General features: G+C 36.0%; 2 protein-coding genes across 2 annotated transcripts; one reads left to right on the forward strand and one right to left on the reverse strand.

Moving 5' to 3' along the window:
• Nucleotides 1-8,052: 8,052 nt before the first annotated feature.
• LOC117330947 (ataxin-10-like) lies at nucleotides 8,053-28,565 on the reverse strand. Its single transcript, XM_033889524.1, has 9 exons — nucleotides 28,391-28,565; nucleotides 27,073-27,438; nucleotides 26,313-26,486; nucleotides 25,097-25,174; nucleotides 23,697-23,877; nucleotides 13,820-13,928; nucleotides 13,064-13,236; nucleotides 9,057-9,120; nucleotides 8,053-8,289 (listed from the first exon to the last, which is right to left on the reverse strand). Exons 1-9 carry the CDS (start codon nucleotides 28,522-28,524, stop codon nucleotides 8,096-8,098), a joined length of 1,473 nt encoding a protein of 490 aa, XP_033745415.1. The 5' UTR covers nucleotides 28,525-28,565; the 3' UTR covers nucleotides 8,053-8,095.
• A 44-nt stretch (nucleotides 28,566-28,609) lies between these two features.
• Nucleotides 28,610-35,194, forward strand: LOC117330948 (3-hydroxyacyl-CoA dehydrogenase type-2-like). Its single transcript, XM_033889525.1, has 5 exons — nucleotides 28,610-28,684; nucleotides 30,310-30,474; nucleotides 31,548-31,709; nucleotides 32,917-33,154; nucleotides 34,366-35,194. The coding sequence occupies exons 1-5, from the start codon at nucleotides 28,664-28,666 to the stop codon at nucleotides 34,554-34,556; spliced, it is 777 nt and encodes a 258-aa protein (XP_033745416.1). The 5' UTR covers nucleotides 28,610-28,663; the 3' UTR covers nucleotides 34,557-35,194.
• The last annotated feature ends 36,895 nt before the right edge of the window (nucleotides 35,195-72,089 follow it).

Here is a 72,089-nt window from a genome sequence, read left to right on the forward strand (position 1 = left end):
AACCTAAAGCTTTAATTTGACATCTAGTCTATTAAAACTCATTACCATAATCAAACAATTACTTTCATTTTATGACACAATATAACGTAGTAATGTAAGGTTTCGCTATCCATACGAACTTGACCTGAAATCCGCGCGACCATCAATCTAAAAGTCGTTTATATTAATGTGGCATGTTTTTTTCGGCTTTCTATCATCTTTCCGGAACTTCATCGTCAACAATCCATGTATAATCTTGTGCGGGAGAGAAGTGCCTTAGCATAACAAAGTCCCCGTCAATAGATTTGACATTTTTTTGACTTATTTTATTTTCCCTGCACGCCTCCTAGTTATCGACACTGCATGTCCTTAGAATCACTGACGGGTCCTAAAAGGACGAAGCAGCTCTATAGTGTCCCTACATGTAGCATCACTGACGAGTCCCGGAAGGACAAAACAGCTGTATGATGTCCCTAACATCACTGACGAGTCTTCGAAGGATAAAACAACTGTATGATGTCCCTAACATCACTGACGAGTCCTAGAAGGATAAAACTGTATGATGTCCCAAACATCACTGACGAGCCCTAGAAAGAAGAAACAGTTGCATGATGTCCCTAACATCACTGACGAGTCCTAGAAGGATAAAACAACTGTATGATGTCCCAAACATCAGTAACGAGTCCTAGAAGGAAGAAACAGTTGCATGATGTCCCTAGCATCACTGATGAGTCATAGGAGGACGAATCAGCTTGCATGATGTCCCTAGCATCACTGATGAGTCATAGGAGGACGAATCAGCTGTATAGTGTTCCTAGTATCACTAACGAGACCTAGAAGGAACGAAACAGTTGCATGATGTCCCTGACATCACAGAAGAGCCATACAAGGACGAAAAAGCTTTATAATGTCGTTTAATTGGGTATATTGTATCGAACTATCATTTTGTACTAAAAGACGCCAGTGGACTTCAGTCCCAAAGACATGTCATGGCTTGTATGTCACGTTTAAATTCAAACGCACGAATTGTATGTGTTTTTAGGTAAAATATTGAAAAATTCTTAAATATCTTGAATTGAAGGGTTATTGTACACAGTGAAAATGTGTGGAGGTAAATTTGACCTGAAAATTTTCACATGAAATTGACCTGAATTGCTTGTGTAGATTTTGATGTTTTTTATAACCGATTAAAGTTTCCTCAATCGCCCCTAATATAATAAAGATTTCTTCACAGGAATGCCCCACGTAGGTTTCGAACTCGCAGTCATCCACCTCTCGGTTACGAGTTCGAAACCTACGTGGGGCAGTTGCCAGGTACTGACCGTAGGGCGGTGGGTTTTTTTCGGGTACTTTCCTCCACCTCCAAAATTTGGCACGTCCTTCAATGACCGTGGCTGTTATTAGGACGTTAAAAAAAACAACAACAAAAAACCCCAAAAAAAACAAACATCACAGGAACGCTACAAAAATCATATGGAATTCATCGCAGCATGTCTATACATGTACTTATTTGTACATTCATAATTTTATACACTGTATGTCGAGGATATTCGACGATAATTTTACTGCTTGGATATGATACTTATGATGATGAAATGTAATTTAATTGTTGTGTAGATCGTCCAGAATTACTTTCCATCGTCATATAATCGTATCATTCGGAACTCCTCGTTTTTTGTGGGTTTTTTCTCTCCCAAATACACTCGTATCTTCCCCTGTACACGTTAAGCTACAGACTAACTACTCCTTTCATCATACACTCGTCCATTGTACCGCCCCCTGTACACGCTTGACTTCAGACTAATTGCTTCGTTAATCACGAAAAGATAATATATTCCACAACAATTTGTGTCATCCATCTATATTAATCAATCTGCCATAGAAATATGCAATCAGGATTTCTCTCCTGGCCTCGTTTATCTTCCCATTCCGTCTCAATGTAGTTACTCTGTGCTACCACAACATCGCAACTGTTAATTCAATACCATCGGGCGTTTGATCAATTTATGATATCATCGCAATTTCATTGGCAAAGAATGGGGAAAAAATGAAGAAAATATTGTATTCAAGAATATTACATAATGCATGGCGCTTATTCTGAAATTTCATTACCAGAGCAAACATTATAAATGAATGAAACAGGGTAATCCATATTTCTGTTCTCAGCGTAAACAAAAAGGCAACATCAAAATTTAATTTCCGGCCTACCGGTGTCTGTCGTGACTAAACACGTGATGTCTTATCCCCGGCCTATACCAATGTCTGACGTGACTAAACACGTGAAGTCTTATCCCCGGCCTATACCAGTGTCTGACGTGACTAAACACGTGATGTCTTATCCCCGGCCTATACCAGTGTCTGACTAAACACGTGCTGTTTTATCCCCGACCTATACCAGTGTCTAACGTGACTAAACACGTGCTGTCTTATCCCCGGCCTATACCAGTGTCTGACGTGACTAAACACGTGACGTCTTATCCCCGGCCTATACCAATGTCTGACGTGACTAAACACGTGATGTCTTATCCCCGGCCTATACCAGTGTCTGACGTGACTAAACACGTGCTGTCTTATACCCGACCTATACCACTGTCTGACGTGACTAAACACGTGATTTCTTATCCCCGGCCTATACCAGTGTCTGACGTGACTAAACACGTGCTGTCTTATCCCCGGCCTATACCAGTGTCTGACTAAACACGTGATGTCTTATCCCCGACTTATACCAGTGTCTGACGTGACTAAACACGTTCTGTCTTATCCCCGGCCTATACCAGTGTCTGACTAAACACGTGATGTCTTATCCCCGACCTATATTAGTGTCTGACTAAACACGTGATGTCTTATCCCCGGCCTATTCCAATGTCTGACGTCACTAAACACGTGCTGTCTTATCCCCGGCCTATACCAGTGTCTGACGTGACTAAACACGTGATGTCTTATCCCCGGCCTATACCAGTGTCTGACGTGACTAAACACGTGTTGTCTTATCCCCGACCTATACCACTGTCTGACGTGACTAAACACGTGCTGTCTTATCGCCGACCAATACCAGTGTCTGACGTGACTAAACACGTGATGTCTTATCCCCGACCTATACCAGTGTCTGACTAAACACGTGATGTCTTATCCCCGACCTATACCAATGTCTGACGTGACTAAACACGTGCTGTCTTATCCCCGGCCTATACCAGTGTCTGACGTGACTAAACACGTGCTGTCTTATCCCCGATGTATACCAGTATCTGACTAAACACGTGATGTCTTATCCCCGACCTATACCAGTGTCTGACGTGACTAAACACGTGATGTCTTATCCCCGACCTATACCAGTGTCTGACGTGACTAAACACGTGCTGTCTCATCCCCGGCCTATACCAGTGTCTGACTAAACACGTGCTGTCTTATCCCCGACCTATACCAGTGTCTGACGTGACTAAACACGTGCTGTCTTATCCCCGGCCTATACCAGTGTCTGACGTGACTAAACACGTTCTGTCTTATCCCCGGCCTATACCAGTGTCTGACGTGACTAAACACGTTCTGTCTTATCCCCGGCCTATACCACTGTCTGACGTGACAAAACACGTGCTGTCTTATCCCCGGCCTATACCAGTGTCTGACGTCACTAAACACGTGCTGTCTTATCCCCGGCCTATACCAGTGTCTGACGTCACTAAACACGTGCTGTCTTATCCCCGACCTATACCAGTGTCTGACGTCACTAAACACGTGCTGTCTTATCCCCGACCTATACCAGTGTCTGACGTCACTAAACACGTGCTGTCTCATCCCCGACCTATACCACTGTCTCACGTGACTAAACACGTGCTGTCTTATTTTGAATTTTGGTTCCGCCTTGCATGTTTGATTTTTTTAGCTCATTTATTTTCTGTTTTTTTCTCCGAAAATTGACTTGAAACAAAGGGAGTTCTGTGATAGGTTGATCGTTGGTTGATTTGTAAATTCCAAGTATCATGTCGAAGGAACATCATTTATATTTGTACATGCCTTAGATACCATTAAAATGCACATGGCGTGTAATTTGTATGAACATAAAATTGCTGCATCATTTTGAACTTTTATCGCATTTTCTAGAAAAAATATTGAATTAATCATCGTAATTTCCCGTAATTAAAAGCACAAAAGGATTGGTCAATTATGCAAAATTTACAAATAAAATTCCAATAATGTAAATTAATCACACGTTCGCCGCGGGGAGCATTCATTGTCTACGTTATTGCCCCGGGGAGCATTCATTGTCAAGCTGGGCTGGAGAAAGTTGGTCCTGGGATGGTTAGTAGCTATACATTTTATGATTGATCACGTAAACGAAATCGGAAATTCATTCTCATGTTTGATGAAACAATTTGGACCAAGTAACCCACAAAGAGATCATTTAAAATTGAAGTAACATCATGATTCAAATTCCACAGAATGTGGGTAGGCCTACATTAGGAAATTTTGTTAAGATATTTTGTTTGTTGGTTATTGAGTAATGCCATGATGAATGATAGATTTTTGTTTATTTATAGTTATGTGTAAACAAGTAAACAAGTCACCATTCATTCACTTTTAGAGCCACTGAAACAGTGCTCCAATAGGAGTTGTCCTACCCGGTCTGTTTGTCTGAGCAGAAATCGTCCGTCCGTCGTCCAGAGCAAGGTTATCGGAGCTACCATGCACGCGCGTTGCTGCCCCTCAGATCATCGTTGGTAGAAACAGACGCCATTGATATATATATATATATATATAAATACTATACATCCAATGTAAGCTTTGTTTTACAGATGTACAGTTGTGTATGTACATTATGCATCTGCCGAGGATTGTCGAAGTTTGTCGAGGATTGTCGAAGATTGCCGGGAATTGTCGAGAATCGCCGACTAGCAATTCGAACATTTCAGTCAAGCGCATTCAAAGCAGGACTCTATTTTCCTATTCGTTACCAGGGCGGTTAAACAAACGAGTTCTTGATAGTTTTGCATCAAAATATTGCACTTTACACGGTACATACAACAATACATGTATTTTATAAAAATGCATATTTATGGTTATATTTGTTAACGAAATATTAAAGCAACATTCACGTTTTCTCCGTACTCCGGCAAATTCTGTTCTTCGTTATTTATTCAGTCGGTCTTCTATATCCAATTTAGAGGAAAGGGGAGTTTTTCGTTTCTTCTTTCCCGAGGCAATGCAAAACGATAGTTGCAGGTAAAAATGTAGGTAAAATATCACGTGACCTGTCGTGATTCCCACCATACCAAAATAGATCGCCATGTTCCATGGTGCGCTGTGCGTTGTGAACGGAGTTGTCCGTATACGTATACAGTCAATCAATCTCGTATGAAATAAAGATAATTTAATTTTGCTTGTAACAAGCATTTTCATTGGCTCAAAAAATTATGTTATCATCTCATAACATAAAAAAATAAATAAAAGGAACTACTTTCAGTTATACCGGAGGTAGCGGAGTAATCGTTGTTCACGGGATTTTGTATTTATCGATGTGTTTTTAAATATCTGGAGCAAAAGTAAACATGTTAAACTTAATGAAAATGTTTCTTATCGTTGTTAATTAAATTATAAGGGTTAACTGTAATATTTTTTTATGTTATTGAGCAATAACACAAAAAACTGGGGTGTACTCTTTTCATAAACCGCTTCGCGGTTTATTCAGAGTACACCCCAGTTTTTTGTGTTATTGCTAAATAACGTAAAAAAATATTACAGTTAACCCTTAATAAAATTGACATAATAACTAGGAATTTTATACTTCCTATCCATGTCTATTATCGACGTTGTAGTTTGTTTACATTTTGTTTTAATACGGTTTATATCGTTTATTTTACTCTTTTTTTTATGTTAAAGGGGGATTCCTTCGTTTGAATAAGGTTAGGTCGTCAAAATTAAACTTATTGGAAAATATGTATTGTTTTGCGAGTAGTAAAAGTTATAACCTTTACATTAATACTGCAATTTTACTCTCAAGATAAACCAAAGTTCTTTGAGCATTAAGTCCTGAAAAATCTTAATTCGACCCGAAGTATCAATAATTACATCATAGACATACGGTTAATTACTATACACCTTTCCCTGTACATTTCGGAGTTACTTTCATTACTTGTAGGCACAACCACTCATAAAATCATCGTTCGGACATGGATTTCATCAACAAAAATTGTGCATATGTCTGATGTCCGAACGACGGAATGCCCCTTTAGTTAACAAGTGAAAATCTTTTATCTCAACATTTCTATCCTTATCCGTAACACTTTTTATATTAGATATACTTGTTGAACATATCTTTCAAATATAACAAAAAATGATATTAAGAAACATAATACACGCATTCTGTATACAAGACACCAGTGTAGTTCAATTACATACGATATGTTTGTGAATCTTGTAAATAATGCGGCATGTACTTGTACACAGGCAAAATGTCATCATGTCAATTCAGGAGAAATTCAGGTGAAAATCAGGTCAATATTCTTCAGGTCAAATTTACCTCCAGACGTTTTGCCTGTGTATTCCTTGTCTTTCAATGCTGTATAGAATGTCGTCTTCTTATAAATGAACGGGATGCTCGGATACAAAATCTTAACTCTTTAAATGATAAATTTAATTTAGAAACAATTTTGTTTGGAAACCCGCATCTTACCGTGGACATAAATTCAAATGTCTTGAGATTTGTGCAAAACTTTATTAAGTCCAGCAACATATTTTGGTAGAAAACGAAGTATTATTGTCGAAATAACCATCAATATAAAAAAGAAATAACCATCAATATGTAAATGTATCATAATTCCATGACAATCATTTCCCTCTCCAACACTATCCCTGTCCACCCCAATAATCCCTGCCCTCTCCAACACTATCTTTGCCCTCTCCAGAACCACCCCTGCCCTCTTCAACACCATCCCTGCTCTTCTAAACACTATCCATGATTATCAAACACTATCCCTGCCCTCCCTGACAGCCCCGCCCTCTTGAACACAACCCCTGCCCTTCCCAACACCATCCCTGCCCTCTTCAACAGTATCCCTGTCCTCTCCAACACTATCCATGTCCTTTCCAACTCTACTCCCGCCCTCTTCAACACTATCCCCACCATATCCAACACTATTCTCGCCCTCTCCAACACTATACCTGCCCTCTCAACAATATCTCTGCCCTCCCTAACACTATCCCCGTTCTCTCCAACACCATCCCTGCCCCCAAACACTATCCCCGCCCTCCCCAAACACTATCCCTGTCCTCCCCAAACACTATCCCTGTCCTCCCCAACACCACCCCTGTCCTCCCCAACACCACCCCTGTCCTCCCCAACACCATCCCTGTCCTCCCCAACACCATCCCTGTCCTCCCCAACACCACCCCTGTCCTCCCCAACACCACCCCTGTCCTCCCCAACACCATCCCTGTCCTCCCCAACACCACCCCTGTCCTCCCCAACACCATCCCTGTCCTCCCCAACACCATCCCTGTCCTCCCCAACACCACCCCTGTCCTCCCCAACACCATCCCTGTCCTCCCCAACACCACCCCTGTCCTCCCCAACACCATCCCTGTCCTCCCCAACACCATCCCTGTCCTCCCCAACACCACCCCTGTCCTCCCCAACACCATCCCTGTCCTCCCCAACACCATCCCTGTCCTCCCCAACACCATCCCTGTCCTCCCCAACACCATCCCTGTCCTCCCCAACACCATCCCTGTCCTCCCAAACACCACCCCTATCCTCCCAAACAATATCCCCGCCCTCCCCAACACCATCCCTGTCCTCCCCAACACCATCCCTGCCCCCCAAACACTATCCCCGCCCTCCCCAAACACTATCCCTGTCCTCCCCAACACCATCCCTGCCCCCCAAACACTATCCCTGCCCTCCCCAAACACTATCCCTGCCCTCCCCAAACACTATCCCTGCCCCCCAAACACTATCCCTGCCCCCCAAACACTATCCCTGCCCTCCCCAAACACTATCCCTGCCCTCCCCAAACACTATCCCCGCCCTCCCCAACACCATCCCTGTCCTCCCCAACACCATCCCTGCCCCCCAAACACTATCCCCGCCCTCCCCAAACACTATCCCTGCCCTCCCCAAACACTATCCCTGCCCTCCTTTACTTGGGGGTTTCACGTATATCTTGTTGTCCTTGATTTCTGCGTCCATGCCTAGTTCCCGGAGTACGGCAGAGTTGTCCGCCAATCCTTGCTTTTTCAATCCTGCGAGAACCGCTTTATTATCAGGACACTCCTCACAGAGGTTCCGCACAGCCAGAATTGCCCACTGCGTAATATCTTACGAGGTCAAGGTCATACATATAAACATAGGTGAAAAACAGGCCCTTATTCCATAAAAAAACGCCATAAGGCTATCTTATGAGGTGAAGGTCAAAGATATAAACAGAGATGAAAAACAGGCCCTTATTCCAAAAAAAAAAAAACACGTCATAAGACTGAGTCTTCCTACTGGTTTCTTTTACTTTCTTTCTTTCCTTCTTTCTTTATTCTCTCTCTCTCTCTCTCTCTTTTATTTTATTTTAATGGAAGTTTGATGAACCTCGATGTCTTTTCAGAAGAAAATGATTGTCATAGGTAACCCAATCTCCGAGTATAGAGTATATTGTAGTACATGTACAGTTAAATCAAACGACAGAACAAATCTCAAACATTTACACTTGTAACGCATACGAGAGCTCGCACCGCGAGGTAACGGGATTCCTACCTAGACTGTGTATAAAAGGCGAACAGGTGACGAATTTGTTTATCTACGCTATTCGAATCTAGTTCTTCTCGGTAATGTTCAATTACATAAAATGGCCTTCTTTGTATAACGAGCTAAAAAGATGAAAAGCAATAGACGACAAGCTCGGTGTCCATTAATATGACACCTATGTGCAAATTAAAGACCGGCCGAGGCGACAGCTCCAGACGAATTCAATTTACGGTCCAATATACCATTGGAACAATATCCTAAATTGTTCTGTTGGGGAAATTATTGCCACAACGAAACAAAGGTTTCGATTAAATCCTCCTTCGTGCAAACACTGAGAAAAAAAGGATACACGGATTTTTCTTGTCGATGTTGGTTTGGTCCATTATTAAAGGTAAGGCGTTGAGGTTAGCAGCCTGTGGTGAGAAAGAAGCTTTGTTAGCAGGTTTAAACAGAGTACATATTGAGGAAATATCGCAAACTCACACTACACACGGAGTAATTTATCTTGATAGACGAATCAAAAATCGCTAGTTTAAGATGAAAGAAAAAAAAGTGTCATTCTCAATTGACCAAATAAAAGAAGCCGGCGTTCACATGTTGGCACTTTTGGGCACTTTTGGGGACTTTGTCAGAATGTTTTGTTGGCATTACAAAAAATTATAGTTTACGAAAATAATAAACACAGTTATATTATATATTATCATCAAGTAAAAAAGAACTTTAATTTCAACGTATAAAACATTAAAACTTAAAAATAAGAAAAAAGGCAAAAAAACACTGTCGTCTAAGACCGTAGCAACCATTGACCCCTGCCAACTAACAGTAACAACCAGTGACCGTTGTCCACTAGCACCGTAACAATCATTGACCCCTGTCCACTAACACCGCAATAACCAGTGACCACTGTCCATAAACACCATAACAACCATTGACCATTGTCCAATAACAATGTATTAAGTGACTGATGTCCACTAACACCATAACGGCCAATGACCGCTCTCCATTTACATTATAACAACCAGTGGCCGCTGTCCACTAACACCGATACAACCATTGACCTCTGTCCACTAACACCGATACAACCATTGACCACTGTCTACTTACACAGATACAACCATTGACCACTGTCCACTTACACCGTAACAACCACTGACCGCTGTCCACTAACACCGATACAACCATTCAACCACTGTCCACTAACACCGATACAACCATTGACCACTGTCCACTAACACAGATACAACCATTGACCACTGTCTACTAACACCGTAACAACCACTGACCACTGTCTACTAACACTAACAACCATTGACCACTGTCCACTAACACCGTAACAACCACTGACCACTGTCTACTAACACCGATACAACCATTGGCCACTGTCAACTAACACCGGAACACCCAGTGACCGCTGTCCAGAAACACCGATACAACCAGTGACTGCTGTTCACTAACATCTCAATAACCAATGACCGCTGCCCATTTACACAGTAACAACGTTAACGAGTGACCATTGTCCACTAACACCCTAACAGCCTTTTAGAGCTGTCGACTAACCGTAACAACCATTGACCACTGTCCGCTAATACCTTATATAAAAATAACAACCAGGCCAGTCACCGCTGTCCACTAACACTGCAACAGCTATTGATCAAAGGGAGATAACTGTAGTATCTTCCCGTACTTCTCGCCGACAGCACGAGCACAAGTCTACCCAGCAGCATTACAGAATGAGAGAGAAAAAATATAGTTATACATTTTCTATGATCAGGGTACGCACAATGTTTTTCACTTACGCAATATTCCAGTTTACTATAAATGATTGCCAAAGAAATACACATGTAATTATACGATAACAGGGGTATATATGATCAACTTGTATTGTAAAAAGTCACAGCTGTGCCAGTGGGTATTTTACCCACTGGCACAGCTGTGACTTTTTACAATACAATTGAAGATCAAATGCTTAAAAGCAAAATAGTTCAACAGTTTATGAAGTTGTGGAATTTATGAATAGACTTTCGTTAAAATAACATATCGGAGTACTTGAATATGACATGGTTTAACAGACAGTTGTGTTAACCTACACACACCTCAAGTCACATTGTCCAATTATAGACCCGAAAACTTCAAAGCCATTGTGCACCGGGCTCAAGCTATATGTTACCGACCACCTAAGTTTGGCCCGACAACAGGCAATTATGTAATGTTCAACCCTATCGCTTCGTCACACGCCCGCCCTGATGCAGCCCTCCCTTTGATATTTCTATTTAGCTTTCAGTCAAGTTCTAGCCATATCAGTGATTTTATCATAATGTAATCACATTGTCTTTTAAAAGTACTTAGATGAAAGAGACAATAATGCGGAAGAAATGAGGTTTTCACGTTGGGGAGGCCCCGCCCTCTTTCGTCTATTTCCACGTTGGGGCCGCCCCGCCCTCTTTCGTCGATTTCCACGTTTGGACCGACCCGCCCTCTCTCATCTACGTTCACGATGAGACCCCCAGCTCTATACTATACCATTCAACAGGTTCGCCGGTGTCTTACGCTATAGTAAGACCGGCAACTGAGAGTGCTAGGTGATTAGGGACATATTATGAATATAAGGCGAAATATGAATGGGTAGATGAAATTGGGTACTGTTCGGGTAAAGAAGAAGTTTTTGCAACATCTTGGTCAGTTGGTTAAAATATAAGCAGTAATGAGCTAACCCAGTCACAGAAATTGATTGATATAATCTGTGATTAAGTGGGCATATCGTAAAGGTAGTTAAGAGCATGATGAGAGATTTTTGGGAGAAGAGTGGGCAGTTCGACGTGGTTCATCATATTAAGCGTAGTTGTAGGTAATTCAAGAAAAGACAAATGATGTGGTATTCAAATTGTACATGGCGAGGTTAATTTAAGAGTTGTGGGGTTGTTTGTTTTTTTAGGGGCTAAACGTCCTCGTAACAGCCAGGGGTTCGGTCATATGAGGACGGGTGTCTAGGAAGACACCAAGAGTAAAAATGCACAGCACAGAAATACAGAGCTGCGAGGAAAATAGAAAAAATCAAGATCCCAAGTGTTACGATGGGGGCAGAAGATCTATTTTGATCTTTTAATGTCCCCTTAAAGAAGACACGGAAAATAATCCACGATTCTTCAGGGGCCCACTTTTTAGTCGTCTTCTACGATTAATATGCAGCGGGATACAACATGCTTTACTATATGGCTCTCCAATGTCCCCTGGACAGAAGACAAGGGAGAAACTATCGCCGACCATGCAGGGGGTCCAACAATTAGTCGCCTCTCACAATATACAGTCAGATACAGCAGGCATATTCTTTCTCCGTTCCAACAAGTTTAGAGTTGTGTTTTGTTTTTTGTTGTTGTTGTTTTTGTTGGTTTTTTTGTTTGTTTTTTTGGGGGGGGTTTTTGCAGGTAAAAAGCTACATGCACGAATACGAAAAGTGCAAGTGAGCGAGACTAGCAATGGAATATATTGCTGGAAATATCATGTTAAATGAGCCTAATCCATTTACTTTCTGGAGGAGGAAAACCATAAACATTGATACCACATACGATTAATGATTGTAGGCGGGGATGCAATGTAATTCTTGGAAGAGTTCATGTCAAAGCGATATTCAACACAAGAACCATTGTACTGCTGTTCTGTACATCAATCTTTTTGAATAATCTAGTCAGAATGCAGGCTTAAATTGATGGGAAACACCTGCAAACGGACGTTCTAATTATGAAGAGTTTACAAAAGACACATTTGTGAAAAGAAGTTTGATTTTAGGTACACTGTAGCAATAAATCTATTCGGTCTTCTCTTAAGCATGTGCTTCTCGATCACCTGTTTTGTTTTTGCTTGTTTGTTTGTTTTGTTTTGTTTCTTTTTTATTTATTTCTTAGTTTTTATGTGTGTTTATATTTAGGTTCCAAATTCCCTTTTCCTCTGGCCCCTAACATCAATGACGGGTCCTAGAAGGGAAATACAGTCGTACGATACGATTAAGGTTCATTTATTGTTATATATTTGCCCCTATTACTAAATTAAGATTAAAAGGTGCCAACAATTTGTGTGTGTTTTGTATAATCATTGAGCTGATTGCCATATAAAACCTTCAGTAGGCTGAATAATCCAGGGTTTTTTCTTCCAAGTTTGGGATGGGACCTTCTTGCCTCATTTTGGGAAGAAAATTGGTGAATTTGGAAAGAATTTTTCAGGAGTAAACCGCTAATTTTGGGAATTTGGGCTAAATAGGAAATAATTTCAACTGGGAATTGGGCCAATTATCGGCCCTAAAAAGCCCTCATGAAAAGCCTTGTACTCTGTAAATAATAAACAGTAATAAAAAGGCATTTGTACCCGCTGCTGGTTCGGTCTGTGTCGGAAACATAAATTGCCAATTAGTCTGACCAGATCCTTCCTCAGGCCAAACACAGGGTGGTCAGTGTCCACGTCGTCCGAGGCCAGCTTCGCCACGCTGCTGAAATCATTGCTACTGTCCTTGCCTAACTTGTGGATAGCTTCAAGCAGATCTGTAAGTAACATAATAAAAAGTTTAGATTTAAGATACAAACATCATTCTGTTAGTGTTATATAATAGAATGTTGAAAAAAGGAAACATCGCCTCTTCACTTTCTGGTCAATGTCATCAACTCACGAAGATTGCTATCAGCAGACAGCACGTATCCTTTAATCTATTATCGTTAATGAAATGTCCAAAAGAATGAGCTGGAAAATGTCTGCAAGACAAAAATGCCCCTGTTGCCACTTGACACTCCTCGAAACCTCTGCAGTTCCTGAGATTAACTAGTTACATTGTATCGGGACGCGACGGGTTGGGTTTGTTTTTGTTTAACGTCCTATTAACAGCCAGGGTCATTTAAGGGACGTGCCAGGTTTGGATGTGGAGGAAAGCCGGATTACCCGGAGAAAAACCACCGACCTACGGTCAGTACCTGGCAACTGCCCCACGTAGGTTTCGAACTAGCAACCAAGAGGTGGAGGGCTAGTGTTAAAGTGTCGGGACACCTTAACTACTCGGCCACCGCGGCCCCTAGGACGCGACGGGACGGGACGGACATGGGTAACACTACATGTATATGAGGGGACACTTACACACTGCTGATGTGAGGAGATCGGCATCTTCTTGGAGAATACCATATATGGTATGGTTCGACGTTGCTTCACCTAGGGCCTCTATTTGCTTCACTATCACTTCCGGATGCTAACAATAAAACAATGATCCAAGTTAGTTTCGTATTAGATATTCACAACACACAGAAAGTAGTTAAATAGTTAAACAGTAACTGATGTAGCTCTTGGAGTTGATGTAGCTGTCCAATCCCTTATGATGTTGGTAAACCAGCAGCTGAAGCCACGTCCCGTTCATAGATAGCATTGTCATCAAGCAATTTGTAAGAACGACACAATTTGCAATAAAAAATAATTCTACCGGGTTTTGATTTAAACATATTTTATTGTATCTTATATACAAGGTAATTGGGCACAAGTTATCAAACTTATATTAAGCCCTTTCCCTATTCCCTTTTTCTACCGGGTAAGTCGTTCCTTTGAACATGTTTTAATCTAATGTCATTATATGTAATAAATATTTGTTTCTAATACAGTAAAGTTGAAACATGTATAAAGGAAAGACTATATTTCCATCTGGTGCTGATTTATCCTGTTAAAATGATAGATTTTGTCTATATGATAAATTGCGTTTTTACCACAAATTGCGTGGTGACATACAGCGTAGCATAATCGTTACAGCCTGACGATGAGCTGTATCGCTACTGAACTGCAAAAATGATTAGACATCCCTTCTAAGCTCTTTAGCCAACTTTATACCAAAACTTCTAGGATTCATTTTTGATATGGCGACCGATAATACTAATACTATTATTAACAACGTAGCGCTTAATTGATAATTTTGTAAAATTACGGACGTTTTTTGGTCTGTCGGGGTATAAGGTGACAACAACCAAAGCGTTATTGTGAAGATGACGACTGATCAGACACGGGGGATACATCAGTACGTAGAAGAGGTATACAGTACAAATTCGTTGTATATATACAAGTTCTAGTACTTCATAGAACGCCGATGTAGCGCAACGGTATAAGAAGCTGCGGGTATTTCTGGCTAGGCGATTGGGTGCCGTAGATCGTGAGTTCGAGGCCATGTCGGGGCACGAGTCATAAAGTTGTCTTCCTTCGTCAATTGTGTTACTATGGTATATAGTTAAAGTGTATTGAATGAAAATTATATAATAGACACAAGTCCTTACAAGTGTGCTGCCAAATACTGTTAAACACTCATATTTCGCGTAGAATTTATTTTCGCGTTAACACACGAGGAGAGTCTATCGCAAATTAAAATCCTTTCCTTTGTTTAAACTTCTTTGGATGGTAACAGGTTTGGGATCTTGCAGAAGAGCCAATGACTCTAACAGTTCATCATTCGTGAATTTAAAGTCATTTCTAGTTCAATGTTCGCGAAAACATACATTCGCGGATATGTCTGAAGAGGTAAGTTCGTAAAATAAAACATTCGCGAAATCTAAACGATTTACAGTATATCAAAGGGTCGATAGAATTAACGAACGTAGGGGAAAACTACACCGGCTAGTTCAGTAATATTCAGAATAAGTTGGTTCAGTAATAGTCAGAATTAGTTCTCCGCCATTTTGTATGCATGAATTGTAATATGATATATATGTATCTTGGAATCCTATATGCTATGTAGCAGTTGGAAATAAATTCAATTGAAAGTTATTAGGACGAGAAACAGGGAAATATGTATATATATGAGTCTTCAATTTGAAGAAGAAATACCATTAAACGGCATGTCAGTCAAATACTGGTGTAACGCTGTCTACCTTCTGGAGTCGACATTGACAAATATCGTGTGTATAATTAGGTACTTGCTCTGAATGTGTCTTAATTGAGCCATTTATGTTTACAACAACTCCACCCTAGTCGTGTAGGCTAATAACCGATCACCAAAATACCACACAACACTACCGATTACCACTGTATACAATATGTATATACCCACACCCTAATTAACAGGTGTTCATTCCTCATAGGAGATTTCAGGTTGATCTTTCACTTAACGGTAGAAATGATATTGCAATTATTATCACAAACATTTGTACAGCCTTCTGGTCTTGGCAACTTGTCCATGTCTATGCTTTGATTGCATATGTTTATTATGATCGATAAATGCATAATTCTATTCAATTTCAATACACACACGCCCATATCCGATTTGTTGTCGGTGTGATCGAACACAGAGCACAAAAACATGGAAACTTTAGAAGGTCAAATACTCGCCATTACTGGAAGCGAAACGGTAATTATATCAAGGTAAGCGAAGAGAAGGTCAACGTTTCAATAGAAGTAGCACGTCTATTTCAACATCTAATAGATAAAAATTATATTTCCCACCATCAGCTGTGTAATAGGTATATCGTAAATTATCTATTTTCCGATTCATTAATTACGTTCGACTTCATTACAGGAAATTGCAGAAGTGACGTCCACGTTTTAAGAATGAAGTGGACTAACGTTTTCGACATTGTCTCTTTTGTAACGACACCATCAGATCTAGATTTCACAATTTGATTGCATGCCAATAATATCATCCAGATTACACCTTATCAGAGTCAGCGAAATACACTAATAACAGTAAATTATCTAAAAATATAATTTCCTTTTATGTTTAAGCTTGTTTATGTCACATGTACTATTGCATACACACATCTCTATATGGTGTCTAATTTGTGTTGTAAATACTGGACACTCAATAAGCCTTATTTCTCTTCCTTTAAACGTCCGGCTGGATTGCAAGAAAGCTGAACAACCAAACACTTGAGAGAAAATGACACATGGACTTACGACTCACGAAAGTTGGATAACAAAAAAAGTGATGAATAAAGAGAGAAATGAAGTTAGTGGTGGTTGGATAGTAGGACAACCAGATTAGTGGTGACTTGATAGTAGGACAACCAGATTAGTGGTGGTTGGATAGTAGGACAACCAGATTAGTGGTGGTTGGATAGTAGGACAACCAGATTAGTGGTGGTTGGATAGTAGGACAACCAGATTAGTGGTGACTTGATAGTAGGACAACCAGATTAGTGGTGGTTGGATAGTAGGACAACCAGATTAGTGGTGGTTGGATAGTAGGACAACCAGATTAGTGGTGGTTGGATAGTAGGACAACCAGATTAGTGGTGGTTGGATAGTAGGACAACCAGATTAGTGGTGGTTGGATAGTAGGACAACCAGATTAGTGGTGGTTGGATAGTAGGACAACCAGATTAGTGGTGGTTGGATAGTAGGACAACCAGATTAGTGGTGGTTGGATAGTAGGACAACCAGATTAGTGGTGGTTGGATAGAAGGACAACCAGATTAGTGGTGGTTGGATAGTAGGACAACCAGATTAGTGCTAACAGGATAGTAGGACAACCAGATTAGTGCTAACAGGATAGCAAGATTAGTGGTGACTTGAGAGTGGGACAACCATATTAGTGGTGACTTGATAGTAGTACAAACAGATTAGTGGTGACTGGATAGTGGGACAACCAGATTAGTGGTGACTGGATAGTAGGACAACCAGATTAGTGGTAACTGGATAGTAGGACAACCAGATTAGTGGTAACAGGATAGCAAGATTAGTGGTGACTTGAGAGTGGGACAACCATATTAGTGGTGACTTGATAGTAGTACAAACAGATTAGTGGTGACTGGATAGTGGGACAACCAGATTAGTGGTGACTTGATAGTGGGACGACCAGATTAGTGGTAACTGGATAGCAAGATTAGTGGTGACTTGATAGTGGGACAAACATATTAGTGGTGACTGAATAGTAGGACAACCAGACTAGTGGTGACTTGATAGTGGGACAACGATATTAGTGGTGACTGGATACTAGGACAACCAGATTAGTTGTGACTTGAGAGTAGGACAACCCGATTAGTGGTGACTGGATAGAAGGTTAACCAGATTAGTGGTGACTGGATAGTGGGACAACCAGATTAGTGGTGACTGGATAGTGGGACAACCAGATTAGTGGTGGTTGGATATTCGGACAACCAGATTAGTGGTGACTTGATAGTGGGACAACCAGATTAGTGGTGACTGGATAGTGGGACAACCAGATTATTGGTGACTGGATAGCAAGATTAGTGGTGACTAGAGAGTGGGACAACCAGATTAGTGGTGACTGGATAGCAAGATTAGTGGTGACTAGAGAGTGGGACAACCAGGTTAGTGGTGACTGGATAGTAGGACAACCAGATTAGTGGTGACTGGATAGGGGGACAACCAGATTAGTGGTGACTGGATAGTGGTACAACCAGATTAGTGGTGACTGGATAGCAAGATTAGTGGTGACTAGAGAGTGGGACAACCAGATTAGTGGTGACTGGATAGCAAGATTAGTGGAGAATGGATAGCAGTAAAACTATATTAGTGCTGACTGCATAGTGGGACAACCAGATTAGTTGTGACTGGATAGTGGGACAAACAGATTAGTGGTGACTGAATAGTAGGACAACCAGATTAGTGGTGACTGGATAGTTTTACAACTAGATTAGTGGTGACTGGATACTGGGACAACCAGATTAGTGTTGACTGGATAGTAGGACAACCCGATTAGAGGTGACTGGATAGAAGGACAACCAGATTAGTGGTGACTGGATAAAGGGACAACCAGATTAGTGATGACTGGATACTGGGACACCCAGATTAGTGGTGACTAGAGAATAGGACAACCCGATTAGTGGTGGTTTGATAGTGGGGCAACCAGATAAGTGGTGACTGGATAGTGGGACAAACATATTAGTGGTGACTGAATAGTGGGACAACCAGATTAGTGGTGACTTGATAGTGGGACAACCATATTAGTGGTTACTTGATAGTGGGACAACCAGATTAGTGGTGATTGAATAGTAGGACAACCAGATTAGTGGTGATTGGATACTGGGACAACCAGATTAGTGGTGACTGGATACTAGGACAACCAGATTAGTAGTGACTTGAGAGTAGGACAACCCGATTAGTGGTGACTGGATAGAAGGACAACCAGATTAGTGGTGACTGGATAGTGGGACAACCAGATTAGTGGTGACTTCATAGTGGGACGACCAGATTAGTGGTAACTGGATAGCAAGATTAGTGGTGACTTGATAGTGGGACAACCAGATTAGTGGTGACTGGATAGTGGTACAACCAGATTAGTGGTGACTGGATAGCAAGATTAGTGGTGACTAGAGAGTGGGACAACCAGATTAGTGGTGACTGGATAGCAAGATTAGTGGAGAATGGATAGCAGTAAAACTATATTAGTGCTGACTGCATAGTGGGACAACCAGATTAGTTGTGACTGGATAGTGGGACAAACAGATTAGTGGTGACTGAATAGTAGGACAACCAGATTAGTGGTGACTGGATAGTTTTACAACTAGATTAGTGGTGACTGGATACTGGGACAACCAGATTAGTGTTGACTGGATAGTAGGACAACCCGATTAGAGGTGACTGGATAGAAGGACAACCAGATTAGTGGTGACTGGATAAAGGGACAACCAGATTAGTGGTGACTGCATACTGGGACAACCAGATTAGTGGTGACTAGAGAGTAGGACAACCCGATTAGTGGTGGTTTGATAGTGGGGCAACCAGATAAGTGGTGACTGGATAGTGGGACAAACATATTAGTGGTGACTGAATAGTGGGACAACCAGATTAGTGGTGACTTGATAGTGGGACAACCATATTAGTGGTGACTTGATAGTGGGACAACCAGATTAGTGGTGATTGAATAGTAGGACAACCAGATTAGTGGTGATTGGATACTGGGACAACCAGATTAGTGGTGACTGGATACTAGGACAACCAGATTAGTAGTGACTTGAGAGTAGGACAACCCGATTAGTGGTGACTGGATAGAAGGACAACCAGATTAGTGGTGACTGGATAGTGGGACAACCAGATTAGTGGTTACTGGACACTAGGACAACCAGATTAGTTGTGACTTGAGAGTAGGACAACCCGATTAGTGGTGATTGGATAGAAGGACAACCAGATTAGTGGTGACTGGATAGTGGGACAACCAGATTAGTGGTGACTTGATAGTGGGACGACCAGATTAGTGGTAACTGGATAGTGGGACAACCAGATTAGTGGTGACTTGATAGTGGGACGACCAGATTAGTGGTAACTGGATAGCAAGATTAGTGGTGACTAGAGAGTGGGACAACTAAATTAGTGGTGAATGGATAGTTGGACAACCAGATTAGTGGTGACTGGATAGAGGGACAACCAGATTAGTGGTGACTGTATAGTAGGATAACCAGATTAGTGGTGACTGTATAGTAGGATAACCAGATTAGTGGTGACTGAATAGTGGGACGACCAGATTAGTGGTGACTTGATAGTGAGACAACCAGATTAGTTGTGACTGGATAGCAAGATTAGTTGTGACTGGATAGTGGGACAACCAGATTAGTTGTGACTGGATAGTGGGACAAACAGATTAGTTGTGACTGGATAGTGGGATAAATAGATTAGTGGTGACTGTATAGTAGGATAACCCGATTAGTTGTGACTGGATAGTGGGACAAACAGATTAGTGGTGACTGGATACTGGGATAAATAGATTAGTGGTGACTGTATAGTAGGATAACCCGATTAGTTGTGACTGGATAGTGGGACAAACAGATTAGTGGTGACTGGATAGTGGGACAACAGGCGGTGAAACTTGAATTCCATTAATTATAGTGATTTTTTTTTTAATCACAAGTGGTAAATATAAGCATTGAACTGCGTTTCAGTTGGCAGTTATGGGCTGATAATGCAAAGTGGACAAAGGCAAATTTAATGAAATGTGCTGTTGCGCTTCATTATAATATATTTGCCTTTTTCCGGCCCAAAACTGCCAAATGAAAGTAAATTCATGCTTAAATATTGTATATTAACAATGTTCAGTAATCACAAATACACCTTACTTAGTGATTACTCATAGTACCATACACATAGGTAAAGTAAGAGATGATGTATTATCATTAAACTCGTAAATCAACATGAAAATATTCAGTCATGGGGATAAATCACCTACAAAAACATAATTTACATAATTATATAATAATATTACATTTCACAAGCGAAATATCAGATATTATCAATTTCATAACAAGTTTTATCGCCACTTGTTATATCGTAACCAGTGATGATCACCGAATAATTAGAGCCAATGGATTTATCATAATTTTTAGATCCGATATAATGTAGCGGGACTGGACTGGGTCGATCATCGGGGACCTGGTAGCTCAACTGGTACAGCAGCCGGCTAGTGTTCGGAGGTCCCGGGTTCGAACCCCGATCTGGCCGCTACATTTTCTCCTCTCCTGTTACAAAATTGGCGCCCAACTAAAATACCCACGGTGGTGGTATAAGGGTCGCTTGTGTCTTCGAGGGCGAAGACTTGGAAAAAAGGAGGGAGGGGTGTAGCGGGACTGGACTGGGTCGATCATCGGGGACCTGGTAGCTCAATTGGTACAGCAGCCGGCTAGTGTTCGGAGGTCCCGGGTTCGAACCCCGGTCTGGCCGTGCATTTTTCCACTCCTATTACAATAATTCGATTTGATTGGTGCTTAAAGGCCAATTGACAACTGGGGTGATATTCAACCGAGATAATTTGCAGCAGGTTGTAAAAAGAAATATTAAATAGTTGATAATTATATATAAAACATTTAAATAACAGGATAGTTCATTAGAATAAGAATATGTTCAAGTATTTCATCCAATAAAAACAAAAAACATAAAAGAAATGCATGGTTGATATTTTGTTAAAAGACCTCTCTAGCATCATTGAATCCCGTTCTGAGGAGGGAAAAAGGTATTTCAGATCTGTGCCCTGTAAATACTTACAATGAACATGTGAATGTTTCAGAAGCCAATTAAAACATGCTCAACTGTGAGAGGGAATCATCGCATGCAATTTGAGATCAGACTTGCTTCACTAGATAATGATTACAAATAGAGTTGGGAATGCTATCAATTTCATAATCGATCATCATCATTTCTTAAATGATTGATGATCGATTTTTGATCAATCATGAACAGACAGGGAAATACCTGTAAAAAAACATTAACCAAAATAGGAAACATTTTGTGGATGTGTTTTAGGCATCTAGCTATGTTTTTTAAATGTTGTTTCAATGCATTTCTATTTCAATTTATCAGCGATATTGTTATAATTTATCAATTGTTTTGAAGTCCGCTGCAAATCTTGAAAATTTCCATGTCATATAGTATAGCCCGAGTTTCCTCTGGCCCTGACAACATACACCAGACATGGTGTCAGGGCCAGAGGAAACTTGGGCTACATGTTATAGTGAAACCATTTATCGTTTATAGAAATCATGATCAATTAGTCATAGGTGGTTAATCGGAACAACACTAATTACAAAGTGTGTGACGGTACATTATCAACATATAGGTCGTCACCTCGTTTATTTCTAGGTCAGAGAAGGAATCATTTCATTTGATACTGATTATATACTTATAATACGTATACTACGTATATTATCTAGATACATGGAACATTAATTAGTCTTAAACATGTGACCAGCACTTCTTATCCATCTCTCATTAAACCTCAGTTTGTTAAAAATTAACAATATTTAAAATTTTAATTCGGAATTTAAAATATTGATTTTGGAAAGAAGCATTGGCAATCAAATTTGTCAACAACAAAAAAATTTTGATCAAACTACCAATTAACAAAATATTTTGTGGGGACCCTATATAAAGTTTATATAAATTTGACAGTTCAATCTAAAATACACAGGATAATACAAGATATTATTAAAAGCTAAAATATTAAATATATATTCGAACCAAAGAGATACCAAACCAAATGATAGGCAGTGCATACACAGACAGACGAAGAAAGATAACTCCAGCTAGTTACAACCAGGTATTTGGCATACAGAGGATAACATGTAAAATATGCCTGGAGACAACTTTAACATATGGTAAACCAAGATTAGAAATTCTTTATATTATTTTATGTTTAAGCAATGTTATCTAGATTAATCACAATGACATTAATATTTAGATTGCACAACTGTCAAATGGAGGAAAGCAAAGCTGGCTGACATCAAACATTCTATAAAATCAATCCAAAATATAACAAGATAAACGGTCTTCTGACAAACACTAATACAGGGGGGATACACATCCCAATCCAAAAGGCTCAAACCAGCATCATTACCATAAATTGTCTGTTCACAGCCAGTTATGTTTCAGATCAAATTTGGTTTTTATTAATTTTGACTTTAAGGAGGAGTAGCAACAGTTTTGGGGCCTCACCCCTTTGTCCCAAGGGGTTTGACCATCCTCATTTATATAAATTATGATTGCCCTTACCCCAATGATGTTTCACACCAAATTTGGTTGTAATCTACCAAAGGGATAAGGAGGAGTAGCATTTTGAAAGTAAAAGTTTAACGGCGGACGGCGCACAATGACAGACGGAGTACGACTCTATAGGTCAGATGACCTAAAAACCTCCACATGGGCCGACCTATACGTCAGAGAAGAAACTAAAGGAACCATTATCCAGTACATAGTTTTAAAATAAAATTGTATCATTATATTTTCCCACCTCTGAGTTCTGTTTAATTCTGCATTGAAATTATACAGATTAGTAAAATGTACAATATTGGCATTCTTTGCTTATGAATTTTGCTGAAAAAATTAAACATAGAAAAATACAAGTTTTTTTTTTCCCTTTAATTTTTGAGAAGTTTTGTTATGAAAATTAAATCTCCTTTCTGAATTAATGAACCCTTAAGTATAGATTCAGGCCTTAACACAACAAAACATATCAACCATCAAAAATATTTTACAGTGTTAGTAGCAGTGTGAAAGACTCTTCGATCACAAAAAATGAGATTTATGTCATGGTCAGACTTACTAGAGTATTGGTCATTTGAGTGTCCTGACTGGCCAAAATCAGGATGTTGTAAGCATTGCTGACCACCTGTTTACTGAGGTACTGGACATTCTCTACACACACCTCCAGGGCTCCATTCCTCGGCTCCTCCGATTCGGACATGCATCTGAGCTGGTTCAGCATCACTTCTAGGGCAAATATCCTACAACAGTATCAACACATAAGGATAGAGCAACTATTTATACTGCAAATCACTTATATTTCGCATGGTATTTATTTTTGCGTTAATAGGCCAGGAAAGTCTATAGCGAATTTAAATCCTTCACGATTATTTGTATGAAACTCTTTTTGATGGCAATCGGTTAGGGATCTTGCACAGCCCATGACTCTAATAGCTCATCAATTAGGAATTTAAAGTCATTTCTAGTTAAACATTAGCGAAATCATGTATTCGAGGATATGTCTCAAGAGTTAAATCTTAAAATCTTGAAATAAAATACAATATATTTGCAAAATCTAAGTGATTTACAGTAACGTGCACACATACAGTGTTTTTCCGTCTGTGTACTTTTGTTCATGTATTTGTGTCTGACTTTTTTTTTAATATGCTCCATTCCAAATTGTGTATATACTTATATTTACATTTGGTGTGGCAATGCCCTTATATATTACTAGTAAATCCCTACCAAAAGCAGCTTCATCTATGAGAGTATAACTGAAGTTGCCCTGTGCGCCGTTCTAGATATTCACCTGACCTGACGGTAGAAAGCGGGAAATTTGAATTTTGGAAGATTTTTTTCATATTTTTTTATTTTTGCGATTCATTAATAGAACGTAAATATAAGCGATAAACTGCCTAGATGCGGCAGACCTACTGGTATAACTGCCACATGTGTCACAGACAAACAATCATGGTGCGCTAGTGCGCACCATTCAGTTTGTCTGTGACACATGTGGCAGTTATACCAGTAGGTCTGCCGCATCTAGGCAGTTTATTGCTTAAAAGTATACTTTTTCTAATGAGGTTTGTCAAATAGAAGGTTCTCGATTCATGTTAGTACATTGTACATTAAATCCAGCAATCTATGTTCCTCAATTTCCTCATAATTTTTTTCACTTTTGCTAAGCTAAAAAGTTCACAAAGGCTAAAAATAGTAAGGAAAACAGCCTGAAACTGAAATGGTATAATTTCCACCACAGGGGGTAGGCGCGGACCTACGTCACAAAAAAATACCACCTGTGGTTTCACTCTTTCAAATACTGCCTGCCAATTTTCATGTTTACATGTACTTGTGCCTAAAGTATAGCCTGGAAAATGTGGAATATTGCTATATTTCAATAATCGATATTTTAATTGTAGCTAAATCTAATATTTAAAAAAAATTAATTTCATATCATATCATTTCATATCATTCACCCACTTTTCTTTTTCCGATTCCTGTTGATCAATAACTTCCAGAACACCCTTGATCGTCATGGCGTCCTCCAGTACGTACATCCTAAAGGGAAAAAAGTTTAGATACAGCACCATGCTACCATAGAATTCTTGTTGTTCTTGGCAGCATAAATCCAAAGAATTAATAAAACACATTGTTGAAATGACCACACTAACTGGATTTATTGATGCTACACAAGGCTTTTTCTCACTGCTTTGGTATGGGGCCTTTTAGCCTCCTTTTGGGAAGAAAATTGGTGAATTTGGAAAAAAAAATTCAGGAATAAATTGCAAATTTTGGAAATTTGGCTTGAATACAAAATCATTTTAATTGGAAATGGGGCCCATTATTGGCCCCAAAAGGCTCTCAAAAAGGGACCATATCTTGTCAGCTTTATTTGCTAACCAATTGTGTTTAATACCATTTTTTTCAAAGACAAAGGCACTGTGAGTAATGCAACAATTTGAAGCTATATATATAATATATCTTTTATACACATTATATTATTGTATATAAACCTGAAGAAGCCAAAGATGGCAAAAAGGCCTTGCATGAGAGCAATCTTGATTTTTATTTCAATTTTCTTCTATTTATCCCTCACAAGGACTTTAAAATTTTTGTGCATTATATTATATAAATTAGTATATGATCTTTCTAAAACAACGGCGTAAATTTTAATCTTATTCATGCATGGTACAGTCAGCGCAGTAATACTTGTTTTACAGTATGAATAATTTATTTGTATTATTTGTATTGGCATCACGAAATTGTAGAAATGATTTTTCCAACATGTATGTACAGTATGTTATAAAATGTTTCCTGGATAACTTAGTTGTAGTAATCTGAACTAGACAAACACACATTTCTGCCAATAAGAATAAAACTTTGGTGGCTAATCTTATGTGTTGGTACATTTTTAATCATATTTAAACTGAACACAAAAAAAATGTATAGTGTCAGAAAAGAGACATATCTAGCAATTGTGGTTAAAATAAACTTGACACAACAGGAGAAGTAGTTTTCTTTCTTAGACAATTTGTACACACAGTGTCAGTATAATCAATAGTATTTCAAAAATTAAATTCATTTACTTATAAATATTTCAGTTGTTATTCAGCTGAAATATTAATTGATTAATATCACTCCAATTCAAGATTTTGTAGATTTAAAAAAAGTAAAAATACAACAAAACTTGAGTTACCCCCATTCCACATCTGTGGCGGTCACTATACCGAGGATGTGACATAAAATCTGTTGGAAGTCCAGGTCTGCCCCAAGCTTTGATGACCACTCCTCCCCACCACCCTGGAGACAGGTGTGAATGGCCATACACACATACTGAGTGAGTTTGTCGTCCTCCACATTTAACAGACACCTGTAAAATAAACCCATTATATACCAATTCAGTCACATTGTCTTTTCTCTAAATACAAATCTGCATCTAGTTCACTCATTGAGATTGCTTTCATGTAATTCTTGCTGCAACATGTATAATGATACAAAAAAGTTGGATCTATCAGAGATATAAAAGAGTACATTAAAAATACTGGTTTCATCGGAGATCTCAGCTTCCCAAACAACAGCATAAGATGGTTCAGAAGTCGAGATCAGAGACAATCCTTTGCTCTTGTGGTGGTGTCCTTGGAAATGACACTTTACTCAACTGGAATGCTCTGAAAAACATGTCACATACTTCCTGAGGTAGTCACCAGCTACTACAAGGTTGTCTCACTTAAAATTGATCCTTGACAGGATTATAAGTCCAGCAAACAATCAATCACACAATTCAATTTGCAGTTTCTTTAAACTGAATAAAATGAAATAAAGAATAAGTTTTTCATCATTTCCAGTGAAAATGAAATATCTGACTATGAAATTGAATTCACAAATCATACAATATTGATATCCAATTTATTTACATTTCTTGAAAAGTTATTTAAAATTGAAATAAAGTCACTGACCTAAAACTACTGGAAAGCTGTTTCCAAACTTGTTGACTGTTTCCCTGATGTCCAGCTGCTAAATTTCCTAAAAACTGGACACAACACCTAAGCAATACCAATCTGTTTGCAGTGATCTTGGTGAGAGAATTTGTTTGTTCTTGAAGACATTGAGTAATTGTGGTCTCACAACAGTCTAGGCAGCTAGGAGATGATTTAATGACAAGGTCCTGATTGTTCTTAGATCCAGCACATGCATTTCGTAGCGTGCGGAAACACTCTGTTGTACAGCAGATGACTTCTGATTGCAGGTCGTTATCATGACTCTCATTGCACCTAAATAAAACTTGTCCTATAGTTTCCACATGATTCTTGTTTACTTTCTCCCTGAAAAAATGGATATGATGTACATGTACATTCAAACTGGTTTTGGTTTTTTAAAGTTTCTTTCAAATCTTGTGTTTTACTTTTGTTCAATAATAAATTACATAGTACTTGTCTGTACTCAGCTCAAACAAACTAACCTTATGTTTGTTTGTTGGTTTTTTTTTTTTTTTTTTTTTTTTTTAGAAATGTCAACTTCTATTCCCATATTAAATGTTGCTAGAGTTGAAAACACAGGTGCCTGACTCGTTTTTATAAAATAATAACATATAGAGTACATATAAATGAGAGTACTCTATATGTTATTATTTTATAAAAACGAGTCAGGCACCTGTGTTGAAAATAATGAAAAATGGGAAACAAAAAATATTCACTATTATCCATAATGGTAAACGCGTTTGTTCAATGTATCAATAGGATTGATTCACCTATTTAGTCCTAATTAGAACCTACCAATTTCACGTTCAACACACCAGATTCACAAATATACAATCTAAACATAAACTAAGAGTTACCTCCCTGTAAACAGTATACCGTTGGAAAAGCTTGATAATGTGTCAACGTTTGCAAATAATTAAACGATGCCATTACTGCAAAGTTTTATTATAAACCCCGAGAAATATAGTAAAGCATCGTGAATATGTTGGACACATGTCAATTAATCGCTATACATATCTGTGCATGTACTAGGCCTATTTATAGCAGAGATATATAATTAGGCTACATTCACTGACTTGTCATTGATTGTAGATCTCTGACCAAAGTTAAACATCCCCTGCATGTGTCAGAAGTCGCTTTTTATATAAAGTTATATAATTTTGCTTTCGACATCTTTGCAAAGCTATAAATAGTTATTATTAGGCTTATAATGTTGAGCGAGATATACAGCTGATAACTCTATGCGTACGTAGTAACAGCGCAAGAAGGGACGATGTGGTTATTAAACAGTACATACCTCAATGATGCGTCTTTGAATTGGTTTGTCAACTCCTTTAGGCTGTTTTCGATCCGTTGATAACGTCCATCCGACTCCAAATTGTCCAAAAATCCAGCGATATCAATAAAGCAGTTGTTGATTTCACAATCCATGCTGTATTTACCTCCATGTCACTGTCCCGCACTTCTTCCGGAAGTCGTCATGGATTGGATAAAATGAATGTAACAGCGGTTTTGATTGGTGTGTACGGAGGTGTGTACTTTGCACAGAAGGATTCGACACACGAGGAACATGTCGGCTAGTAAGCTAAAGGTCATTTTAAATAACACATTCTTATGCTTAAACTTACTTGATTTTTTGTGTCCACATTACATCCATGAATTTTGGTGAATTTTGAGTCTAGAAAAAGGAAGCCAAACCAAGTTTTCTGATTGCAAACATTTATTCACACCGACCAAGAGTGACATCCTCCTTCACTTGAATGTATTTAAATATTTAATAGTGCATTAATTTATGACAATTTTAAGGCAAACAATATTTTGCTAAAAGATGTTTATTGAAAGAATTGCCTTCTAGGAAACTTGATGTTACTCTCCCAATGCATCAATTTTTGTAAGTTTTTTTTTATATTAGGCCCTATTGCATACAATGTTTCTGGTCTAAATAAATGCATCTTGGACGAACATTTTTAAAAAGTTGAGTTAAAAGTGATTGCAATGATTTGGGCTAATTTAAGTAACAAAGTTATACCTCGATTAGCGTATAATAGGCATGCTTGCGTATTATGCAAGTGAGTCGATGTATATATTTCACCAACCTGGTGTATTTTGGGCACTGCCTTTTGAGAGTTGCTTCCCTTGTCATCAGATTTGACACTAGTTTCTCTGAAAAAGGGAGATGCTTCTGCTAATTGTTTTTATTTATTATTATTATTATTCACTCACATGTTAGTGAATTAACTGGTGATATGACAAATAATAGCAAATCTACTTATTGTAAAATTTTTTATTAAATCTATCTTACAATGATGTCTACAATTTGTAACCAAATTTAAAAAAGATTAAAAAAAAAAGAACAAATAAATACGATGGAGTTGGAGATCGAGATAAATAACATATTTAAAACTGCACACATACTTTTGTGATTTCATTACTTTTTTATTTAATTATGAATGTTTGTGATGGATCATTTTAGAGCAAAATCTCAAAATTTGTATATGAGCGCAGATACATTGTTTTCAAGTGAGTAAATGTATATTCAAGTGCAATCAATGATTGCGAAAGCTCACCGGCGGCAGCAATCACACTATATATATATATATATGCATTCATTTTTTATATATTTATAATATTAATCATGTCATTGTGAAATTGTGTGCCACATAATTGCTCCTAGACCTCTAATGGATGTATAAACCAAATAAGAAGGGAGTGGACTTACAAGCTTTCCAAAACTAACCCCCAAAATCTTTTAAAGTGTGTTTTTGTGTCAAAAAAAGTAAGTCCACTAAATGGTAAAATGCCGAAAACAATCACAAATTTGTTCTGCATGATTTTGCCACAGCATCACTCCTGGATCTCTAATGAATGTATAAACCAAATTAGAAGGGTGATAGGTGTATACTTTTGGACTTACAAACTTTCCAAAAGCTGACCCCAAAAACTTAAAGTGGGTTTTGGTGCCAAAAAAAGTTCAGTCCACAAATTGGTAAAATGCGAAAAATGCCATAACATCCCTCCTAGACCTCTAATGAATGTATGAACCAAATGAGAAGGGCATGAGGTGTATACTTTTAGACTGACAAGCTTTCCAAAAACTTACCCCAAAAACTTTAAAGTTTTGGGGTGGGACACCGACGCGGACGCCGGGGTGACAGAATTAGCTCTCGGTTACTCGTAACCGGTGAGCTAATAGAACAAACTTCCTTTGTAATGCAGGGTCTTGTTGCCGTGGTGACAGGAGCTGCATCAGGACTAGGAAAGGCCACAGCAACACGATTTGCGAAAGAAGGTGCCAAAGTAGTCCTTGTGGATTTGTCAACATCAAATGGACAAGAAGTGGCCAATTCTTTGGGAGGAGACTGTGTGTTCCAACCAGCTGATGTAAGAAAGATCGTTTAATTCTCATCTGTCTTATGAAGTATTGGTACCTTTATTTCCAATATTTATTTTTCCTGAGTATTTTCGAGAAAAACCAAATGACCAAATAGGGAAATTTGATATGTTAAATTACTGTATTTGACCTAATAAGGGCGCAGGGTGCGGGTGATTGACAGTGGGGCCGCTCTTATTAAGATTAGTTATTCCACAGGTCCTAGCCTCGTTTGTCAATATATCCAATATGTAATCTATTAATTTATTGGATGTATTGACAGACAAGGCAAGGACCTGTGCTTCAAATAAAGAGGGTAAGTTATTATTTGTATGTGTGTTTAGTTTCGGGTGCTCTTTGCACTGACATGTCATCTGTAGGAATAGACAAAATGTGGCGAAAACTTGCATTGTGTTCCAGTTACTTAATTTGCTGAAGAAAATTGAACACATAAGGTAGCAAAACATTTTTACTTGAATTATTACTTTTGAACACCATTTTAACACTCAGTCAAAGATTTATTTCCCTGAAAAAAGGTAGGGGTGCCCTTATTAGGTCAAATACGGTTTGTGAAAAAATGTTCATACCATAACTTATGTGAAAAATTTACATGCTAATAATTGCTTCGTGAGTGTCATGCTTACCAGTTTTATAGTACAGTGTATATTCTAGCTGTATACATGGCACAATTACACCAATTTTGACCCTTAATAACTGTCATTTTTTTCTCATATATTTTGTGTAATATTTGATTTGCCATGATATTTTTCTGTGCTTTCAAAAAATGTTGATCTTCCAGGACACAATTGACAATTTAAAAATTTATGTTTCTTTCTCTTTTTTTTTTTTTTGGAAAAATATGGCTTAAATAATTTTTGGGGTTTTTCACGAAGTGATAATAGAGATTTTCTTATACCTGTCATAAGTGTTTGTATATATCTTTGACTGATATTTTCATATGGAACCTCGTGGGCATTGTCAATGAATATTATCATTCAGAATGTCTGTATAAATCCAAACTTTGGGCTGATTTTAGCTAGAACACATCTTCGGCAATCCTGTATGTAACTTCCTCCTCCTCTAGGTAACATCAGAGAATGACGTAAAGGCAGTGATGTCCTGTGCCGAGTCCACATTTGGAGGGTTGAATGTGGCGGTCAACTGTGCTGGCATTGGAATAGCAGTAAAAACATATCACCCCAAAAAGGGGCCTCACCCTATGGATCAGTTTTCTAGGGTTCTTCAGGTAAATCAGGATATTTTGCATGATTTTAAATGGTACTTCACGGATATACTACATTAATAGACTAGGCTTTTTCTCACTGGTTTGGGATGGGGTATTTTGGTCTCATTTTTGGAAGAAAATTGGTGAATTGGCAAAGATTTTTTTAGAAGTAAACAGCATATTTTGGGAATTTAATTGGCTTAAATATGAAATAATTGCAATTTAGAATGAGACGCATTAACGGCCCCATATAGCCCTCAGAAAAAAAAGAAGAAAAAAGCCCTTATAGATAGATATTGTTATAGAACCTCAATTCCAGATAAGATGTCCACCACTTGTTACTGCTTGTGGCTAGCTGAAGAATAGTCTTTGATCTTTCAATCAAATTTTTATCACATTTATTTCTAAGTTAGTGGTAGATGGTACTTGGGTAAACAAGAATATTTTTAGCCCACATCATCGGATACAGGGTTGTTAAAAGGTTGGTCAGGGCCAGTCTGTGCATCCCCAAACAAATCTTGTAGATAAATTCGCTTAGAAGAATGTTTCTGAATTGGAAGAACACTCTTTCTCTTGTAGCTTTCCCTTAATTCAAATATTGTGATTGGTCCAAAGTCAAGGTCACTTAAAAGTACGAGAATAATAAATACTTTACAGGAGGACAGTTGTACATGTAATCACCGATTTTCCCATATATGTCTTGTTAAATTTTTATGAAATTTTACATACATGTACTTTTTGTCGTGGACTTAACTCGTACATTTAGGGATGTTTTGCTGTGAGTATTGTTACCTGTGAAGGTCAAGGTCATTATTGATAATGTAACATTTACACATTCACAGAAAATTTATTTACATCAGTTTAATATTTGTTGTTATATCCCAATTAACTAATACCAAAATACTGATTAATTACATTTTCTGTGTCGTGTTTGGTGTTTGTGTTCATGTCTTCGTCATCAGGGGGCACTAACAAATTTTAGGCACTTCGGCCACCTCAAATAAAATGTGACTTCACAACGTCTTGCAAAGCATTGACAATACAGTATACCTTCCACTTATTCGGGTAACGCTTAGTAGGGTATTTCATTTATTTTGGTAAAATTTCAAAAACCAAAACCATTTTCTCTTAAATTATGTTAAAAAAATCATTTAATCGGGTTGGAAAAGTCGTATTTTTTGGTTATTCAAATGTTTTAAATCGTAACACCACCTCTATATACTTGTAGGTAAATACGATCGGATCCTTTAACGTGATGCGATTAAGTACAGAACTGATGATGAAACGCCCCTGTGCTGAGTTGGAGGAGCGTGGCGTCCTCATCAACACAGCTAGTGTCGCTGCCTTTGATGGACAAGTCGGCCAGGCTGCCTATTCTGCCAGTAAAGGTGCCATTGTTGGGATGACCCTCCCAATTGCTCGTGACCTTGCTCCGTGCAAAATCAGAGTCTGCACTATTGCACCAGGTAGGTTACTTAATAAATATGTAGCATACCGGTATATACAAATGTTTTTTAATCAGAGCTGTGTATTGCAAGGTGAGTAGTGATATGATTCGTATCGCAATACACAGGGGTCACAATACGATACATGTCGCGATATATGAGAAGCTGATGACCTATCAGATATCTCGTATTCCATCGTACAGTAGTCATGTTTTGTTTGTGGTATTTCTGGAAAATTAGAGTCCAACAAAGGGTTCTTGAATTTAGATAATTTGGATTTGAAAAAACTCCAACGGGCAGCTTTATAAGCCACTAGAACAGTCTTGTCAGCTAGCCATGTTGTTTACTTCAAAATGTTGGTCAAGGGAGATAACTACACATTTTTAAGTATCTCGATACAAATCAAGGACAGACAATACATCGATGCACCACACTGCGATCCAATACATTTATGAATCGATGAATCGTTACACCACTAATTTTAATTTGTTAATTTATTTTTAGCCCACCATCATCAGATAGTGTTCTATTCAAATTGTCCAATGTCTTTGGTCTTTGATCTGTCGTCCGTCGGTAAACAATCTTGATACATTGTGTTACTATCTCTTGAAAAAAGAACTGAAAGTATTTTCCTCAAACTTGATGTGTAGGTTACCTTTGGTCCTTTGTGGTGGCCACTCAATTTTGAGTCTGATCAGAAAACAAAATAGCCAAAAGGCAGCTATTTTGGTTTTAACACAAAGTAGATGCATGTTTTTGCGATATTTTGAGAAGTAATGGAAATCATCAAATCTTGATGAATGAAAATCAAACTTTCTTTAAAATAAAAAACTTAAGTATTCAATCTTCTGTAAAGCTGTTGTTGAAATGAAAATAAAGCTTACAGTCATGCTACTTCAATCATGCCTGGCATATAGTTTTCACCCAAACTAATTTCATATCATGCTTAGCTTCACTTTCAATTTTATGGCATCACTTGCTCAAATATACCCTTTAAGATCAGACATGTAAAGAAATTATTTTCCTGGTCAAGCTTGACACTTGACTGTCCAATAAGGTCAATGAAAAGTGAAATGGACGTCTGGAAACAAAATGTATCCATGTTTACAATTTTTGATATTTTCACGATATTTTATTACCAATGACCACCTTTAAGATATAGATGCTGGATTTAGATTTAATGTTCAGTTGCAGGCTTTTGATTTCTGATTGCATTGCCGTGTTTTTTGCAGGTCTGTTTGACACGCCACTGTTAGCCTCGCTACCTGAGAAGGTCCGTAAGTTTCTTTGTGACACTGTACCCTTCCCGCCGCGCCTTGGAAACCCTGACGAGTACGCTCATATGTGCCAGTCAATCGTTGAGAACGAATACATGAATGGTGAAGTTGTTCGACTTGATGGAGCTCTCAGGATGATGCCGTGATAATGTTTAGTTTTCAGATTTAGAACTTTGAAAATTGAAACCTTTGATCAAATCTTGTACATTCATTAATTTTATTTTGTGATATAATTGTGAGATTCGTGTTTTTGCAGCAAAGTCAGAACCTTGTGGAGATGTATTTTTCATTATTGATGAAGTCTAAACTTTATTTGCTGTGAACATTTAAGGGTGTATGTCAGGTGATTTCTTTAATATATCTTTAAAAAGAGTTCCAAATATTCAGACCGAGGAAGAGATGCAATGCATTGGTTACGCTCATTTAATAAATGAGGGAATTCATCTGCAAAAACAAGACCAAAACTCTATAGAATGTGTTAACTGTTAATATTGAAAATTTTAGCCATGTTAAATGTGATAATACAGTATACATGTATTATCAAATATAGCTAAATATTTAATTATTCAGGAAATATTAACTGTGTGCAAGGGCAAATTTCCATAAAGTTAATGAAAGATGAACTTGATTGACATGTACTGTGTTTTGTTGTGACAAGTTGAACTTGTAAAGCTGTGTGATTACAAATATGGTATGAAATGTTTTGGAGGTATGTGGTTCAGTCGGCAGAATGACCTCTTCTGACTGGGTGTGTGCAACAGTAGCATGTGTGATACATTAACAATGATTAAATATGATAAAATCATACTTTGTGTGCATTTTATTTTTTTGTACAAGTTTTTAAGTCGCCCGAGACGAAATCTCAAGTGACCTTTTGTCATTGTCTTTTGTCATAAACGGTTTACATTTTCAACTTCTTCTCGATAATCAAGAAGCCCAGGGTCAGGATATTGGGCCAGTAGCATGCTGGGATGAATGACCTTGGCCTACTTCCAATGTCACAGGGGTCAAATATGTTAAAATTTTAAATTACTTATTATCAGAGGCCTAGAGTCATGACATTGATCCATTAGCATGCTGGGATGAAGTGCTACCGAAGGTCAAAGAGGTCAAATGTGTTAAACTATTTCAATGACATCTCAATTACCAGGCAGGAGGCCTAGGGTCATGGTAATGGAACAGTGGCATGCTTGCGTTGATAGCAGGGTGAAAAGTTTCTTCAATTGAATGACCTTGACCTACTTCCAAGGTCACACTGGTCAAATGCGTTAAATTCTTGATATAAAAACAAACAAAACATGGATAATTTGACTCCTGTAGACCCAATATTGAACTTTCTTTCATTTTGTTTTGTTACCTGACTCTCTATGTCAAAGCAATGTTCTTTTTCTTGCAGTAACACGGATTATGATTCTGGGGGATATGCTACTTGCATTGTTCAAAATGGTGTTTACATTAAACAATGACTAACCATACTTAGATATCTAATGTTCTTAGAATACTATATATTACACACAGGGCGTAATATAATCTATAAAATGGCTGGACACGACCCAATTCTATGCTTGATTGGCCTTATGTTTCATTCCAATGATACAAATCCCTTCAAGACCTTAACAGTACCAATACGTATATGCGTCACCTCCTCGAATCCCGTTCATCTATATCCCTCATTTAGAAACCAGCAGCTACCTTATAATCAGTTTGAATCGGAGTACAATTATATTTAAACATTTTAATGACACACTATTCCGACATATTCTCTCCCTGTGACGATGTAGCAGCGCCTTTACCAGCAGTGGATGAAGGTTGCCTGCATCCATTAGAGTATCTATAATCTCGTGTTGGGGCTAGAGACTGGCCACTAGCCTCAAACTTTTACGTTAAGTATTGATCAGCTAATATAAATTATTATGCTAGATTATCTCCCCCTGATTTGAAACAGGCTAGAATCAGAAATATCCTAGAGACCAAAATCATAAAGCTCAATGTTATTTATAACTTTGATATTCTAGAGACAGAAGGCCACTCAAGATCCAGAGGAAAGTCAATCTGAAATGACCAATGTCCATTGTGCATTCGTACACAATCTACATGTTTTATTTAAGAAAGAGCTGTGAATATATTTAGACAGTAAAGAATTACAGGGTGGTTCCAGTGATTTCCCGGGTACTTTTCAATGGTCCGCCATGAAAATAGGTTTTTCCTCATTCATATTTTGTCATTGCTTTATAGACTTCAGATATAATTGCTGTTTCCTTTACATGTCGGTATTGTCATCTTTTTACTGTTTTTATAATCATGTTGTCATATTTTCCATTGTTTTATTGACAAGATATAATTGCTTTTTAATTTACATATCGGTAATGTCATCTTATTACTATCTTTATAATTATGTTGATATTAAACTGGTGATAGGTAACATGTGAATGGTTTTTGAAATAATGCTTCTTCTGTCGCCCATTGTCGGCATAATGTGACCGGGTGGAGTGCCCTGCTGGGTGTCTTCTTCGGCAGTATGATTCAATGGGGCAACACTATAGCGGCACCTTTTGGTAAGTTGTTTGAAGGATCTGTACGGACCTTGGTTTCAAGAACTTACGGTTTTATCCGAGCGACATGGTCAAGCTATGCTACATGTTCTGATAAACTTTTCGATTGAGCCAGTCTGACTTGAATTAATGAAGACAAATGCAGGTCGGCTGAGATAGAGCGGACAGTTTGTTTTCAGTAATATGCTGGAAGATCTTCGAAAATATGGTTTTGTTTCCAGCAATGTACTATAGTTGTATTTGTCTAAGAATTATTGTATCACACTCGGTTGTATTGATCGCAGAAATAGAAAATATCAGAAAAAGAAAAAAAAAGTTTCAAAAGTATTAGTAAAATTAAGGTCATTAAGGTTCAATAAAAAGCAAATTGCAAAATGTTGAATACAAGTTATTTCCAATATTGAGATCAGCATCAAAAAGGGCGAATTTAACAGTTGTTTGGAACAAATGCAAGAAGATGCATTTCCAAAATTAATTCCAGTAAGGGCGAAATCAAAAAGCTGAATTTCCAATATTAATACCAACAAAACAATCTTTGTCAGATTGAAAGCGTTAAGAAAAAAAATATGAATAATTTGGATTACTAAAATCAATAATATCAGTAAAATGAAGGTTAAATTAAAATTACTCTAAAAAATTGGATTAATCTTTATTTTGAAAATTAATATCTTCGAATCACTGATATAACAATAAAATCTATTTTGATTTGTTTGATTAAAATATTTTGCAGAATTTCCACATCCGATCTCACTGTGAATGGCCTTTTGAAACGCCATATTTTATTCCAATGAATCATAGCATTAACTGAAATGTGTTATAATGTGCTCTCCTGAACTTTTATTAAATAATAATTACAAGTAATTACAACAGTCATTAAATTTCAACAATGACGCCGGCATATAAAATTGATATTAAAACCATCCATTCATTCATGATTGATAAGATATCAAATATGACGATGAAAAAGCTAATATTCGAGAGTAAATTTCGTGGTAATATATGTGATTCAGACAAACCTTGGTGACATGCTGGAATTTATGTGCCTATAAATGCAATAGGAATTATGTTGTGTTGGGCCGTGATTACCATTAGACTGTGAACTGTACATATGGCCACCTGATGTCTCTTGCCTTAAGCGTTCAATTACAAGATACTGCTGTTGTTCTTCGTCATTGTTTAAATTGGTCACGTGATACAGGTACAGAAAGATGAGGGTATACCAGAGGCGTTAAATAATTTATCATATTTACCGTTTTTACATTTACGGGCGTGCATGTACGTATATTCTTATTTCTAAAACATTCCCAGACCCGGCTGCGGGAACATGAAACAAATTTTAGACTCCATTTTTTTTAAAGCCAATCACAGACAGCGTTATGAAAAATGACGTCATACGTGACTGCCTAAGTCAAAGCCTTAATCTAAAAAACCTTTGACATAGACCATTTCATGAACCTGGGACTAAGAGGATATCCCATGTACAAAATTATTACGTAATTAACCACTCAAGTTTAATTTAAGCGTTTCGAACTCCGAACTCCACATTAGGCACCACTTGCATTCAAAGGCAATATTGGGGTGGGGTCACGTGAGATTGAATGCCTTTGCAAATACATATCTGCGCATGCGTGGAGTCTCTATATACAAATCTGTATTTTTGTTTACATTTAGATCTCGTTTAAACGATTTCGAGTTTGGATTTTGGTTTTGTTTTTATGTCGGTATTGTCTGTATAGTTCTTGACCGGCAGCATGGATTTTAAAATTGTAATGACCATGACAAGCACTGTATGAACGCATAGGGTTTGTTGGATACATGTAAATGCCCAAAAGATGCTATAGGCGAGCATCTGGTGATATGGATTCGGCACACAGCTAGCGTCGATGAACTTTCAATTTATCATATTTCCAATTCCAAGCTTATCCGAGGAATACGTAACTCGCTTTGCCCGCATTAAAATATCTGTCGTATAGATGTATATTATATCGAAAGCTCATTAATGGTTGATTAAATACATATTAAATACACTTGTGTTCAGTTAAAATCTGGATTCAATTGTTTACAATATGGCTGCATTCACCTGGCAACAAATGTCAGGTAAACATTAGGAGGCGAAGGAAAGAGTGGTTTACCACCGATATGTTAGAATAATGCGTCCCCAAGCCGATTCTTCATGTTAGTCAATACACAGGCGTCTTCTTCTGGTAAGTATTTCAAGAGAAAAATATTAGCTTTATCAACTGGCTTATATTTTTTCTATTAACCAGATACAGACACCCGTGGTTAATGTTTGCTAATACGCGGTTTGCCGGATAGAGACTCACAAAAATGACAAATTCAGAAACTGATAAAGGGTTTTCGTGACAGATGTTCCAACTGTATTATAATATAACATCGATAAAATCCTGTATCTATGTTGAGTTGTGATATGTCTGGGCTCTGCGTTACTGTTTATCTATAAAACATGTGAATTATATCATTTAGTAAATAATTATTATCATCATAACGAAACATGCTCGTATCCAACGAGCCAGTACCGGCAAGCTGGGGGCCGCATGGATCGTTTAAACATTTTTATAGAAGCTATTAAATTTCAAATAAAATTTAAAATGCAAACTGTATGGGAAGCTAACTATTAAATACATTTTGGACATAATGAAACTTTCATTAGAATGAATTACATAATTGTATGCAATGCTATGATGCTATGATTTTGTGGTGATAGAATTGTTATTTCGTGTCAAATGTTAAATTGAATATCATTTTTAATGAAGTCGTTAGAGTTGATGTTTTCGCTAATGCGAATTGTCTCGCTTATATTTGAATTGTAATAGGAGTATAACAAAAGAAATATGCTAATAAAACTAATAAATATTCATTGTTGGTAGAATGCTTGGGTCGAGCTATACGACGTTTAATTACAGCGCCCCGTGACAGTTAAACATTCATTTCCGCATCTTCTTTTATACATAATTTATTCATTTCGTCAATATCCGATACGCTGAACGAATCAGGCCTTTGTATATTTCTTCATCTCATACTGGGAATATCACAATGTGACAATCGGGATAAATTGAATGTTACATCCCTTTATAACTAATACATAATTTTATTTCCTTTTTGGAACAGTTGTATTTCATTCTGAATCATTTTCAAAAAGGCGACGTTTTATATCTGTAAAAACTATGGATAATGGATTGCAGGTTTCACACAATAACATATTTTACTTCACATCATTAGAGATGCTACAACGCTGACAAAAGATTAATTATGCTCTAATATAAACAACAATAGGCTATTGTGTATTTCATAGCATACCAAATGTTACATATATTTTTAGTACTTACAGCCTTATAACCGCCCTCCAGCATTTCGAGATTCTCTTTTTATCTTTCATCTATCAAATTCAAAGCATATAAATAATTAATTACGTCCCGAAGAAATTGTATCGTACTCAAGCCCTGCATTGCATGTAACTATCGTTTATCAAGCGATCAGATTTAGGACGCTGTGATTTTTTTTTTTCGTTTGCTGATGTTAATTAGATATATCTCAGTGTTGTAGAATCTTTCATAAGTCAATAATAGATTGTTTTGTATACTAATAGTTCTTTAATTTTTGTGAGCGTTTAAAAAATATAGATATTTTGTTCTGAACATCAAAAATCTTACAAAACTGTCACTCTCTGAGGATAATAGTGTTCAAGGAAGCTATTTTTCAAAAGGCCTCGCTTCATATGTAAATAAGATGGAGTTCGCGACATCCACCTGTTTTAAACTAATTCTTTTCCGACAGAACATTTTAGACATGCATTGTCAAACGTATTTTTGAGACTAGTCACGGTTTTCTATCTGTTTCACGTTTGTCACGATTTCGTTCCTTCTTCACATATAACTTGTGTTGAGATAAAATTTCCATGGTGGTTCGTAATCATTATCATTAATGAATCAATGGTCATTGTAAGCTGTGTTTGAGTCTTGCTGTTTTCCTGAAGTCTTTGAATGACTATAGTATTAAGCATGTGTCGTACATGTATGTTTCCCATTGCCAGCCTCGACTCCAAATATTTGTAGCTTTATCATAAATGGCGTCGATTTATTGAAATGTGCAAAACATCTGTAAATGTAAATGTTACAACATTAAAGATATTTTAAACCATATAGGTGTTTATTGATATGATATATATTGTGGTTCTCTCCCCTTGGCAAGGATTTGTTTGTTTTTGATTTTTTGTTTTGATTATTGTCCTCGAAATAGCCAGTCATATGAGGACGGTTGTCTAGGTTGGCACCAACAGTCAGGGTCGTATGAGGACGGATGTTTAGGGGGACACCAACAGTCAGGGTCATATGAGGACGGGTGTCTAGGGGGACATCAACAGTCAGGGTCATATGAGGACGGGTGTCTAGGGGGACACCAACAGTCAGGGTCATATGAGGACGGTTGTCTAGGTTGACACCAACAGTCAGGGTCGATATGAGGACGGGTGTCTAGAGGACACCAACAGTCAGGGTCATATGAGGACGGGATGTCTAGGGGGACACCAACAGTCAGGGTCATATGAGGACGGGTGTCTAGGGGGACACTAACAGTCAGGGTCAAATGAGGACGGGTGTCTAGGCGGACACCAACAGTCAGGGTTATATGAGGACGGGTGTCTAGGGGGACACCAACAGTCAGGGTTATATGATGACGGGTGTCTAGGGTGACACCAACAGCCGGGGCTAAATGAGGACGGGTGTCTAGGGTGACACCAACAGTCAGGGTTATATGAGGACGGGTGTCTAGGGTGACACCAACAGCCGGGGCTAAATGAGGACGGGTGTCTAGGGTGACACCAACAGTCAGGGTTATATGAGGACGGGTGTCTAGGGTGACACCAACAGTCAGGGTTATATGAGGACGGGTGTCTAGGGTGACACCAACAGCCGGGGCTAAATGAGGACGGGTGTCTAGGGTGACACCAACAGTCAGGGTTATATGAGGACGGGTGTCTAGGGTGACACCAACAGCCGGGGCTAAATGAGGACAGGTGTCTAGGGTGACACCAACAGTCAGGGTTATATGATGACGGGTGTCTAGGGTGACACCAACAGCCGGGGCTAAATGAGGACGGGTGTCTAGGGTGACACCAACAGTCAGGGTTATATGAGGACGGGTGTCTAGGGTGACACCAACAGCCGGGGCTAAATGAGGACATGTGTCTAGGGTGACACCAACAGTCAGGGTTATATGATGACGGGTGTCTAGGGTGACACCAACAGCCGGGGCTAAATGAGGACGGGTGTCTAGGGTGACACCAACAGTCAGGGTTATATGAGGACGGGTGTCTAGGGTGACACCAACAGTCAGGGTTATATGAGGACGGGTGTCTAGGGTGACACAAACAGCCGGGGCTAAATGAGGACGGGTGTCTAGGGTGACACCAACAGTCAGGGTCATATGAGGACGGATGTTTAGGGGGACACCAACAGTCAGGGTCATATGAGGACGGGTGTCTAGGGGGACACTTACTGTCAGGGTCAAATGAGGGCGGGTGTCTAGGGGTTACCAACAGTCAGGGTCATATGAGGACGGGTTTCTAAGGGACATCAGCAGTCAGGGTCATATGAGGAGGGGTGTCTAGGGACTCTCGCTATTTGTTATGCATGATCAAACTTTCATTGTGGAAGCGGAAAAGCCAACGAGTGTTTTTAGTGTATTGGGATGTACACAGTGGGAAGAATCCATCTAAATTTATAAGTAATTAACCCTAATACCAAAGTAATGGTTCTTAGAAAACAGGTTTGTCAGTGTCAATAAGTGCCCCGGATGTACACGTGTCCTACTGGAGAACTCGAGACAGAAAACGGACTGCCGTTCAATAGCTGTTAAACTCGTGTGACCCTACAGGGTATCGGAACCTGTCATAGCGCTACCAGAGACAGCTATCTACAGTACGCCAGTAAATATATTTACACGATAATATCGTGTTCCAGAGAAAACCTGGAGATGTAAAATAAACAGGAACGTGTTCCGGTACACAAGGAGACTAGATCGAGCTTCGTGCATCAATAGCAATTCTCTGACAGTCATGCAATGTTAGGTGAAGTTGTTCTCGAGTATCCATCTTGTTTTATGTGTTAAGGTGTAGATAATCGACAGTCATGCTATGTTCCGGACGGGAACGTTTCTGTGATTTAGTGGTATTTCAGTACTTGTCTGGCGTTGTATACAAAAACATATTCTCCACGGCAGGGTTGTCTTGTGACGTATTTGGAAAACAAATGCTTTCGTGGACCGCTGCTTTATCAAGGAATAGGGTTATAGGGAATATGAAAAAGACGCATGTACAGAGCGTATTTGAACTTTAACTTTGAACTTTATTTCATTTCTCTTCACATAATTAGATGTACAGAGAAAAACATGTTTACAACAACGTACAAAAAAAGCAAATTTGATGTGGAGGACAGGTCATGAGACTTTTTGAAACATATTTTTTGTAAATCCACATAGATTTCTTAATTTTTTGACATTTTTTTTTTGTGGTTATTATTTCTGAAAATTTAATAACATTTGACAATTCGTATATATACTTATCTAGATATAGTTTTCATTCTGTATTTAAATACAGAATAAAACATTTAAATACAGAATAAAACGTGTCGACTATTTCTGGGATCATGAAATTAAATGTATGAGGCCATGGGGATTTATATTCAATAATCAGAAGCAGATTATTGAAGTAATTCCTCAACGACTTCGTGACAAGGGCTAATACCTAATAAATACAAATATTTTAAATGATTCTGAAATTATCGCATATATTCATTGAACATAAATTGTAACAAATTTGTAAACAATTTGGGAACCGGGAGTATAAGAAATATTTGGTAAACAAACAAATATACATTATATATACTCTAGATATTGTGAATAGAGTTTGATTGAGTATCAAAGTCTTTTAACATAAAATGTATCAGTATGAAGAACATGATTAATTACGTATTAAAACTATACTGGAAGAACGTGGCAAAATAGAATGAAGAAACGATATTTTTGTAGATAAACACAAGGAAAAAGACAATAAGTTATCTACCTTCCGCTTATTTAAGATAGAATCAAAACATGATCAATAGGTGAAAAATAGATTTCATCAAATAATTTTGTCAAATTTTAGAAGCAGTTCTTTTGCATTAGCTATAGAAGCAAACAGACCTACATCAGGCCAGAATGTATTTAAAAGAAAGAATATTTAATATTGTGCAATAAATTGTGTGGAAGATGAAACTGGTTTTTATTGGTTGTGATTCTTACTACATGTATCACCTCAGAGTTTTTAATGGTTGTGATTCTTACTACATATATCACCTCAGAGTTTTGATTGGTTGTGATTCTTACTACATGTATCACCTCAGAGTTTTTATTGGTTGTGATTCTTACTACATGTATCACCTCAGAGTTTTTAATGCAGTTGAATCAAAATAAGTTTACGTGCTTAAACACGTTGCTTTAGTTTGGTTTGGTTTATCTAGTTTATTGTCCTACAGTCAGGGTCATGTAAGGACCTGCCAGGTTTTTGGAGGTGGAGGAAAGCCGGAGTACCCGGAGAAAAACCACCGGCCTACAGTCAGTATCTGGCAACTGCCCCACGTAGGTTTCGAACTCGCAACCCAGAGGTGGAGGGCTAGTGATAAAGGTTCGGGACACCTTAACCACTCGGCCACTGCATTATAATTAATTTTCATTATAATGCAATCGTACCTTTTTGAAAAGCTCAGTTTTTGCTATTTGTACTTTTTTTTTTAAATTTTAGTTAAATTCCATTCAGTACAACGTCTTTTTTTATTGATAAGCAAATCATGAAGACCTTCTACAGTCCGGGAGAGTATATACTAAACGATACACAAGATTAGATGCATTACTGTTTAGATCTTATTCAAAACAATTACATGTTAAGTACAAAAGGTTACTGAACTATCTATTGTCGGGATGCCTGTCGACCGCCTACCATTCTGTAGAGACAGGAAATCATGGTTAGTCTGTGTGGCTACGACAACCGTTTATTGTTGTCTAGGATAATTACTAGCTATTAATGACAACCAATCGAGGCCATGAAGAGGCAGCACATGTCTGGCGAGAAGAGTTTATACAGACTCGCTGAGGAGTGTTACAGATTTCCTCCTCTCAGGAAACATTGATAATCGATCAATTTAACATGTCTGTTTGTTTAATGGATCAACAAAATGGACAGTCTAATCACCTCTTCCTTCCATACACAAATTGTCGCCACTGCGGGATACTCGTGACGAGATTCCTCAGGCGATAATTGTAAGAGTATCTGAACCGTATATTAAATTAAAACTCGAACCAAACCAGGACAATAAAATCATCCACAATTTTACGTATACCCTAAAAGAAAGCAGAAAATGTAATTTTCCAATAATTTTTAAACTTATTAAGTACAAGAAGTCCTCTACCGTTATCATTGGCGGGGGAAAGATCTTGTCTGCTATTGTCCTTCTGACGAATTGCAACCGACATCTTTAACACGCCTCACGTGCTTGCACGTGCATCACAGTTGGATTCCAAATCAATTGAAATGGTTAGTATTAGATAAAGGCTGTGCACTTAGAAATCACTTCTGATGCTGATTGTTGTGTGTGATAACTTGATTGTTTTAATTGTGGTAGAGGAACTGTAGAGCAGGACACTTCTTTTAAACAAAAGTAATTTAAAATAAAAGAGGAGACGAACACTAGTTTTTTTCATTTATTGTGATATCATTTTATTGTTTTAGCTTATTGGGAGAATTTATCTCCGTGATCTGCTAAACAGATGCCGGAGTTCACAGCCCGTTATTGGTTCTAGCTGTAAATTCACCCTGACGTGTCCGTCACATCCAGCCTCGTTATCAACACATATGATTGGTATTTGTCACAGATATGATGAATACGTCATGGGAACTAACCGAATGTTTCTCCAATAACGGACCGGAATAAAAGGAACATGACTAACTGGCTACCCAATTGTCGGCCCAGTGATCCGGAACGATGTACAAAAACACATGTTTGTCGGCTGTGAATTTATACCCCTAGGTCAATCCAATCGAATTTATTGTAAATAATTGTTATCGTTTTGTTATCATAATTAGACCTGTTTTTGATGAAATACACGAAAGGAGAAAGTCAGAATTGGAAAAACTATAGTAATATTATAGAAATATTATATGTTTATTTGTTAACAGATCTAGGGTATCTATAGTAAAGTATACAAACATGATACTAGAATATATATATATATGTATGTATATTAGAGAGAGAGAGAGAGAGAGAGAGAGACAGAGAGAGAGAGAGAGAGAGAGACAGAGACAGAGACAGAGACAGAGACAGACAGACAGACAGACAGACAGAGAGAGAGACACAGAGAGAGAGAGAGAGAGACAGGAAGAGAGAGAGAGAGAGAGACAGAGAGAGAGAGAGAGAGAGGAGAGATAGAGAGAGAGAGACAGAGAGAGAGAGAGACAGAGAGAGAGAGAGAGAGAGAGAGACAGGGAGAGACAGACAGGGAGACTGAGAGACAGAGAGAGACAGAGAGAAACAGGGGAGACAGAGTCAGAGACAGACAGACAGACAGACAGAGAAACGTCATTAACTACGCTAATGTAGCTTATTAATATTAGATTGAAGGTGGACTTAATACTGTATTATCGGATTATTCTACCATTACATATATCGAGATACAGGTATTTGATTTATAGCGAAGTATAAAAATGAAACCATACAACACAATCTGGTTGCCCAAAACCATGTGCGGTCACAATGCCATTAAGAAATCGAACACATGAATAAACTAAATAAATTCACGCTGAGGTTTTGTCATACGACATGTAACCATCTTTATCAGAAAAAAAAAACTAGGCCAAATGGTGTAGTTCTACCCGATTGAATTTTATTATGACAATGACACATATTAATACTAAATTAGTAAAATCATCTTCTTTCAAGTATTCGTGATTACCACCTCACCAAGACAGACATTCACATTAGCATTAGCCCCTTTTGTCATTATAATTCATGATCTCTCACAATTTAACCTTCCGCAACTTTAACACATGTTATGAATAGTGAAACATTTGGTCTTTGCCTGCAAATAGCTTTTAATTATGGCGATGATATTTTTTCATATATTGACGGAGTGCAGTAATGAGACTTTTAGAGATCTTTATGACAGAATGAAACGGTGATACCGATCGGGGCTTTGTCTGTGTTTGTCCAATTAATTCCGAGATGGTCCCTACAGATAACCTGTAGCGTTAGAGAGCTAGAAATGTTTGTTCCTCAATGTTGCTTTGACAGGTTAGAAAAGAATGCATAGTTCATGTCAATCTCATATTCATGTGAAGATGAAAAAATAAACAAAATATATTCTTAAATCCTCCTCTCTACTTGTCAGCACTAGCTCGCTCTCAAACATTGTTGTTCTTTCGACAGGCAGGCATGGTGGAAGATTCCTAAACTCTTTGATCCATCGGACCATTTTCTAGCTCCAACTGATGGTCGGTGAAATTTTCTATACGGAATAATTAATTCATTGGTCGCTAGTTCCAGTATAGCTAAAACATCAAAAACTACATTTAGCAACAACTGGTTTTTAAATTACATGTACATTGCCGGTAGTACTGATTAAGTTTTTTCAATAAGAAATAGGATCCAAAGTTCATGTCATTGACAAGCTTAACATGTCAAAGTGTAACTATGTACTGTTGGTGAAATTAATTCATAATTTATAAATGTACATTCTGTACATATGATTTATAACCATACTGTAAACGTGGTTATTTTCGCGGGGTTTCTATATGTAAACTATACGCGTTTGAGTAATTTTCACGATCGGTCCAACTTCGTTTGTAGTTCGAGATTATGCAAATTGATATCAAAATAATACATGTGGGAGAAATTTTCGCGATCCAAAGGACTCCGTGTAATTAGCGTAAATTTTCACGTTTATAGTATGTAAATGTATTTTTCAATTTTATGACCTTAACGCGATTGGCTGTACAAACATAATACAAAATAAATCATATTGTACAAAATACAAAGGATAACATATTGAGATCAACATGAAGATACATGATATACATATTATATAAGGTACATAATATAAAGATCAATCTATATCATTACACTTATATATGGTGATAGTTATTTCTTTGTGTCAAGCAATTTCACCAAGTTGAATTACGACTGAAAATTCAAATCTTTATCTCGGATACATTATGTGAATAATTCGATATCATTCATTGTAACACAAATAACTAAGGAAGGCAATATTACATCTTGTGTCCTGACCGGACTTAGAACTTCTACGGCACGTATTCCCCTAGTCAGAAATACCTGCAGCTTACACCACTACACCAAATTCACCTAGTGTGAAAGTACATATAATTAATAGCTAAAATCATAAATCGTACATAATGTATGAATAGTAATAATTACATGTATATAATCATATGTAGAAGTAAACATTCAAAATAATTATAATGACATATTTTGTGATTTAAATAGAACGTTTTCGAGAACCCTTTTTTATACAGTTGTATCTAAATGAAACTTATTTCGTAGTAAAACCCGACATCATCTAAATGTTTCCATCTTATACGCGGCGGAAAGAAACATGAAAATGACATCAACCCTATTACAAATATAATCATAATGTTCATGTCAGAATTGGCAGCGAAAATGCAGCTATATATTTCACCTAAAAACAACTTCTGTTTCTTTTAAAACTTTGTACAATACATACATATAACTGTTCTTTAATAACTTCATACATGATTTGGAGTTATACAAAGTAAAAAAATGGATGACATGCTTTCTATTTGCCGAGAACCAATTATTAAGGAGGTGCAGGTGTGACGCTGATCTCTACTACGAACAAACTGGTATTTCTTTGAAGATGAATTTGGTTAATAAAATCTAATCTGTTTTACGGAAGATAGTTTCTTAGCATTTCTCTCACGTTCATCGATAACAGAAAAACAAACTCAGTAAAAGAAGCATAGTAATAAAAAAAAAAAAATAGAAATAGCATAATTAATGACCCACTATCTAATAAGCATATAATTAAGCGATTCAAACACATGTCGGGTAATTATAGGGCGGTTGTGCCGTCTATTGCGAGTAACCTATAGCTAGCTTCTACATCACCACCCTCATCGAGTCAGTCGGAGGGACAAATTAACCATTTAGATGGTGTAGTCGAGGTCAATATTTCAAAACATCCTCCCCAAACTTCACAGAGACTCCCAAATCTCAACAAAGACATCCAAGTCTTCACACAAATAATATTATCTGTGGTAGATGTCTATCATATCAATTTTAAGGGAAATTGTCACAAATATTATTACTGTGAATGACAATGCCCTATTGTGATCATATCTGATATTGTCTTGTAATGAGTTATCATTTTGTTTTCAGATTTTCACTTCAAAATCATACATCACAATATTTGTCACTTAACTATTCGCTGTTGTGTGAAACATAATTTGCATACAATGCCGATAATCACAATTATATTTTAAACAGGAATTAATTTTACAGTATCCTTTGAGAAGACAATTAATGTGTGATAGTTATATCAACACTTGAAGTTTGTTGATTGGTTGATTAATTGATTTATTGATTTATTTGAGCGTTTGATTGGTCTTATCTATATCCCATGATATTTATCCTGTTCTGCATGATGTAAAGTTAACCTTTATATTATGGTTATTTTTGTTTTTTGTTTGTTTTGTTTTTTTGGGTTTTTTTTTTTTTTATTATTGTTGTTGTTTTTGTTTTTGTTGTTGTTTGTTTGTTTGTTTTTGTTTTGTTTTGTTTTTTTTTGTTTTTGTTTGTTTGTTTGTTTTTTAATCTTATACAAATGTATGTCGGCTGTATATAAAAAATAGTTTAACAATTTATACTTAATGGATTAACGAGCTGTTTACTAATAACAAGTTCATGCGGTAAAATTTATCAAACAAAGTTACATCATATACAATGTAAATGCATGTTTGCGTAAACAAAGAAAAACCGAAAAGATGGATAATGCTAGATAAAAAAAAGTATATAAAGAGAGAAGAAATATTGAGAGTGTCGATAATATTGTACGCATCCTCTTTCCTTGTACATTAGTTCAAGTAATTGCATATAACGGAAATTGGTTTGTTCGCATCTGCAATACATATATATTTAAATATGCTAGCCAAACGATAGGTTATTCAGACAAGCTTGGTATTGCATGTGTAGTAAAACAAAGAAGACAAAATGTTTAGTAAAAAAAAAATGAAGAAGAACAAAACAACAACATTGCTTTGGAGGAATGGTTGAAATTGCGTCTAAGGTACATATGTTGATACGATTTATTTTTGTATAAACAAATAATGCATCAAACGTTATAAAGATAAGTCGAGTAAACTAAGTAACGGAATGCTAAAAAAGCCCAATAAATAAACAAAAAAACAAACTCTCTCCAGCAGACTTTAACAGATATGATAAAAATCGTTATATCCAGAATACTTGAAAACAATCACAGGCTGTTTACAACATATTACAAGCCATGACTTGAATGCAAATTAACAAATATGACAAAATATCTTTCCATGAAGACAACATTAAATCATCACACGAGGACATTAACAAGTGTCTTTATCCCCAGAGGGAGACAAAAATAAATATTGAAATAGTCAGAGACACACAGGAAATAAATGTTCCGTTTCGCCAGAAAAAATATAAATGAATATGCACATTTATTACAAGTCCGTCAAATGAAGACAGAAACACATAACAAATGTCTGACGATAGCAATTTATATATTTTTACCACTCGTCAAACATGTAGACATAAATAAATAACGTTTCCCTGGGCCTGATATAAGTCAGTGGCAGGTTTACCAGATACAGTTATAGGCTGAAGTTTTTCTGATTTTGACATACGAGCCAACTTTTCGAAAAAAAAGTCAATGCCTTAAGAGAGTTTCTTTCACTTTAAGATGTTTTTACACGGCAACTGCATCATGGCAAGTGACTACTTCTACCACCGGAAATTATACGGGTGAATGAAATGGAATAGAATGGGAAGTTTTAGGGGTAAGTATTTATACTTATCATCATAGTTTAAACGGGTGTAACCTATTACTATCAATACCTATATATCCCTATTGTGTAGATTCTCTCAGGTAATCACTGTAAATATTTAAAGTCTCGTGGGAATCAATTTAAGGTGAATATTTATGAACACATTTCCTAGTGGAATTATTATAAACACTATAAAAGTGCATGTACCTTTGAATAGTGACACGGGTCAGAATATACACAAACACTTAAAGTTCTTTTGAAATAAAATATTGAAAATTATGACAATTATTGAATAATGAGGCTATTACACCTCTTTATCTAGATTTTAACATTTCTTGCGACCTAGTTTAGCTTCCGCCATCTTCTCTTATGTATCAATACATTAGGTTTAGGTTTATTTACCTAGAAGGATCAAAAGCTGTATGGTGCAGTTTAACTCATTTATTTGGCCCTACTTTTACTCTTCATTGGGAGTGGTCAAGGTGTCCCGACACTTTATCACTAGCCCTCCACCTCTGGGTTGCGAGTTCAAAACCTACGTTGCCAGGTAATGATCTTAAGCAGGTGGTTTTTCTCCAGGTACTTCGGCTTTCCTCCACCTCCAAAACCTGGCACGTCCTTAAATGACCCTGGCTGTTAATAGGACGTTAAACAAAAACAAACCAAACAAGCAAACTCCTCATAAATCCTTCTTTATGACAACAAAAACATTGTAACAGGAAATATGTGTTCTTTCTTTTCTTCTTATTTGCAATGGGAATACACGAGGACAGACATGGCGGTATTGACACTAATCAATAGATGGTTAAATATCTGACGGATCACAAGGTCCTCCATTCAACATCTAGAGTGAGGAGAACATTACATGTACGTATAAAGGCGATATGTCCAGACTCATTGTTTGATAAAATAATCAAACTGAAAATTTTTTGATCATCATTGCTTTTCAAAACAATCGAAATACAACATGAACAATAATTTTTTTATAATGTCCGATAAGTCAACGTTTCATTATGAATCCCAATTTTGTATGCTGTAATGCTGACTAAAACATATTAAACGTATACTATTTAATCAGTGTTAATCGTATAATCACTCGAATCTAAACAATCTTTTAATCTGACAACAACAGCATTACAGGGATCAATTTCCTCATCAGGACGTTATCATTGTTCTTCCAATTCCTTCAAATAAAGGGCATTGCAGATAGGACGTTTAAATTGTACCTGGTGACCCAAATACATAATTCGTTATAGGCGGCTAAAAAAACTGGGATTGATCTTTTCCCTTCTTTCTAAACAACTGTCTTTTTCTAACTGTTTCACTTTTGGCTTTTAGTTGAGCGCTTGCCACTGTGAGGAAGGTTTTGGGACCTGTTCTCTGGTAGGGACATACTAAACTCTTAAAAATGGTATTTCTACTCCTAAAGCATATTAGTAGTTAGATGACTACTTCATCCGTTGTCACTTTACTGTATAGTGATTATATTTTGCTTTTTTTTTTTTAATTTTCGCTGTTATCGCATTAAAATCCACGAATTCTTCACACTAGCGAAAAAATATTAGCACATATAGCCCAACAACATTAAATAAATCAAATTCAAAAGTACATTTCAATCAAGTGAAAAATAGAAGTTGGGATATGAAACGTGTTGTGATAATTGATTAATATATGTAATTGAAATATATCGATAGACAAATGATCTGCAAAATATCAGAAATAGGTCAGAAGCGAAATTTAAACCAACGAATACATTGCACTGGATGTCTTTGACAGATTGCTTCAATGTGATAGCACTATAAGGCCGGCATCAGTTCCGCGTTATTACAAGGTGACAAACAATGGCATACAACAGCCTCCAAAACACACACTCACCACACGCATGTATCTGGTACACAGGGGAGGCCGTCCTTAAATAGCCTTAGCTGACGTTAAATCAAACCAAATCAATGGTTTATTTTGTTTAACGTCCTATTAACAGCCAGGGTCATTTAAGGACGCTGCCAGGTTTGGAGGTGGAGGAAATCCGGAGTACCTGGAGAAAAACCACCGGCCTACGGTCAGTACCTGGCAACTGCCCCACGTAGGTTTCGAACTCGCAACCCAGAGGTGGAGGGCTAGTGTTAATTTAAACTTTCTTTTATTCAGACATTTCAAAACATGTATAGTTACAAAATTGAATGTACAGAATAGGCAATAGAAACAAGTGTCTTAGACACTTATGTAAATCTATCACCTTATCATAAACAGCAAATATAATGAGGATGGACAACGTATTATTGGCATATAAGACCATATATTAACAATGAATAACAAAAGTTTAAGCAAGGAGAAGAAAAGGAAAATGGTGAATACTTGGTGTAGAGTTCAGATTGTTGAGACAGACAACTTGACTTTAAGTACAAAAACATGCTTTTGGAATAAATAAAATTTTATGAAAACCTGTTTGTTTTAAGTATATAATCTTGAACAGCTAAGACGATGACCTTATTTTCTTGTGGTGAAAGTGTTTGGTTCCCAAATAGTAAGATATCTGTTGTAATATTAAAAGGTAAGGAATATAAATACTGCCTTCTTATGTCGTCGTATCTGGCACATTCTAAAAGGAAATGGGTAGCGTTTTCAACTTGGCCGCACAGACAAAGCGGAGATTGAACAATGTTTTTATTATATTAATAACTGTTTAGGGAACTACATTCCGTTCGTAGACGAGCATGATAAATTTGACCCTTTCGGGTTCCAAATGTGTAGTGGATAGGTATGTTCCTGCTTAACTGTTGATCGAGGTAAGATTTTAGAGCAGAAACAGATGGATTAGTGTCAAAGTGTCGGTACACCTTAACCACTCGGCCACTGCGGCCCCTTATTAAGATTACAGGTACTCGTTCAAAACGCGTACAGTTGTGATTTGCCATAATTGTTAAACAACCAAACGTTTCTAAATTGTCAAATTATGAGTTTTATGTACTTTCCTCTTCTCCTAGATATTAAGATGTGATTGGGTCCTTTTCGGTTTCGCTGACGTTTGTTTCATTGTATCACAGACGAGTCGTAAAAAGACGAAATAGGTGCATGATGTCTCTGCCATCAGGACGAGTCCCAGAAGGACGAAATGACTGTACAATGTACCATCGAAATAATGGTCCCAAGATTTCAAGATTTTTTATTCACTCAGGACTACAAAGTGTGTAACAAGAGGTCAATATGACATGTCAATCAATGTACATGGCTTACAGGGTAATAACGTGAAAATACAAGAGTGTATATACTAACATAGTTATAAGCAATGTTATCTCGCTATACATATAATAAGTACAATACAACATAAGTTTTTCTACATTTTGTGAGGCAATGACTCACTCTAGATAATAATGATTTGTTACATATTTCAAACATACCTCCCATTTTACTTAAACTTAGATTTATATAGTAATACGTTGGAATGTATTCGTGTCTAAACGCTGTTACTAAAACATTATTACATTGAAATAAATACCATCACTGACGAATTCTGGAATGACGAAATAGCTGTATGATGCAGATGTATATTCATAAGTATGTGTTATTTACGTATGTGTCTTTGAGCAGTCTTCCTCTTCACTAATAGAATATTTCTTGTCTGGTTTTCTTTTTTCTTAAAATGAGTTACGGTTATGATTTCCGTTATAACTTTATACACTGCTTATTTGCTCTCTTGATATTGGCAGTAAAATGTATCCACAAAATAATTTTGGCAGTTTACGTATTGCATACAGTAATGAAAACTCATCTAAAAGCATGCATTTGATGAAATATAGTTTCTTTGCGTATATGTTCAGAAACTCAAAAACCACTGAAGTTTCTATTGTAATATTAGTATTTTGACACAAATATTGAGTATATTTCTCCTAGGCAAAATTTGAATCAATTTCAGATATCGATACCATAGTGAATTTTTTTCCATTTTCAAATCTACTTTGGCACAGTTGTTCAAAAGGTGATTAGGCTAATCACATTTTAACAACATTTTTCAAATCCTGATATAAACATTTCTGGTAGAACTTACTTGACAAAACTTGATGAAATTCTGTAATTCTTAGTTTTTCTTCCAACTGGCTAATTTAAAGATGATATACTCACAGGTTTTGCAACAAATGAGAAATGGAATTTTCACTAATCAAGTGATTAAGCTAATCGCTTTTTGAACAACTGGGCCCAGGACGACACTTTAGGAGAAGTGCACGTGGTCTATGTGGACTGCATGTAAAAAGTGGAAATGATTAAGATAAAAAAAATTGATGTAACTATATGTCTGAACCACACGTGTTTTGTTCACAGCCGTTTAAATAGTTCTCGCGAATAATAAATTATCTTGCAGGAGACAATGTCTTGATTACAGCAATCGATGATCAGGTACCGTTATCTAGAGTACATGCTCTTTAACCAGATAATCCAGAGGAAATTGGAACAACAAAGATATTTTATTTATTTGAGGGGCAGTAAAACGTGGGATGTTGACAGATTTAATGACGTCACGTACATAAAATCAGGCATTCTTTGCATTTTTCATTTCCAAACGCGCCGACTTCAAAGATTTGAAACGTTGATTTTAAACCCTTCTGTATGTTAATCCAGACTTTTCATGTACTAGTCGGCTTCTTACACGAGATTCCAGAACGGAGGAAATTTAGACATCAAACAAGAAGAACAATTAGGGGCAACTCTTTGGAACAGAAAAAAATAGCATTGTAGCAAAATCACCTTTTTAATTATAGGTGCTTGTATCTGTTTGATAGCATGAACGTTTTTAAGTATTTAAATAGAGAATATTTAAATTTTACTTTGAAATAATCGAATTACTGTTTTGTCTACAGTATTTTGGGATACAAAATTGACCATGAAATATTTATGTATTGAAACATACTGTTTGTCATGAAATGCATATACGCTCAATACCCTTTTTACTACGAAATATATATACATAAAAAAGTACAATGGGAATAAGACCAGGTGTTTCGGAAGAGTAAGCCTCTTCTGCTTCATGGAAGACTCCCGCCATACAAATCTGGGTCAAATCCTGGTTTTGTTACATTCCAAAAATGATAACTAGGGTGTGGAAAACATGGAACGTTTGATTGTCTTGACAGGTGCCATCAAATGGCTGAAATAAAGACTGATTGTTTCACTGGATGATTGTGATAATGTTCAATTTCCTTCTTAGTATTCTTACATCATGCCACATCACCGCCAACACATGTCACTGAATTATGCGTGTGTGTATGTATGCATAGCGCACATACGCACGTACAGGAAAATAAACCCCCCTTTCTCAACCTCTCTCTGACAAGTACCAAGCTACCTTAAGTAAGGATTATCCAATCAGAGGTAGCGTAGCAAATTAAAAACTCCAATGTTTCCAATCAAAGATAGCCAACCAAAGTAAAGGACCAGTAGTGTTCAAGACAGAAGTTTCAAATACAACTGATAAAAGTGAAGGTCAGGTATTCCGTAATCATCTACATTCACTTCCACACGCCTTCCGCTTTATGACTCAAATGAACATTGATTGCATTTAAATGCAAAAAAAGAACACGTGCTTAAAAAAGAAATGTTAGTGTGGTCGTTTAGCGGTAGTCTTATTTTAGCGGTTTTTGCCCTCACAGCATCCGCTGGATTATGATTGCGCTTATTTCCGTTTCCATGTTATGTTTTCAAAGACTCAAATCTGTCAAAATAAGTGTGTTTTTTTCTGTAATTAGATACGGAACTCTCCAGTTAATTACATTGACACAGATTATAGATATAGAAATCTAGGACTGCATTATCTAAATATAGACGTTGAAATGTCGCCTTGCAATACCCAATATCGAAAATGACTAAAATTTCTGGTCCACTGGAATTGGCTATAGAAACTAACCAATGCCAGAAACTCAGTTTTCGTCGCATACAGAGAACATAAAACGTTGACTCCGTGGAGTCATTGCTACCATTAAGTCTCATAAAGTCTTATCATATAACGTAAGCGGTGGGGTTTCTGGTCCGCCAATCCGTCTCGTGAACAGTTTTTCTTATATTTTCTTGATACTTAATGGACATTATGGATCTGAATTATTAAAATTAAGATGATATTCAAATAGTTCTATATCGCCATAAAAAAAAATAATATTATTTGGGTTTACTACTGTTGTTTCTCAATAACAATACGTTGGAGTTTCTGCAATTTTTATGGAACTTCCAATATCAGTACTGTTTGTTTATGTCACATTTTGAACGATCTTCCAATATCCATGGTATGTCACCGCCATCTTTTTGGATTGGCCAGTGCTACTTCTCAAGAAAAATTAAAATAATCTTATTTAAACTTTGGGTGCAGTATTGGACCTTGTTTCGCATGCCACTTTTTTAAACCAGATTGGATATTCACAATAGCCGCTTCTACCATATTGGATTTTGACCTTTGAACTTTGTCACTTTTTTTTTTCAAGAGCAACTTTTCAACTTTAATGCAATCTTAATATCTCATTTCCTGATAGAGTCTGTTGATTGACACATTTCTACTATTTTACGGTTTTAAATCTTTTGAGAATACTTAAATCTTAAATTAAATATACAACAGCTGAGCCAATGAAAGGCAACAAAAAAAACGAACTTGATAATTTGATTTTTGTAATTAATTTACCTCTCTCGTGAAATATACGTAACACTATTCACACTGGAATAACTAGGGAGATCACGATGTGAAATTTCAACCAATCAACAGCGAGGAATCCATGTGCCACTGAATAGATCACGTGATGTTATGAAGTTTTACTTTTATTGCTCTTGTAAGAAATCAGAACTCAAATCGAAATTGAAATCTCATCAGACCGATAATTCATTGTGTATTAAAGAGCGCCACCCTTTGAGAAGCATTGAGGCTAAGTGTTCACATGGGGATTATGCCTTGAGAATTACACGAATTCTCCATGTTACCAAAATAAAACTGTTTGAACCTATCTTATCTTGTTGATTTGAAGCAAGTCCATTATATATTCCGACTTAAGCTATATTTTATTGGAGTTAAGCTCCTCCTACAAATAATCTTTCTTTGTCTAAAGCTTGCAATCACTGTCAAAAAGTTTTTATTTAATTTCAAGAAAAAATGATAAATGCGTTTTACAGATGGCACACATATAATTTGATTTTAAAATGAGAATATATTTTTTTCCTTTTGGCAATTAAAAGGGAATAGTAAGATTATTATTGACACCTTATGTAACTGTAAAAGTTATATTTTTATGTTACAATCGAGGCTAATTAAACTGCAGTTGTAAAGATTCTCAATATACAATTTAAATATCAACTAACATGTTTTATTACGATACTCTCATTTATATACCATCTTAGTACTTATTCATATTGATAAATAATAATCTATTTGTTGTAATATTGTAAATAATATTTGATGTATTATAGAAACGAATATATAAGGTAATAACACTATAAAAAGCAATCTCAAAAGAAATATTTACTTATAAAATGTTTGCGTATATCAAACAAATGAATTGCAACTGACTTACGGGAAATAACACATGTGAATATGAATTCCCCATCTTGCAATACGCTATTGGTAACTTGTAGTTTTTCATTATAATATAGCAAAGTTTATCACTATCAAAAACAAGAAATATCTTTAAAAAAGATAAACGGCATAGTTCTAATGCTGGTGGTTATAATGTAAAACTACCGGTGAAAAAAAATAACGAACTAATTGATAAATGCGTTTTAGCCCGGATAACAAAATTATGTCAGTTTGAATCATTTTTGGTGATAGTAAGACTGCATTTGAATCAGGAATATAATTTCATTAATATGTCATTTGAATAGATACATCCACTTATTCAGTTTGCATTCAATCTTAATTTTGTTTCGTCTTTAACTGCATATCTGCATTTCGCATTTACCGCTACATTGACCAATCACATACTTCATCTTGACCAGTAACGCCACCTTCCGCGTCATATCCGGGGCCAAAGGAAAATTATACGGCTATGCCGAAAAACTCAATATGTTATCGTGATTTTCCAGTGGTATTTACATAGATTTTGATGTTGATATATATGAAGTTACTACTATTATTTTCCCTTTCCATTTCTCATCTTCCTTTTTCTATTTAATATTTTCTTCTTCAGACACTGAATTTAGGCTACTTGTTTGAGTTTTGTTTTGTTGAATGAAGGTTTCTCTATCATCTGGTGTGATCTTTGTGATACATGTTAATAATATATTTCACAGCATATTTTGGTATCCTTTTATCATTGCGGATTGGATATTGTAATTCTTATGAAATAAGATACGGTTTATGCTTAATATGAATTTGAATGTCATTCTGCATTATACGCCCATTCTGTGTTTATGTCTGATCTTTCATGATCTTTATGTAAAATAGCCAATTACCTTATGCGATGTTGATATATCTCTGCGCTGTAGGTAGGGCGTAATAACTGTACCTGCTACCCCCATTGCATGATCGAAAGATTCGACTTAATTTTGGGATGATCTCTTTTCTCTTCTTTCTAGAAACTTTGTACTTTCGAATGTCTCCCTTGACATTGCCTCATGTTTGGCCTTTAGTTGAGCGTTCGCCCCTGTGAGGAAGGCTTTCGGTTCTATCCCCTGTCCGGGACATAAAAGAGTCTGTAAAATTGGTAGTTTCTGCTCTTACTTAGCGCTCAACTTTTTGGAGTGGGGCGAATGGTTTTCCAGTTGTCATTACAATGTGACCTTCTGGGGAGTCCTGCTGAGTATCTTCGGCAGTATGATGCTTCAGTGAGGTAGCACTATAAAGTCGGCATCAGTTCCGTCTACCAAAAGGAGACAAAATACGAATATGCCACAGCCTTCCAAAACACACATATACTGCACGCATGTATTTCACACACATATAAGGCTGTCCTTAAATGACCATAGCTGTGAATAGGACAATACAAAACCGACCAAACTAATTGTTGATATACCTAATGCTTCCGTTGTCACCACCATAATTCTAATTTTGCGGATGTTTTTTTTTCGGATTTGACCGTAATTTGTATGTAAGGTGACGTCCAAGAAACAGAAGACGCTAACTCCTATGGAACAGCTGGTCTTATTATCATAAACCTTTTCTTCAGTCTCCATGCCAATCTATAATCTTATTTTGTATTTTGCACTTGTTCTATCGTTTTTGAGTTAGAACCTTACATTGTACATTTGTATATGTTATTTTACGACATGTCTGTAATAAAAGAAAACAAATACAATGTATTTGGAAATACTGACGGGAACTCAGGAAATGTCAGAATATTGGAAAACTAGAAGAACAATGTATTATCCCTATGCTTTCAACAATTTTGTCATTTTCATTATGAATGAATTTACAGAAATTATGTATCGAGCAATAACAAATTGTACATTTTTAACACTGAAAAGTCCAACAACTGCTCTGGTCGAGTTCAGAACTAATTATTATGCTACTAAGGTGATTGAAATATTTTGCAATGATAAATGTTTGACATTGAATTGTGATTGTGGAATTATTTTATAACCTGTGTAGTACTTAATGGAGAGTTTTGCTAACATAAGTCGATGTAGTGCCGTCCCTTGACACATATCACCAGTAAAAAAAATTATGGTAATTCAGATGGTGATGTGCACCTTGTCTCATAAACTTCCAAGGAAATTATAATAAAAAAATCACTACATATACTCCGTTGACTGTTAAATGTATGCTTACCTGTACAGTTTGATTTAGATATATGTTTCATATGGTTTTTTTTTTTGATAATCGTCTAATTTGCCATTTTCATGGTATTGTTGTTAGACTTATCAATGTTAAAAAATACTTTGCCGGTGATTGTTACTCTGCAAAATCTATCAACTAAATTTTGACCGGTGTTTGCAATGCTGTAAACCTATCAACTAAATAGTGACCGATGTTGTAAGGCTGTAAAACTATAAACTAAATAGGGACTAGTGTTTGTAACGCTGTAAAACTATAAACTAAATAGTGACTGGTGTTTGTAACGCTGTAAAACTGTAAACTAAATAGTGACTTGTGTTTGTAACGCTGTAAAACTATCAACTAAATAGTTACCGGTGTTTGTAATGCTGTAAAAATATAAAATAGATATTGACCGGTGTTTGTAACGCTGTAAAACTATAAACTAAATATTGACCGATGTTTGTAAGGCTGTAAAACTATAAACTAAATAGTTACCGATGATTGTAATGCTGTAGAACTATCAACTAAATATTGACAGGTGTTTGTAACGCTGTAAACCTATAAACTAAATGAAAAGTGACCGGTGTTTGTAACGCTGTAAAACAATAAACAAAATATTGACAGATGTTTGTAATGCTGTAAAACTATAAACTAAATAGTTACCGATGTTTGTAATACTGTGAAACTATAAACTAAATAGTAAACGGTGTTTGTAACGCTGAAAAACTATAAACTAAAATAAAAAGTGACCGGTGTTTGTTACGCTGTAAAACAATAAACTAAATATTGACCGATGTTTGTAATGCTGTAAAACGATAAACTAAATATTGACCGGTGTTTGTAATGCTGTAAAACTATAAACTAAATATTGACCGGTGTTTGTAACGCTGTAAAACTATAAACTAAATATTGACCGGTGTTTGTAACGCTGTAAACTATAAACAAAATAGTGACCGGTGTTTGTAATGCTGTAAAACTATAAACAAAATAGTGACCGGTGTTTCTAATGCTATAAAACAATAAACTTAATAGTGACTGGTGTTTGTAATGCTGTAAAACTGTAAACTAAATAATGACTTGTGTTTTTAACTATAAACTAAATAGTTACCGATGTTTGTAAGGCTGTAAAACTATATACTAAATAGTTACTGGTGTTTGTAATGCTTTACAACTATAAACTAAATATTGACCGGTGTTTGTAACGCTGTAAAACTATAAACTAAATATTGACCGGTGTTTGTAACGCTGTAAAACTATAAACAAAATAGTGACCGGTGTTTGTAATGCTGTAAAACTATAAACAAAATAGTGACCGGTGTTTCTAATGCTATAAAACAATAAACTAAATATTGACCGATGTTTGTAATGCTGTAAAACTATCAACTAAATAATGAGCGATGTTTGTAATGCTGTAAAACTATAAACTTAATAGTGACCGGTGTTTGTAACGCTGTAAAACTATAAACTAAATATTGACCTATGTTTGTAATGCTGTAAAACTATAAACTAGATATTGACCGGTGTTTGTAACGCTGTAAAACTATGAACTAAATAGTGACCGGTGTTTCTAATGCTGTAAAATCAATAACTTAATAGTGACCGGTGTTTGTAATGCTGTAAAGCTATCAACTAAATATTGACCGGTGTTTGTAACGCTGTTAAACTATAAACTTAATATTGACCGGTGTTTGTAACGCTGTAAAACTATAAACTTAATATTGACCGGTGTTTGTAATGCTGTAAAAATATAAAATAAATATTGACCGGTGTTTGTAACGCTGTAAAATTATAAACTAAATAGTGACCGGTGTTTGTAATGCCGTAAAACTAAAAACTAAAAAGTGACCGGTGTTTGCAGCGCTGTAAAACAATAAACTAAATAGTGACCGATGTTTGTAACGCTGGAAAACTATAAACTAAATATTGACCGGTGTTTGTAATGCTGTAAAAATATAAACTAAATAGTGACCGGTGGTTGTAACGCTGTAGAACTATTAACTAGATAGTGACTGGTGTTTGTAATGCTGTAGAACTATCAACTAAATAGTGACCGGTGTTTGCAGCGCTGTAAAACAATAAACTAAATAGTGACCGGTGTTTGTAATGCTGTAAAACTATAAACTAAAAAGTGACCGGTGTTTGTAATGTTGTAAAACTACAAACTTAATATTGACCGGTGTTTGTAACGCTGTAAAACTATTAAATAAATAGTGACCGATGTTTGTGGAACTAACTAAATAGTGGCCAGTGTATTTTATGTTTACTAAATAGTACCCGGGGTTTTCATAGGCATGACATTAAATACCGTCATATATTTAAACTAACTCTTAGCAAGAAGTCAGTTGCATTCCCAATTAATAAATTTATGCTTTTGAAAGACACTTTGTAGGAACTAAGTATTCTGTCCAGAAAATGATCAAATTATAATATTGCATGATCCCACTATTGATATCCCTTTGCAATAAACACATTTTCAAATGCAAGCATTGCTTACATAAGAACTACTTTATCAAAAGCAAAAATAAAAATAATTGAAAGAGCTGATGAATATCTGTCCATGTTCAATTTTAAAACAATCTGACATTATTTTAAGAGATATAATGCCATGAATAGGAATACCGCATCTTCTGTCTGTGAGGTACTTTCCTTTCAAGATCGCTATTCCGGTTTGTTTTGGTTAGAATCGTCTCTCGTTGCACGTTTAATGGATCTCAGGACATAAATTGTTGTTTGTAGATCTTGTTGTTTGACTTTCCAGCTCAGCGTTTTCCTGTCTGTCTGTTCGAGTAAAGGTATCTATTCTTTTTTATGGTAGTGACCTTATGACTATTTCGGTACAAAAGTCATCCAAATTTGTCATGTTTTGAAATTATAACACAATGATTTATTACTGATATTAAAAAAAAATTGTAAAGCTTTTTAAATTATGCATAGAATAATTTATCAAAACTGTAAGAAATTTCTCATTGATTTCTCTTTAGGTTGTTTTTTTTTCTTCTTTTATTACGTATTTTAACAATCATAAGCATTAGCAATTTATCATTCATGATGAAAAGCCATGTATCAATCATGATTATAATCCACTTACCAATCATGATAATAAGCAATGTACCAACCATGATTATAAACAATGTACCAATCATGATTATAAACAATGTACCAATCATGATTATAAGCATGCACCAATCATGATTATAAGCTATGTAGAAATCATGATTATAAGCGATGTACAAATCATGATTATAACATGCACCAATCATGATTATAAGCCATGTACAAATCATAATTATAAGCACGCACCAATCATGATTATTAGCCATGTACAAATCATGATTATAAGCCATGTACCAATCATAATTATAAGCCATGTACCAATCATAATTATAAGTATTGAACAAATCATAATCAAAACTGAAATATCAATCATGATTATAATTAATATATCAATACCGATATAAATAATATATCACTCATGATTCACAGTGATACATCAATCATGATTTTGATTGCTTTCTCTTAAATCTCGTATTTAAATGTTATTAAAAACTCACGTGGATAGCATAAATATTAATTTGGAAACAAATAATTATTTGCGAAATCATAAAACGGCATAATACAGCTTTTTCGTCCTTCTAGGATTCATTAGTAATTGAAAGGGTCAAAATCATGAAGGAAAGTATGGGAAACCCAACTAGGTAGAACATTTTTTCTCTTCATTCTTTAGCGACATGATCAATTAAAAATAAACAACTCTACATTCACACAATATATTCATACGTTGTCCTATTTGCGACCAAAATATATATGGAACATACAGTACGTAGACACTATCCAAGTCAAGTGTTGAGTGGGTTCAGAAATAACTATTGCATCATGTATATAAACATCATGTTTGTAAACAACATGTATGTAAACATCATTATGTAAACATCATTATGAAAACATCATCATTATGGAAACATTATTATGTAAACAATATCATTATGTAAACAACATCATTATGTAAACATAAACATCATTATGTAAACATCATTATGTAAACATTATTATGGAAAACATTCATTATGTAAACAACATCATTATGTAAACAACATCATTATGTAAATAACATCATTATGTCAACAACATCATTATGTCAACAACATCATTATGTAAACAACATCATTATGTCAACATCAATAAAATGGTAAAGCTTAAGTTGTATTAAATAGCTTATATAACTTTCTGATATACATGACGTCAATCTATCTTGGTAAAATGCCAGTTGATGTGATAGGTACATTGCACGTGACTGTACATTTCTTCGTCGTTGCATTTATACATTTTTATATACAAATATATCTTGTTAAATTTACAGGTTTGTCATGGGAAAGTGATTATGTCGAGATTCGATTTCACATAAATAATAAATTACTTACAAGTCACCATGTCTGTAGTCTGTCCTGTTGGCCCTAGATATTTCATAACGAATTACATTTATATAGGATAATATTTTCATCTTTAAATAGAACAATTCTTCAACTAAAATGGACAAATTATTTTATGACCACAAACATATCATTTTGACATTTTGAATATTTTCTTCATTTACAACGTTTGTCATAAATGTAATAATTTCACTGTAAATATTGAAGATATTCTATGGGAATCCATTCTAATATAACATACAGATGCCTTCTTAACAATGATAGATAGTATCAGATCTCGATTTCTGACATAGATAACGACACGAGGTCCTATCAGATCATCGATTAAAGTTAAGACTGATAAAGTATCGTTTTAACTTTCATTAAGTTTTTTCTTCCCTAGAAATAATACCCAAATGCATATTAGAAATGTGTATATATTTGATGCTCGAAAATTCAAAAGACAAATCTCACTTTTGACTCGCCTAGTGTGACGAAGATAAGAGCGAGATAGTGAAGATGAGAAGGACGTAAGATTGGCAGATTGGGAAGTGAGCGCATCTTATCTTTCCTAATCAACTGATAGCGAGATTGAAATATTTGTTGTATCTATTTCGGGCTTAACTTCTATTGTGACTGTGCAGTATTCACTGCAACAATTATTGTGCGTACAGTGACAATCTCGGTGTGGAAACGTGATTTATGTCCTTGTTTGTCGACCGACTTTTTTCATTTATCTGGAATCTTTCCGACATCTAATATTTAAACCGTGGATGACACACATGCGTATATTGTGTAAAGTTTAAACACTTGTTGGTATAGTAAAATTTGTCTTTTAAGAACCCTTTTGTATAAACGGTCTTGACAGTTTTATTCATGAATATCATTTTTTATTCATTTTTTATAAGTTCACACGAAAAATCAAGCCTTTTTAAATAATCGATATGGATCATTTATATTTTTTACTGCTAACTCCCTTAGAATGTTCTCAAAAGACAATAATGATCTGGAGACACTATTAAAGTGTAAAGATATATCAATATCTTACTCAAGTAGACTTACCTATTTATTTATTTATCGATTATTTAACATTTATTTACTATTTATTAGTTTTAATTTTTTTTATATTTTTCATTTCTTCTTTGAAACAAGCAAGACAAGAGGGTTGAGAACAAGTTATGACAACTTATATATAGCCTTCTCCTCCTCAATTTAATTCGGCAATGTGACAGCAGCAATGGATATATATGTACATTATATATAACGTAACGAATTGGAGAACGAAAAGACAGATTGGAAGAACAAGGAAATAGCAATGATGCCATAAATGGGATTTTATTACCTACATAATAATATATAGAAAATATAACATATATCTGCCTGGCACATACTAGCTATGTACTCCAGCTACTTTCTCTTTTCAAATTGTCCATGTAAATGCCCATGCTTAGTGATCTTTCCCTGATGTTCACTCGTGCTCAGACTAGGTATCGTTTCTATGTACCAGGTAGAAATTCAATTTCAATTTAGTTTCTAATCTTTAAACACATTTAATACAGAGAAACATAAATAATAATATGTATTTTATCTGGTTTATATAGCTTGTGATACGATGTTTCGGAAAAGGTAGAGATATGATTAGGTTATATTGAAAGAGAGGAAATAAGAGGATAATTTAAAGGATAATGTCACCTGCTCTTCAAGACTATATTAAGATATATCACTTTTTCGAATACATTTTTGACATTTTCAAAAATAGTTTTATTTTCTTGTTGTTATGTTTGATCAAAATTTCCGTGGCAAAAGTATATTAAGATGTAATGGTTAATAGCGACCTAACTTGATAAACATACTATTTCTTATGTTGTTTGTTATAAAGTGGACATTTTCACAGGGATAACTACGAGCACAAGAAGGAGAATCGGTTAAATTTACACAATAAAGATCATTGTTTAATCCACTGCAATTGTGTTTTACCTTAGTGAGTAGAATATGAAGATGACGTTGTCCGCAGTTAAAAAGGAAATGAGGATATTTATGATTTTTATGTAAAGAAATTTAATAAGTATTCAGTGTTGGCTGGTTTCTAACAGTTTCTGCGAGTCTATTCCAGAGTCTGGTGGTTGATGGTATAAAAGATAATCCACCACCAGCAACATTCTGTCTGTTCTAAAAGGTTCCAAGGTTCTAATTTCAAATTACATGATAAAGTTTTGTCATCAAGATGAGTATATGTCAAAGATATGGTATTATAATCACTTGTCATATCCTCGGTATAATTCATTTCGAAAACTGCGAATGTTTAGATGAAAATATAGACAGACCATTTAAGATTGGTCCTTGATTTAATTCAACTTCCATACACACACAAAAAAAAATGTAAGATAACTTTATACGTATAATCATATAAGTAATTTTGCAGGCATAATAATACCTTATAACACATGTTCTTAGTTGATCTGCTGAGATTACCGAGAAGTGTTAAAACTTGAATAAAAATATTTGTTTTTCCACAGACATGCTATGCACTTTAATGGATTAGTATGTGAATGCTCGCAGTATACCCCGGTGGTCTGTCATCCGTCTATTGTGAAATTAGAAAACATTTTATTTCTGACAGGTTAATTATGTACTTCTTGTCTGTGGAATATTTCAAGTTTTAATCGTCCACGCGTGATAAGTAAAATAGAATTTGTTGATGTTGCTGCTGTTATTGGTGATGGTACAATATTTGTTTACTTCTGTCGTTATTTCAATTGTTCTTGTTCTTCCATCTGTCAATGTGTAATTCATTTAGAGGTAAATATGTAATCCATCCAATATATAATATGTAATTTATTCAAAGGGAAATATAATATGCAATTCATCAAAAGGGAAACATAATATGAAAATTAATTCAGAGGGAAATGAATTATGTAATTGATTCAGAGGGAAATATAACATGTAATTGATTCAATGGGGAAAAGTATTTGCATATAAAATAAAGATATTGAACATACATATGAAAACTCCTGAAAAAAAACAATGTCTTAATGAGAGCATAACGTACTAGTCCATTTACAAACTCTCCTGTTTCCTCCGTGCCACTCTGATTTCTGACAGAAAATAAGATTAACGGATTTGAGAAAACAAATATTATATCGATATTTAACATTGTATTCGTATTCATACCAAATACTGAATTTAATTACATTGCTTGAATACATTACAAACACTCAAACCTTAGTGTTTAGACACAAAATCGGAGCTAGAGGTTGTTATAGGACAACTCTAAAAATCAGATCCTACATCAAATATTAAAGTGATATTCAAAGCCTGAAATTGTCATGCTGTTAAGATGTTTATTACAGTCCTCGACAGTTCTTAATCAACACAAAGATAAGCAAAACCTCTGAGACTTTACGTAACGCCGGAGCTCCCTCACTTGGAGTTTATCGCGGCTGGGAGGGTTGCGTGGCGGAATCTAATACGTTACATGTGTTACGGTCAGACCCTATTGAGTTGATATGGTAGGTCTATAAATATGTAAGTGAGGTGGAATGGCCAATATATTGTGTGTATGTGCTGACTGGTGGGATGAGCTGTACTGATGTGATACATGTAACCGGTTTTACTGTCGATATCTAAGTCAAAGAAGGTGTTGGATGGGGATTCGTCGATAGTGACTGGCCCAATCGCTTTCACCCAACTCACACTGCTATATGCAGTCTTAAATCAGTATACAGTTATAATTAACTAGAAGTACATAGTATGGTTGAGAAGCGAAGGTTTATATATATGTTTATGTTTCTCTCTTTTTAATGTCTTTTGATAAATTGTATATATATTTATTATTTTATCATACGGTCAGATATGGCTATATTTGCCAGTTTATTGGAACCCCAATGTTGGGGAATGTGCGTCTTTTCGGTAGTGCTCTCCCAAACCACTTTCGCATATCCCCCATCATTTGATCTTAACATACTACACTTGCATAAAAGATAGCTTCAAATATGTTGTTTTAATACTAATCATTATCTTTAAACTAAACTACATGATATTCAATAGAGACTTTTATAGATAAGTGAATGCATGTTTATGTATTGTGTCTCGTAAGCCTTAATTGGCTTGGTGTTAATATGGTTTTATGCAATGTGATTGATTGATTGATTGATTGATTGATTGATATGCGTGTCCTTTGTTTCTGTAGTCATAGTAGCCAAACCAGCCCGAGATATCAGAGTTATATAACCCGTTCTATGAAGCATTTCGAAGAAATCAATCGGAATGACTGTACAAGGACACAATTAGACATAATCTATTAAACAAAGGTTGGCATCCAGCTACTGTTAAATTTCCCATAGAAACCGCCAACACTCGTATTTATTTAAAACTTTGCATGATTGTAGTGATATAGATTACAATACAAAATATATACTTGATATTTTTATCTTTTAGATTAAAATGGCCGAAAGGGCCCGAGTGTTCATTAAAATGAGCTTATGTCAAAGCATACATCACTGACATGTTTTTTATCAGTTTTTTTCATAAATTCTTATTTTGTTCCCTCCCCGAAACATTATTCATCATTTTAAATCATTTGTATCGTATTGGTATATTTGTATACAGATAGTTTTGATAGAAAAAAGTAATAGATTTTTGATATTTTCAAAACCAGGCTACCGCAAAAAAAAAAGAGATAAAAAAAATGGTAAAAGTTTGTCCACAATATACGTTCTATCACCGGCTATTATTTGAAAAGAATTGAAATCCGAGAAAATAGTTTTCGAACTACTTAAACATGAAATATCCTGAACATTGATTTGTGCTTCATTTTTTTTTATATCTTAATATTTGTTGTGTTTTTCCGGCATTTCAATATACTTATCATTGAAATTTTGTAATAAAATCTGATTGTCAATATTATTCTCATAGAGCATGAGAAAAATCAAGCCATCATGTCAACACGTTTATCATAACAATGTGTTAACCATCAATAAACCAATGTCGTTTTAGTTGGGAAGTAATATTCAAATGTTCTATCAATAGTTGCTTAATAGGGAATAAAATGATAACTATATTGGTCTTTGTTCAACAACATGTAATTATATTCAGTAATTACACATTTGAGTAAAACCTGGTTTCATTTCCTCTTGTATGTTTGTATATTATCTTAATAAGTAAAGGGCATCCTTACCGATGTCTACACTTTATCTTCAATATGTATGATAAAGCTGGTACTACGTCAGCTGAATATTAAAGTACCGTATACTTCAGGCATTGCTAGGAATATAAGCATAATCAACTGGTAGATATAAATGTAATTGATACTACATACATATAAATGTAATTGATACTACATACATATAAATGTAATTGATACTACATACATGTATATTAGTTTAACCAGTATAGTATTTGACAATTTCCATTTAACGATACATATACAATATATAAATAATACAAAATCAGAAACAAATATTCACTTAGATATATCTGACATACATTTTATACAGAACTATTATTTTATGCAGGAAACATGGCTTGTTTAATCAGGGTGCACACGTCGTTTATGGGATGCTCCCAAATAAAAAATTATCTCCTGAAAGGTTGTTAAGCATAAATGGTTCTATGCACGTCTTTCAGAAGAAGGTTTTGACCAATCAACAATATTAATGATGAAGTCATGTGTTCTAAATAATTTAAACGCCACGAGAGGAAGCGAAGACCAGCATGTAGCAACCTGTCCGAATCATCCGGATGTGCTGGAATCTGATCAACTCTGTACAAATAAAACGGTTCCTTTATTGGGAGTAGGTAATATTTAGGCATACTGAAGTTATGGTAATTTATATTCGCTTGTTTCTTCTCGATAAGACTATGGTAATGCTATGCTCTTTTGTGTGTCTGATGCACTGATTAGCCGCCTACAGAGGTTGTGTAATATAAATGATTATTATTATCAATTATTGCTGAAATGAAAGTGAGATTTTTATAAGTAAACCAATTTCTATGATGTAATACTTACCATAACTTTTAGGACTCTCATCATTTATCCACACCTTTATTCCTCATCCTAGCTACATTTTGTATTCAATTAAGGGTTTTATGTGAATACTTCCAACACTGTTGCATTATGGGTGATTACCAGGTCTGTCCTTTTCCATATCATATATAACATTTACGTAATAATACTAAATCACGTCTACCAATTATTACATATATGTCATAGTATGTCATATTTACATAAAACATTATTATTTTCAAGTAAGTTTATATTTCAAAGGTCTATTTTTCACTAAAATGACTTGAAGAATGTTGGACATTATTTCTGTAACTACGCTACCTAATATTCAGAATGAATAGAAAAACTGTTTTCCCGAATTTGATTTTTTTTTCTGAAATTATTTGTGTGTACAGAGGATACATGTTACATATCTTTCGATTTATTTTAAATGGTTGACGAAGGTTATACATGTTACATAATAGTGTGATGTCTTAAACTTCAAAAGTGAGATTTGATCAGTTGAAAAATACTTTTTCTCCCAAGCTGACTTGTGAGTAATTCACAAAAACAATAATTATTGATGTGAAATTGAAGTTACAAATATCTTTAACAAATCTAACAGCGAAAGTCTCAAAATGTAACTAGGGGCATCTTTGCGACCCTTAAAAATATATGTAGTGTAGAAAATGAAGTACAGGCCTTGCGGACCTTTTACATTTCACAACTGGAAAAAGGACTGATATATTAAAATATGTTTTTAGCGTAAAGTTTCAAACAAATCGGATAGTGGGTGCTTTTTGAAACCCCTACACAGGCAATATTTCTTCACGTGAATTTCACGTGAAATTCACTTTTTTGCCCTTTTCACGTGAAATTCACGTGAATTTCACGTGAAGGAATATTTCCTGTGTACCAACAA

This window comes from Pecten maximus, chromosome 7, assembly GCF_902652985.1.
Source record: "Pecten maximus chromosome 7, xPecMax1.1, whole genome shotgun sequence".
NCBI classification, from domain to species: Eukaryota; Metazoa; Mollusca; class Bivalvia; order Pectinida; family Pectinidae; genus Pecten; species Pecten maximus.

Bases quoted from the DNA above. Each gene is read 5' to 3' on its own strand.
- LOC117330947 (XM_033889524.1), bottom strand. From the start codon at position 28,524: ATGGATTGTGAAATCAACAACTGCTTTATTGATATCGCTGGATTTTTG. The intron at 26,487-27,072 runs GTCAGTGACTTT...TTTATTTTACAG, and splicing joins CAGCTTTCCAGTAGTTTTAG to GTGTCTGTTAAATGTGGAGG. The intron at 13,237-13,819 runs GTAAGTGTCCCC...TGTTACTTACAG, and splicing joins TCTCCTCACATCAGCAGTGT to ATCTGCTTGAAGCTATCCAC.
- LOC117330948 (XM_033889525.1), top strand. From the start codon at position 28,664: ATGTCGGCTAGTAAGCTAAAG. The intron at 30,475-31,547 runs GTAAGAAAGATC...CTCCTCCTCTAG, and splicing joins GTGTGTTCCAACCAGCTGAT to GTAACATCAGAGAATGACGT. The intron at 33,155-34,365 runs GTAGGTTACTTA...TGTTTTTTGCAG, and splicing joins AGTCTGCACTATTGCACCAG to GTCTGTTTGACACGCCACTG.